This window comes from Hibiscus syriacus, unplaced genomic scaffold (genome assembly GCF_006381635.1).
Source record: "Hibiscus syriacus cultivar Baekdansim isolate YM2019G1 unplaced genomic scaffold, ASM638163v2 tig00110318_pilon, whole genome shotgun sequence".
In the NCBI taxonomy this organism is placed as follows: Eukaryota; Viridiplantae; Streptophyta; class Magnoliopsida; order Malvales; family Malvaceae; genus Hibiscus; species Hibiscus syriacus.
Window position 1 is genome coordinate 1,034,489 of NW_024062677.1, and position 72,089 is coordinate 1,106,577.

The 72,089-nt window shown below is 35.2% G+C and overlaps 2 protein-coding genes across 2 annotated transcripts; both read left to right on the plus strand.

The window, feature by feature from the left end:
* Positions 1–15,594: 15,594 nt before the first annotated feature.
* LOC120117019 (keratin, type II cytoskeletal 2 epidermal-like) lies at positions 15,595–16,089 on the plus strand. Its single transcript, XM_039137366.1, has one exon. It carries the CDS (start codon positions 15,595–15,597, stop codon positions 16,087–16,089), a length of 495 nt encoding a protein of 164 aa, XP_038993297.1.
* A 10,188-nt stretch (positions 16,090–26,277) lies between these two features.
* On the plus strand, positions 26,278–27,971 carry LOC120117020 (putative UPF0481 protein At3g02645). The gene has a single exon (XM_039137367.1). The coding sequence runs from the start codon at positions 26,304–26,306 to the stop codon at positions 27,969–27,971; it is 1,668 nt and encodes a 555-aa protein (XP_038993298.1). The 5' UTR covers positions 26,278–26,303.
* The last annotated feature ends 44,118 nt before the right edge of the window (positions 27,972–72,089 follow it).

The following is a 72,089-nucleotide window of genomic DNA, read 5'->3' on the forward strand; positions in this document are numbered from 1 at the left end:
TTATCGATGAGCGATGGAAAAAAACACAAAGAAAGAATCATATTGTCGATACACGAATGAGGATTGAGAAGCGAATACATGTAAACAGAAAATGCATAAAAAAACAAATGAAACAACGAGGGGTAACATGTAAGACTTGCGATGAAGGAAATGCCGATTGTCGACGGGAGAGGCAGGAACGAAGGAAACTTTACTGCGATTTGGGGAACCCGATCAAAAACAAAATGTCAACAGCAGAAGAAAAACGGCATCAGGATCTTCAGAGTTACTCATTCAGACATTTCATCGATCAGTTTCTAGGCATTCAGATTGATACGCATCAGTGAGAAATCCAAGAAGCCACCATAGAACCATGCCATAACAGAGCACCAGCTTTCAAGAGCAGCAGGACAACAAATTTAGCAGAGCCCAAACAACTACTATACAACCAGGAATCTAAGATTTGGTGCATCCAGATCATCGATGCAGTGCATGCACGCTAAACTATAGAAACAAGAGAACTACTCTGAATCACAAGCATGTGTCGATCCCAAATTGAAAGGTAAATGACAATATAATTGTGGAGATATCTCTCAAACTTAAGCAAGCTAAATTGAACCAAAACCACAGGGAAAAATAACAACATAAATGCTCAACACAAACCAGATTACAGCTCCAAGAACCACACTTGAAAAATCAAAATGATGAATCAAAGTACAACAACGCTAAGAAGAACCATAAAGATATACATCTCACCGAAGAAACAAATCGACGATTCCATATCACAGAAATGCAACATCATCCAGAAAAAAATCAAAGGAACGATGATGAATTTGAAACAAATCGCACGACGGTGATAAAATCAATGACAGATCCAAAAGGCAGCAGCAAAAGGAAAACAACATTAGGACTATTGAAAAATGATACCATGTGAGAAAGGAGACATCAGAGACAAGATATGAGCAACGACCGATGATCGGAGTATAAAAAGAGAGACTTAAAAAAGGGAAATATACTGAAAGTGTAATAATGAAAGGTACTTCAACCCATTACAAACAATACTTATATAGCACTACTCAAACAAGTTTAAAGCCTTTAATCCAATAAACTAACCAACTTTTAACAAACTCGGTTAGTTTTGACTAACTTAATACCAATTAATTACATTTTATTATATTATATTTCTAACATAGAGCAATACAATTCCACCAATTTCCTCATTTTGGGAGCCAAGTGCTTAAATCCCAGTAAAGGGAAACACTTGTAGCTGGAAATGTCGAGGGATTTCAAGTGTAATACCCCCAACTCGTATTCGACCCGGATACGAATCGAGGTGTCACATTGACATTTTTAAAACGTTACTTTTACAAAATCTCATAAAATTTGAAACCTTTATTAAAACAACAGTACTATAATTTACATAAATACCATCCAAAATGATTACAAAATCGATCATAGCATATATGATTTAAACTATAATTACATGACAACATAATTATTACAACAAAATTACATATTGTTTAAATCACTTTTGATCTGATCGCTTCAAGGGAGATGTTGCCTTCCTAAACCTTAACTTTGGTCATCATGTTTCTTGGTACCAACGTGTAAACCACTTGCACGCTAAGTCATAGACATAGTGAGGCATAATATAAAATGTAACAATGAATTCAAGAAACATGCACTATTATCCTTTCATCATAACAGTACAATTTGCATATAGTTACTAAACTATAACATATATAATCATAAAATTCACAAATAAACAGATCTTCTTACGAAGGTTTTAATTCAATTTATCTTTTGGATGCCCATGTACATTATTTAGAACAGGAGGTACATGAGTACACTGAGGTTATGCACATATGATGTCACCACAACTCGAATAAATTCCCACTAGGGGCACTTAAAATTTGTCCCTAAGGACCACACTTATATGTCGCTAAGGACCACATAAATGTCCCGAAAGACCACTCCTTAAGGATCACATATATATTCCAAATGACCAAATATGTGTTCCGAAGAACCGCATACATGTTCCCAAGTATTACATATAGAACCCTCGACTCTTAGCATGCCAATTATACCTACAACTCTTATATCATATAACATGGGCTTAAATATGGATACATGTCACATTTTCATATCACTTCTCATATAAACACATCACATGCTTCACATGTACACATATTATCACTTATCTTATAACACATAACTTGAATTTGTTCTCTTATAGTTGCATATATCACATATTATATCATATTAACGCATGTATGAATTATGCACATACTAATTATAATCATAACATATGCATGTACATGAATATGAAATAAAATAAAATAATTGAATATAGGAAATAGACTTATAACAAGTCTATTTCCATAAAACAATATCTATCATAACCATGGAATGCACTCATCTTAGCCTCACTTGATTCGAATCGTTCCTAGAACTTTATCTCTCTCTCGACGTTTTTATTTCTCCGATTGTTCCGGAACTTGCTTATGCTCTATATATACATAATCATACATTATATACATATCAACACTCCAAATATCATGATTCATTCCTTAATTTCTTATATTAAAAGAAAGGTGTAATTTCAGTTTTTATTTAAAGTAGTATCGGTAACCCCTATAGGGTATCGATACTTCCTTAGCTATGGTATCGATACCGAGCTTGGGTATCGATACCGAACTTGGGTATCGATACTCAATTTGCATTCTGGAATCCTTGTTTAAAAAATGGTACCGATATTGACCTTATGGTATCGGTACCCCTGGTATCGATACCATCCTTCAGGTATCGATACCCCATGAATGGCTTCGACAAATTCAAGCTTATGGTATCGATACTGTTAAACCAATATCTATACCCCTATTTGATATGTATGCAATGCATCAAATGATAAAATAAGAATAAATATTGATGAGATCAATAAGGGCCTAATATTAAAACGAATAATGATGAGATAATTACGCAAATCCCTCTTTATAATCTAAGTTAACTTAACCGTCCGATATTTACCCTCGTTAAGTCTTTGATCGATATTATGTGGGCTTTGCCAAAGCATTGGCACATAAATCTATCTTGGTTAAACGCAAAGAATAAGAAAGTGATATTCAGCGGTTGAAATATTGGTAATAACTTAGCTAGGTTATTCTAATAGGATTAGAAACCTAGAGGTTAAATATTTGGATAAGTCATGAGATGACTTGAACAAAAGTTGTTCACCAAAATGAGGAGTTACATAAGATGTAACTAGTAAAGTGTTACTTACCTAAATAATCACTATCATAAAAGAAAAGCCAAAGCTGATTTAGGAAATTGATGTATTATGGATCCTCATCCACTAGAAAAATTTTCGTTGAATTTTTCTGAAATTAAAACAGAGAGGGATTTTTAATTTTGAATAAAATAGTGGGAGTAATTTGTAAATAAAGTCCCATTAATAAATTTTAATTCGGTAAATTCACTTACTTTAATATTTCCATTGTTGTAGATTTAATGGCAAACAACACTTTATCACTACGATCACTCCTTGAGAAGGATAAACTTAATGGCATAAACTACCTTGACTGGTTTCGTAATTTGAGAATTGTTCTCAAACAGGAAAGGAAGGAATATGTCATTGAGGAACCTATTCCTGATGAACCGGCAACTAATGCTTCAAAAGCTGACAAAGACAAATTCAAGAAACATATGGATGATATGTTAGATGTTGGATGTCTAATGCTTGCCACCATGACTCCTGAGCTTTAGAAGCAACATGAGGACATGGTTGCATATGAAATGATTCAAAATCTCAAAGAAATATATGAAGGGCAAGCACGTCAAGAGAGATATGAGACCTCTAAAGCTCTATTTCAATGCAAAATGGCAGAGGGAACTCCTGTAGGAGCTCATGTCATCAAGATGATGGGCTACATCCAAACGTTGGAAAAGCTGGGATTTCCTCTCAAAGATTAATTGGCTACCGATGTTATCCTGCAATCGTTGTCAGATAGCTTTAGCCAATTTGTCCTTAATTTCAACATGAATGAAATTAACAAGACTTTGCCACAGTTACTTGGCATGTTACGAACTGCTGAAAGTAACATGAAAAAGGTTGGACCTAAGCCCATTCTGATGGTCCACAAGGACAAAGGAAAGGGAAAGAAAAAGGTAGTGGCAAAGTCTAAGGTCAATGGTAAGACCAAGCCAAAAGGTAAAAATGCATTGAAACTCAAAGGGGGAGTTAGCAAAGAAGGAAAATGTTTCCATTGCGATAAGATCGAACACTGAAAGAGAAACTGCCATGTTTACCTTGAAGAGGTCAAGAAGGCAAAAGCAAACGGAACGTTTGTTTAAGGTATTTATGTTATTGATGTTAATTTGTCAACATTTACTTCTTGGGTATTAGATACCGGTTGTGGTTCTCATATTTGTACTTCTATACAGGGACTGCAAAAGAGAAGGAATCTGGCTAAAGGAGACGTGGACCTACGAGTGAGAAATGGAGCAAGAGTTGTTGCATTAGCTATAGGGACATGTGTTTTATCTTTGCCTAGTGGACTTGATTTAAATTTAGAGGATTGTTATTATGTGCCTAGTTTGACTAAGAACATTATTTCTATTTCTTTTTTGGATAAGATTGGTTTTGAGATTATTATTAAGAATAATTGTTGTTCTTTTTATCTCGATAGTGTTTTTTATGGTTCGGCACAATTGGTTAATGGTCTCTATATTTTGAATCAAGAAAACACCATTTATAACATAAATACTAAGAGATCAAAAATAAATGACTCGAATCAAACTTATCTTTGGCATTGTCGTTTAGGCCATATAAGTGAGAAACGCATATCAAAACTCCATAAAAATAGATTCTTAGATTCATTTGTTTTCGAACAATATGATGTATGTGAATCTTGCTTGTTGGGAAAAATGACTAAAGCTCATTTTAATAGTAAAGGTGAGCGAGCAAGTGATTTATTGGGGTTAATACATAGTGATGTATGTGGACCAATGAATATTCAAGCCAGAGGTGGATTCCATTACTTCATTACTTTTACCGATGACTTCAGTCGGTATGGGTATATTTATCTTATGCGCCATAAATCTGAAGCACTTGAAAAGTTTAAGGAATTTAAAAATGAAGTACAAAATCAATTAGGTAAAAGTATTAAGGCACTTCGATCTGATCGAGGTGGAGAATACTTAAGCATAGAGTTCGATGAACTCCTAAAATAATATGGGATTGTCTCACAGCTTACACCACCTGGTACACCACAGTGGAATGGAGTTTCTGAAAGAAGGAATCGAACATTGTTAGACATGGTTCGATCGATGATGAGTCATAGTGATCTTTCGACCTCTCTTTGGGGACATGCACTTGAGACAGCCGCTTTCACACTAAATTATGTTCCATCTAAATCGGTTCAAAAGAAACCATACGAGATATGGATTGGGAAACGTCCCAGTATGTCTTTTATGAAGATTTGAGGTTGTGAAGCTTATGTAAAACATCAGATTTCTACAAATCTCAAACCTAAATCTCATAAGTGTATATTTGTTGGATATCCTAAAGAAACTAAGGGATATTATTTCTTTAACCCTAACGAGAACAAAGTGTTTGTTGCTCGAACAAGAGTTTTTCTCGAAAGAGAACTTCTCTCAAAGAAAGGGAAGGGTAGAAATATTGAACTTGGAGAAGTTCAAGAGAAACAGATAAATGAACTTGAAGTTGAGCATGTTTCACAAGTTATTGAGGAGCATTCAACAGATTTAGAAACACAATCACTGCATAGATCCACAAGAGAACATCGTGCATCTGAGAGATTTAGATTTCTCGTTACGACACATGGATATGTTCTTCTTATGGATCAAGATGAGCCCATGACTTATCAAAAGGAAGTGTTTAGCCCAGACTCTAAGAAATGGCTTGAAGCCATGAGATCTGAGATGGATTCCATGTCAGTAAACCAAGTATGGACTTTGGTTGAACCACTGAAGAGGTCAAACCTATAGGGTGTAAATGGGTTTTCAAGAAGAAAACCGACATAGATGGTAATGTACAAACATACAAGGGTCGATTAGTCACTAAATGTTTTCGACAAGTTCATGGTGTAGACTATGACGAAACATTCTCCCCTGTAACTATGTTTAAGTCCATCCGGATCTTGCTCACAATAGCTGCATTCCATGATTATGAAATCTGGCAAATGGACGTCAAAAACTTGTCCGCTATTTGTGAGTACTATAAATGGGTGCGTATATGTGTGCAAGTATACACAATCGAACAAGTAATAAAGTGATAAGTAGAGTATCATCTCCACAGGGAATTGGGGAAGTCAGATAGGTTTGTCAAGGAACTTTACTTTGTGACCTAAGTAAAGTTAGTAATGATATATACAAATGAGAATGTTGTGGCAATATGAATTGACTGATGTGGGAATGGATTATGGCAGTGAGGCAGTAAATGGATATGTCATGGTAAATTAAAGTGTAATGCATGCAAACAAATTTAAATGCCAAGGTAAAATAAAATTACAAATATTAGATTTAATATATAGGACTTTAGCTTTCTCACACGACAAGCTGCTATGGGAGGTGAGTGATAAGAGTCACTAAGGAAAATCTAAGTCTACTTCTCCGAATAATCTTATCTCTATGTCTCTTCTGCCCGACAGAGTATACTAAGGTGCCCTATGCTATCTCTAGTAAGGGACTCGACAGATTGAAGATGCCCTGGCAAAACCGGTTGGCGTAAACCCCTGCAGTGATCTTATTGGTCCAGATAATAGGATATGTCTCGGTAATACTTTTTTGCGGCAGCATTAACATCTAAGCTATCGTTCATGCACAACTCCTTTTAGTCGAATGAAATCCTAGCCTTATCTTTAAGGTGGATTAGGCCTAGTTACTACCTAGAACCCCTTGTTTATGTAGTTCCTCCCTAGTTTCTCTCGAACACTAAGGATATGTTACCTAGGTATTCTCTCGAACCCTAAGAATCTCCTAAGGAATGGCTACTCTCGTAGCTCGTACAACCTTAAGGCATTAAACTCCATAAAAAAACAGAATATAACATAGAAAAGCAACCATTCATTGAAATAAAACTTAAACATCCAAGTGAACTCCCACCAAATAAGTTTAGTTCATGGTGGGGTTCGAAATCAACAAGCACAAAGCAAGATTCATTCATTCCTTACAACCCAACAACAAAATATAAAAGCAAAGGACTAAAGGAAGGAGAGAAAGCATTCAACGTGCATTGCCCAATGCTTCCCTCGGCCACCAAGATCTGCTCCTAGCGAACTGGCTCCTCTGGGATGCTCAGAACGCCACTCCCTTCGGCTTGTCAAGGAGAAATTCCACGGCAAGTAGGATTGGCGGAGAAAGATGAGACATTCTCTCTCTAAATTTTTAAGCTCAAATATGAGTAGAACCAAAGTCTTATTTATTGTGGCTTCATCCTCTATTTATAGGGGAAAATTAACCCTAGGACTTGGTGTTAACTATCCTAGGAAACCCCAAAAACCATGGTAAAGTGCTTGGGAGTCGGGCAGAGCATAGCAGTGATCCAGTCTGGGTTGCTGGCTGAGACCCGGCATAATCCCGTTGCAGGCATCCAAGGACAGATAAGATCTGCAGGGTCAGACGGCGTCATCAACAGGACCAGCGGTTGCAGCGTCGATTCCTCCAAGTGTATCTTCGAGGTGGATTTCTCGGGCAGAGGGCACGGAGAGTTGGGGACAGCTGGCTAGAAAATATCTTCTTTCACCTTTTTCGTTCTCGAAATGCCAGTCAAACACGACATTTTCATTTAGCTCAACAATCTCCTTATGTCACGGCATTTTCTTTCCTTTTCTCATTACTTTCAATTCATGCACATCATCAAACAAGCACCTTTCCCATAAAGTAACACTGATGACAAATTAAAATGTCACGGCAAACCGAATTCCACCACATGCAACTAAATGCTTCTAAATGCATCTACATGGTCCTAAATGAGCTCTTAAACATTCAATAACTTAAGTGAAAATGTTCCAAAATGTGACCTTTTTACAGAGTTATCACACCCCCAAACTTAAGCTATTGATTGTCCTCGAGCAATGGATAGTATTAAGCAAAATAAAAATACCATGGCAATTTCAGAAGCATAATAGTTATATGGGATAAAATTTCAGCCCTCAGCATTTAGGTTCAACATGCTTGACTAGTTTGAGAAATCAAGTACTATCCCCTAGGGAAAGATTCTTTGTGTGAGTGAGTGCGTGTTTGTATCCAGTCTATGCTTAACAAACTTAAAAATTTTCTAAGCAAGCTTTCTTAATTTGCCATGACATTCACAAAATTTACTCCCACCTTGCTTTCTTTTCTTTAATTCTGCTACGAGGGGAGTCAGCCCATCACTTTGCCATCCCACACTCTAGGTGAAAGGGAGCATACCTTCCACCCCCGAGCTAGTCAGGTAGAGTCATCCCGTCACTACTTTCATTCACTCATATGCCCTGGCATAGCGGAGTGTCCCTCTACAGATATGCCGAGGCATTTATTCACAACTTCATTTTTTTCATTTTTTTCAAAATTGTTTTTTTATTTTTAGTGGGTTTTTCATCATTCAAAATTTTATGCCACGACATTTTAAGAATTCTCTTATAAAAATTTTCTAAGTTTCTCAAGCATGTAAAACATACAATCGTGTGTTCAAGGATTTCAAAGAAGCAAGTCCTAAAGTTAGTTCTATCATCCTCAACCAGTCATGTACATTCTATCTTAGCCATCAAGATTAATCATCATCGGGCATCCTTAACTAATTCCAGAAAACTATTCAAACCTTTACTTATGTCATGGCATAATTATTTTACTACAACTATCATGCAATGATACGAGAACCCTACTTCCCCCAAACTTGAGATAAGCATTATCCTCAATGCTTACTAAAAACTAAGGAAAATAAAACTAAAAACTATGAAATGTAATGCAATGCAAGGTACATTGACTTCATGCAGGTGGTGTGCAACGGTCGCGCGACGAGTATGCTTTCTAAGTTTGGCGGGGCTGGAGTGTTCATAGTCAGATGCTGGTACGGTTGAAGGTTGTGTGGACCCTAACCTTGCAAAGAAAAATAAAATAATCAATTAAAAGAAAGCTGAATAAAAACAGTAAAGAAATAAACATTTATTTATGCACATGAGTAAATCCCAAATGTAACGGCATCCTCAAGATGCTTAGCCAGTTTTGACATCGTGCAAGAGAAGTGCAGATTTTTCGCGCTCGACCGGAGCACCAGTGTAGACCAAAATGCCCCACACATATAATAGTTCTGCCTTCAAAATAGTTTGCCCTGGCATTTCGTGTCGTTCACATCTGATTTGTAGGACCTTTGCAGTAGTCCTCTTTCCTTTAAAGTGCTCTTTTCCTGAGCTGGATGGTAGTGGAATGAGATCTCTTTTTGCTCCTTTTTGTTGTGGAAACTTGAAATCATTTGGGTAGCAAATTCGTTGGAGAGGTCGAGGTCATCCCTATGACAATAGCCACCATCGTGTATGACCTTGTTCTTTCCTAGGCTGTCCAAGTAAGGAAGCAAAACAACATTGACGAGAAAATTGACAATGTCAGCATAAAAAAAAATTTCCACGGCAAATAATAATTTCTCATTAGGGAATTTTTCCTTAATCTTCATTTCATTCCTTAGTTCTTTCACAATTTCTAGCATAGAAAAATGAGCAGCTAGTTGGGGTTTAGGATGAGTAAATTCAATAGGATTCAAAGGTTCAAATTTTATACTCGGTCTAGCTATGGGTGAGCTAGACTTACTCATCTCCTTTGGAATATCCTCGATCTCCTCTTCTTCTTCTTCATCAAGATTGAAGTGATTATCACTGCATAAAAATTTGTTGCGGCAAAATTCTGCAGCTTTCCTTTGGTCATCAACTCCTACTGATGGGAACTTTTCTTTTGCCGTGGCAAAATTTTTCTTGTCTTCATTTGATGTACTCTTCGAACCCTTATCATTGTTTTCTAGCAAATGTAAATCTTCTTGCACCTTCGGATCTTCATGCACAATCTCATGACCGGGCTCTCTGAGTGTCTCTCCCCTAAACTTAACATCTTTGTAGCCACTCCTTAAGGTGAATGTACCACAATGCTCCCTGTCTTGAGCCTTAGTGTCTTCAGTGTCACTAGGTAGACTGCCATATGGGCAAAAATGTAATGTCGTGGCAATTCGGCCAACCTGACCCTCCAAGGCCCTCAAAGACGAGCTATGACTTTGAAGCAAAGCTTCTTGGCTTTTTATAGAGGTCGCATGGTCATGCAGCATGGTCTTCATTGTTGCGATAAAATCTTGCATCGTGGCCTCCAAAGAGCTTGTGTTAGATGAAGATGGTACTCACTCATTAGAATTATGCCATGGCATATTCGTTTGAAAACCCTGGGAGTAACTGAAGTTCTGCTGGCTAGCGGGCTGACTAGAGTTGTTGGTTCCTTGATTTTCCCACAAAAAGTTTGGATGTTGATGCCATCCAGGATTATATGTGTTAGAATATGGGTTGTTGTTGCCTCGATTGTAGTTACCTACAAAGTTGATGGATTCTTGATTGGTCGGGCAATCAATCTCGTTGTGATTGTCGTGGCATAATAAACAAGCTGAATGAGCTGCCTTCACTTCTCTCATCTCACTTGGCCTTTGTAAGTTCTTCAACATGTTGGTGATAGCAGCAAGTTGGGCAGAAACCGAATCTTTAGAATCTAGCTCGAAAGCTCCATGAGATTTTTGCCCAACTCCAAGCCTTGTGGATGGAAACTGATAATCATTAGTGGCAATCTTATCCAGTATGTCAAATGCATCTGCTGGTGATTTGTCAAGTAACGTCCCATTTGCCGAGGCATCTAGTATCATTTTCGTGGGTGCGTTAATTCCATTATAGAATATCACAACTTGAGTCCAGTCGTGGAATCCATGATCACTTGCGAAACAAACTTTTGTATCGATCCCAACACTCATACATAGACTCTCCATCGCCTTGGTGAAAAGATGTTATGGCATTTCTAAGATGGTTGTTCATATCGGTTTGATTATGCCATAGCAAAAAAAATTTGCACAAGTCAGCCCAAGACCTTATCGAGTCGGAAGGTAATCCATTGAGCCATGCCCTGGCGTGATCTTTCAAAGAATATGGAAATAACTTCAATTTCAGTACATCTTCATGCACACCTTGTTGTCGAAAGCAGTCACAAACCTCCAAAAATGCCCAAACATGTTGTCTTGCATCCTCATGAGGAGCACCACCAAACTGTCCAATAAAGTCCAACATGTCGAACATAACCGGTTTAAGCTCGACGTGGGCTGCCTGAATCATGGGTACCACAATTCCAGGATCTAGGTCGTCCATGATAGGGTATAAATGATATCGAATAGTATGAGGCCTAGCTATATTCCCAGCATTTGGAATTGCCTCGACATTCTGATCTTCCACTTGACCCATTCTTTTATTTCCAATTTGGTACATATTTGCTTGAGCACATTGAGTATGTAAAATAAAAGCCTGAAAAAGACAAGGAAAATAACAAGTAAAACTATACAAAAAAAATAAACAAGTAAAATACAAATGTCATGACAAAACAAATTAACTTCCAATTGCCAATTCCCCGGCAACGGCGCCAAAAACTTGTCCGCTATTTGTGAGTACTATAAATGGGTGCGGATATGCATGCAAGTATACACAATCGAACAAGTAATAAAGTGATAAGTAGAGTTTTGTCTCCACAGGGAATTGGGGAAGTCAGATAGGGTTTATCAAGGCACTTTACTTTGTCACCTAAGTAAAGTTAGTAATGATATATACAAATGAGAATGTTGTGGCAATATGAATTGACTGATGTGGGAATGGATTATGGCAGTGAGGCAGCAAATGGATATGTCGTGGTAAATTAAAGTGTAATGCATGCAAACAAATTTAAATGCCAAGGTAAAATAAAATTGCAAATGCTAGATTTAATATATAGGACTTTAGCTTTCTCACGCGACAAGCTGCTATGGGCAGTGAGTGATAGGAGTCACTAAGGAAAATCTAAGTCTACTTCTCCGAATAATCTTATCTCTATGTCTCTTTTGCCCGACAGAGTATACTAAGGTGCCCTATGCTATCTCTAGTAAGGGACTCGACAGATTTAAGATGCCCTGGCAAAACCGGTTGGCGTAAACCTGCAGTGATCCTATTGGTCCAGATAACAAGATATGTCTCAGCAATACCTTTTTGCGGCAGCATTAACATCTAATCTATCACTCATGCACAACTTCTTTTAGTCGAATGAAATCCTAGCCTTATCTCTAAGGTAGATTAGGCCTAGTTACTACCTAAAACCCCTTGTTTATGTAGTTCCTCCCTAGTTTCTCTCGAACACTAAGGATATGTTACCTAGGTATTCTCTCGAACCCTAAGAATCTCCTAAGGAATGGCTACTCTCGTAGCTCGTACAACCTTAAGGCATTAAACTCCATAAACAAAACAGAATATAACATATAAAATCAACCATTCATTGAAATAAAACTTAAACATCCAAGTGAACTCCCACCAAATAGGTTTAGTTCATGGTGGGGTCAAAATCAACAAGCACAAAGCAAGATTCATTCGTTCCTTACAACCCAACAATAAAATATAAAAGCAAAGGACTAAGGGGAGGAGAGAAAGCCTTCGACGTGCACTGCCCAATGCTTCCCTCGGCCCACCAAGATCTACTCCTAGCGAACTGGCTCCTCTCGGATGCTCAGAACGCCACTCCCTTCGGCTTGTCAAGGAGAAATGCCACGGCAAGTAGGATTGACGGAGAAAGATGAGACATTCTCTCTCTAACTTTTTAAGCTCAAATATGGGTTGAACCAAAGTCTTCTTCATTGTGGCTTCATCCTCTATTTATAGGGGAAAATTAACCCTAGGACTTGGTGTTAACTATCCTAGAAAACCCCAAAAACCATGGTAAAGTGCTTGGGTGTCGGGCAGAGCATAGCAGTCATCAGCAGGACCGGCGGTTGCAGCGCCGATCCCTCCAGACGTATCTTCGAGGTGGATTTCTCAGACAGAGGGCACGAAGAGTTGGGGGCAGCTGGCTAGAAAATATATTCTTTCACCTTTTTCGTTCTCGAAATGCCAGTCGAACACGGCATTTTCATTTAGCTCAACAATCTCCTTATGTCACAACATTTTCTTTCCTTTTCTCATTGCTTTCAATTCCTGCACATCATCAAACAAACACCTTTCCCATAAAGTAGCACTGATGACAAATTAAAATGCCGCGGCAAACTGAATTCCGCCACATGCAACTAAATGCTTCTAAATGCATCTACATGGTCCTAAATGAGCTCTTAAACATTCAATAACTTAAGTGAAAATGTTCCAAAATGTGACCTTTTTACAGAGTTATCAGACGTCAAAACCACATTCCTTAATGGAAAACTTGAAGAGGATGTGTATATGACACAACCAGAAGGTTTTGTCTTTCCAGGAAATATTGGAAAGGTTTGTAAGCTACAGAGGTCTATTTATGGACTAAAGCAAGCTTCTCAAAGCTGGAATCTTCGTTTCAATGATGCAATCAAAGAGTTTGGTTTTATCAGAAATAAAGATGAGCCTTGTGTTTATAAGAAGGCTAGTGGGAGCATTGTTTCTTTCTTAATCTTGTATGTAGACGACATACTCATCATAGGAAATGATATACCTACTTTACAGTCTGTTAAGACTTGGTTAAGTAGTTGTTTTTCTATGAAAGATTTGGGTGAGGCAGTGTATATCTTAGGAGTTAAGATCTATAGAGATAGATCAAGACGACTTTTAGGTCTAAGTCAAAGTACATATATAGACAAAGTGCTGAAAAGGTTCAGTATGGAAGAATCCAAGAAAGGATTTTTGCCTATGAGACATGGCATTTCTCTTTCGAAGGAAATGTGTCCTTCAACTCCACAAGAAAGAGAACAGATGAATAAGATTTCATATGCTTCGGCTATTGGTTCTATCATGTATGCCATGATATGTACTCGACCAGATGTATCGTATGCTTTAAGCATGATGAGTCGGTATGAAGCGAACCCTGGTGAAAATCATTGGGTTGCAGTTAAAAATATCCTTAAGTACTTAAGAAGAACTAAGGGTAAATTTCTTGTCTATGGATGGGAGGAAGAGCTTTGTATAAAAGGTTTTCAATTTTCACCTTCCCTTCGTCTGCAGCCATCACTCCCACTCGAATCTGGCTTCGTTTGGATCATTTCTGACAATTTGTGTGAACCACCGTGTATTATAACACCTCCGTCGACAAATTCATATCGCCGACAAAATTTTTACTATTCACGAAATTCACTATTCATGTGAATAGTAATGAACAGTAACCTCGCAAAAATTGATAAAATTCACAACCAAAAGCTCTGATTATCAGTTGTTGGGAAATAAAACACGAACGAGTAATTTTCCTATAACCATATTAGTGAGAATGCGAAATAAAAGCGGAAAAATAATACCCGAAATTGATAACGGAGTTCAGCCAATTTTGCCTACATCTCCGGACTACTGCAGATCTTTTACTAAAAGAGAAAATTTACAGGTGTTTACAAAACATTCACTACTCACAAGAAAACTCTATAGTATTGGGAGAAAGAAACGATTTTGGATGATTTTGAAGCTAAATGAGCTAGGGTATTTATAGTTGAAGCTTATGGACTAATATTTGAAAATACCCTAAAGTGCAATGACTAAAATGTAATTAACCATTGCTTAAATTCAAAAAAATGGGCTGCCTAACTTTGAAAAAATAGCAGTCCCATTGAATTCTCTTGCCAACCGCCCCATGTGTTTTTTACTTTCAACAAAAAAACACTCCTACTGCTTTCTGATCATATATCATATATTAAGTACAATTAAAAATATATAACTAAATAGTTTTTTCATATATTATTTATTATATATTTTAAAAATTATAATTTAATAAATAAATCACCTCAAATCAAACCATCAAAATAAATTTAAATTAAAGTCAGAATAAAAAATCTGGCCTAACTTTAAAAAATAAAATTATTTTAAAGTTAAGTTAGAGATGGAATACATTTAACCTTAAAACCATCTTCATTTAGGCTTTGACTTATTTTCGTAAATCAAACTTTACTTCATGTTTGTATTCACTAAACATAAACACATTTTATACATGAAACAGGAAAAAAAATACAAAGGCAAACAGTCTAAAAAAAGTAAAACTTTTGAACAGGAGAATAGCATACTGCATACATCAACTATTTTCTCCTTATATATTTTAATGCAGTGTAACACGACAGAAATCTAATGTTTAAAAGGTGGCGAATCAAATAAAGGAGGCAGCAGAAATGGTGGCACGAAACCAGTATCTGGTGCTGATGGAGTCGATGAAAATGGAAATGGCTGCTCATGGATAGTTGGGATTACTGGAGGTGGCAGAAAAACATTTGGTGCACTTGATTCAATGGGTGGTGCAAATGTAAAGGGTGGTAATAGGGGGTCAGGTGGTGAAGAAAATATTGGCACTAGACGTGTTGGGACAGTCACATCAGACGGTAAATCTTGTGCTGGCGGCGAAAATATTATGGGCAGAAACGGTGGTGTTGGTTGAAACATGATTGGTGGCAAGTTTGGCTCTGTTGGTGGGGAAAATACGGGCAGAAGTGGCGTTGTTGGTGTAAATTCATCATCTGGAGGCATGTTAGTCTCCGTTGGAGTAGCAAATACGGGCGGGAGTGGCGTTGCTGGTGTAAACTCATCGTCTGGTGGCAAGTCTGGCTCGGTTGGTGGAGCAAATACGGGCGGTAGTGGTGTGGTTGGTGTAAATTCATCGCCTGGAGGTCAAAGTATTGGGAGTAGAGGTGGTGCTGGTGTCGAATCAGGCTCTGGCGGAAGGAAAGGGTTTGGTGGTAGTGATAAATCTGGAATAGATGGGGTGACCGGAGGAGTTAGCCATGGAAATATTGGCGATGGAGGTGGTGAAAGAACTAGCGGCGGTGGTGAAAATACAAATGGTGGTGGACTTTCTGTTGGTGGTGGTGGTATGGCACTAATGGTGGAGGCGGTGAAGGAAATGGTGGTGGGGATGAAGGTGGTGGAGCAGAAGTAACAGGTGGCGGGGAAGGTGAGGGAAGTAAGGGTGTGGTGATGAGACTATTGGAGGAGGGGATGGTAATAAAGGTGGTAAAGGCGGTGGCAATGGCGGAGATCTCCTACGCCTAGGCAGAAAGGGGTTGTCCGGAGAGGCAGATGTTGAGAAAGGCCATTGACCACAGGTTCCAAACAGGAACTTAAACAACGGATCACAAGATGTTCCTCCTCTCCTCCCACCATCGCCGCCGCCGCCGCTGCCACTTCTTCTTCTTAGTTCTTGTTGTGGGCCTCTATGGTGGGAATGTGACCTGGCCTCTGTATCACTTTGGGTGAACAAAAGCAAAGCAAACACTATGAAAACGATGTTTTTCATAGCTGCTTCATATTTCCCTCATCTTTGGTTATTAGTTTTACTTATATAGAATGCATGAAAGTGAGATGTGATTTTAACGAATGTTTATTACAAGTATGGTCAATTTGACTTTTCCCTTTGGTGATTAAAAAGAAAATGCCTTGAACTTCACAACTTCATGGTCTGCTTCGAAATTTGGGAATGGAGTTATTAATCCAGTTGGGTTCCAATACGTGCATGCATGCTTGCAGTAGTATTAAATTTGCCATTCTTCTTACATTTCTTTCTATTGGTTCTCTCAATAGGCAACCCAGCTAACTAAGATTTAGCCTTTTTGACATTTCGTTTAATTTTTCAGTCTGCTTAAACTATGCTTATTATCTCACTAGTCTGTTCATTTCGTTATTTCAGTCTATTCAGTGTTGAATTTATTCTTTTAAATTTTTAGGATAATGAATTTAAAAATCGGTGCTTTTATCATATATATTACTAATCGATACGACTAATAACTTAAGCTGCGCAGCAATGTAAACTTGGGTTCCCAGAAAACTAATAGATTAGGGTTTGTTCTAAATACTAATAGATTTTTTTAAAAAAAAAGAGTCAGATTTAATATATTAGCTTTATTAAATATAAAAACATGTATTTGCATGTTTATAGCTAAGTGGCAAAGTAATTGGAAAACACATTGAACCTGCACTGCATGATGCATTCATTTGTAGTAATAAATAGAGTGGATAAGATTGAAGCGAGGAAGGACAGACCAGCTAAGCAGAGTTACGATTATCAATAGATGCAGATATTACGTAACGAGACAAAACGAAATGGTTTTTTCTTATAAATGCAAAATGGATAGAAACTAGAAAGCCCTGATTCTCCCTTTTCGGGCTACATTATTTCCTTGGGTACAATCAACAAATTATTTACCTAAACTAATTGCAATTCTAATGTGATTTTGAAGTGTCAGATTATATGAGGGGAGCAATTGGACCTCAAATGCAATGGAAGATCATGCGGCATATATAGCTAAAGATCTCATCCCTCATTCCATTTGCCACTCTTCGCCTCAGTATGTTTATACCTTTGAATTTATGTGAGTAGAGATAGAACGAAGGGACGGATAAAAATGGTTGTTTTCTTATAAACTTTTAAGTTGTTATATATTTCAAATTTATTATAATTTTTATTGATAGTCTATTTTTATTCTAAAAAATTTATAAATTTATCACTCTTAAAATTTTGAGTTTATTTTTTAACATTAGATTTTGTGTTTGTCTTTAAGAATTAGTACATGACCGTATTTGCTGCCTCACCTCAGGTTGTTAGGCTGGGATTGACTTTGCTGCCTAGTCACTATTTAATATATATTATTACAAGTTCCTATTAGGGGATATTAGGGTTTAAGCAATATTATGGTGTTGTTTCGTTTACTGCTCAAGTGGTCTACATTTCTGCATTGCTCTACTATTTTTAATATGCCGTTCTCTTATTTAGGAGGATTTGACACGTTTTATGTACTCTATGCATAGGCTTTTGTGCCTTTGAATTTTCAATAGTTTGCCTGTTAGGAATAATTGCTAGCTCCATAAAAGTGGGCAAATTTAGCTTCTTTGGCGTAGAAACCAGCAATTTGTTCTTCCTCCTCTTCAACGAACAAAAAAATAAGTATAGCGTTTGAGTTATTTTTATGTTTTCCCCTTAGTTTTCTAATAGTAGCTTTGATTTTTGGATCAAATTGGCATGCATTTGTTCCTCAAAGTGACAGCTTTTTCTGCAAGCCTTCTTTGGGTATTTTTTTCCTATTGGTGTGTTAGTATAGTTACCTATGCTGGCTATGCTAACAAAAAAAAGGTTCCGTAGCTGTTATCAAATATCGGTTATTGGAAGATGCAACAAACGGTTTCCATGAAAGTAATGTTCTGGGTGAAGGCGGTCGTGGACGTGCTTATAAAGCTTGCTTCGATGAGAAATTTCTTGCTGTCGTGAAAAAAGTAGACGATGTAGGAGTGGAAGCTGAAAGGGAATTTGAGGTAATATTTTGTGCCTGACTGAAATACATTTGGATATCTATAGTCTATGGCATTTGATATCTTTGCTGGTTTTATTGAAATATGCAGAATGAGGTGGACTGGCTGGTCAAAATCCGGCATCAGAATATTGTTTCATTGTTGGGTTGTTGTATCCATAGTGAATAGGTTACTTGTATATGAAATGATGCAAAATGGTTCTTTGGAGAGTCAGTTACATGGTATGTATAAACTCCTTTTCTCGATTCCAAAGACAAAAAAAAAAATAGTAAAAGTTAGTGGAAGTGGATAAAGTTTATCCTTTGATCTAATTTTATTGTTGGGACATTATAGGACCTTCTCATGGATCAGCTTTAACCTGTAATTTACGAATGAAAATTGCAGTTGATGTTGCTAGGTGAATTTCATAGCCAATTCTGTTCTAATCTCTTATTCTGATCCAATGCATTTTTGTTGTTAAATTGGTTTGGAACTTTTTTCGATGATCTCTGATAGAGCATTAGAATATCTTCACGAGAACTGCAATCCACCAGTTGTCCATAGAGATATAAAGTCATCTAACATCCTTCTCGTGCCAGCATACAAATTCGGAACATGCAACTGTGATTCCTTGAATTTGATTTTGCATGTGCCCTTCTTTGCTACAAGATTGATTAAGTAACTTCCCTCATTGCTTTTTGTTGAAGTATGCTGCAGTTGCTGGCTTTCCTGTGTGTGTGGCTGATGCATGAGTGGATGACTAGTTCACACTTCCATAGTTATTTCTAGATGCAAGAGTAACTAAGTTCTGTTAAGCTGCTAGTTAGTTAAGCTGTTAGATAGTTTGCGTTTCTGTTATAATAGGCAGTTAGAGTTCTTGCTAACATACGTGTAATCTTGGCGGATATATAAGGCGTGTAAGGGTGATGATTTGAAATGAGAAAGAAAGCATTTTCTTCCACTCACTCTACTGAGTATAACACGAGCCTCGAGCTCTTTCAATATGGTATCATTCGCTACTACGTCCTAGGGTGCGTTTTCGCTGTTCATTCTCTTCAATGGATCAAAGTGTTTCTTCTACAGCCACATCAATGGAGTTCTCATCCAGAAACACCAAAGTGTTCACCAATAAAAGAGTGAACGTGGTTCTTGATGAAACAAATTTCCTGCTTTGGAAGCAACAAGTGCTACTCACTGTAAGGAGCCACCGTCTCGAACGAATGCTGAATGGCACAATGCTGCAGCCTCCAGAAACGATTGTTGGTGAAGAAGGAATTGCAATTGTGAATGAAGAACATGAAGAATTCTTGGCTCAAGACAGTGCGTTGGCTTCTTGGCTACTGTCAACAGTTAGTCCCCACTTGCTTCCTCAATTTGTTGGTGCTGAAACGTCTTCTCAGGTATGGAGCAAAGTCTTGCAATTCTTTGCTAATCGTTTTGCTACTGCCATCATGAGTTTACACTATAAGCTCCAATCTCTTAAGAAATGAGGAGATAGCATGCAAACTTACCTCACAAAGGTAAAGGAGGTTACTGATGCGTTGAACTCATGTGGTAGTCTTGTGTCAGTAGCTGAACATGTTGCGACCATTCTCAAAGGGCTCACAAGGGAATATCAGCCCTTCATAGCAGTTATATCTGCTATGCGCGACACATTGTCGCTTGACAGCATTGCACAATGCTTGTTGATGCTGAGACTCAACTAGAAGGTTTTGATTATCAACCTGACTCTCTACCTATCAGTGCAAATCTTGCACAAGCGAAGGCTGAACCTGAGCCTCACAAGAACCGTGAAAAGCAACAGTTTCAGTCAAATAATTCATCTTACACGCGTGGGAGATCCCGTGCCAGAGGAAGAGCTCGACCTAAAGTCCAGTGCTAGCTGTGTGGCAAGAATGTACATCTTGTTAGTCAGTGTTGGCACAGATTCGATGAAGACTTCTCAGGCATAACGATTGATGATCACAACGCTGGGCTTGAGTCTTCAAAAGTATATTATGTTTTAAATGGGAATAATGAAAGTACATGTACATATTGCAATCACAGTGGCACGTATCATGATGACAGCAGGAATGCTGGGAGAGGTCAAGCACATGCAATGTTTGCTGGCCAAGATCAGTGGGTAATTAATTCTGGTGCAACGCACCATGTTACCTCCAATGCATCCTCGATCACGCATCACTCAAACACTACCAATCCTGGTAAGTTGATGGTAGGAAATGGTGAATCTCTACATGTTCATTTGGTCGGTAAGGCTGAGTTGCCTGCCCTATCACGAACTTTGTCATTGAGCAACATTCTTCACGTTCCTTCAATAACAAAAAATATACTTTCTGTCTCCAAGCTTGCTAGGGATAACCAAGTGTACCTTGAGTTTCATGCTAAAACGTGCTATGTTCGAGATGAAGCCACCAAGGTTGTTCTGCTGCAAGGTGAAGAATGCAATGGATTATATACTTTTAAGTCTAGTAGGACTCAACACAAAGATAGTGTTACTGAAGTACAAGCTGCCATGGCTTCCCCTACAATGACAAAAATCTGGCATAGAAGACTTGGCCACCCTACTTACGATACACTAGTCAAAATTTGTAAACAAATAGATGTAAAAACGTTTCATGATGTTAATAAGAGTTGTATTGCATGTCATTTGGGTAAAAGCCACAAATTACCCTTCCCTCGATCAGACAGTGTGTACAATGAACCTTTCGAGCTGGTTTACTCTGATCTATGGGGACCCCCCACATATTTCATCCAATGGATTTATATTTTATGTATATTTTGTTGATGCTGCTACTCGATTTACATGGCTATACTTGCTAAGGTCAAAAGCTGAGGCTATAACTGCATTTTTGCTATTCCAGATACTAGTTGCTACGCAGTTCTGGGGAACGATTAAAGCTATACAAACCGATTGGGGGAGAGTTTCGACCCCTGACTGATGAACTAAGTAAAGCTGGAGTTATTCACAGACTCACCTGCCCTCACACTTCTGAACAGAATGGAGTAGTGGAGCGAAAGCACGGGCACTTAGTTGAAACGGCCCTGGTGCTGCTTGCTCAGGCCTCCATGCCCATCAAGTTCTGGTCGTATGCCATTCAAACCACGGTACATCTCGTCAATCGACTTCCAACAAAAGTGCTACTTGGTAAATCTCCGTTTGAGAGACTATAAGGGAAGGTACCAGATTACAGCAGACTAAGGGTATTTGGATGCAGATGCTTTCCTCACCAAAGACCATTCTTGCATCACAAACTCGAGTTCCGATCCCAACTGTGCACTTTCTTAGGCTACAACATGAAACATAAAGGATTCTTGTGCCTAGCAAGAAATGGGCGTATATACGTTTCCAGACATGTAATATTTAATGAGAATATCTTTCCTTTTGCAGGTAGTTATGAAAAAATCCTAAAGCAACCTCAAGTGGAAAGTCATCTTGATCGCTTGAGTTGGTCACTGACATCACAAGGTTCAAGTTGTTACAACCCGAAAACGACAGGTTGTCCTCGGGTGCTAACAACAACAGTCCATCAGGCAGCAGCAGTCCATCAGGCAGTATACAAGCTACAGATAATAGTCGTGCTATGGTGGAAACTGAGGTGATTCCTGAAGCACCCATAGTGAATACATATGAAGATAACCAACACGAAATTAACCCTGAACAACATGTGGAGAGTTCAGCTGAGAATGATGATGCTGACGCTGCAACCAGTCGTGGTAACAATCACCCCATGATGAGTCACAGTCAGTGCGGGGTGTTTAAACCTAAAGTGTACATATGATCTGTTGATGATGATGTTCCATGTAGTGTGCATGAAGCACTTTAGTCACCAGACCGGAAAGCAACAGTTTATGAAGAATACAATGCCCTACAGCGCAATGACACCTGGGAGCTCACTAAACTACCAGAAAGAAGAAAGGTGATCGGTTGTAAATGGCTTTTCAGAATCAAAAGAAATCTCGATGGCTCTATCCACCGCTATAAGGCGCGATTAGTGGCTAAAGGGTTCTCACAGATTCCAGGTTATGACTTTAGAGACACATTCAGCCCTGTCGTTAAGTTCAACACCTTGAACGTCATTCTGTCATTAGCTGTAATGAACAACTGGACTCTAAGGCAAGTAGATGTGAACAATGCCTTCTTGAATTGAGATCTTCAGGAGGTAGTCTTCATGCAACAGCCACCAGGGTTCGAACAAACTGCTTCTGATGGTAGCAAGTTGGTGTGTTGCTTAAAAAAGCGCTATACGGGTTAAGGCATGCACCAAAGTGCTGGCAAACTAAGCTGCGAGACAGTTTGTTGAGCATTGGCTTCAAAGAGTCTCGAGCTGATGTGTCTTTGTTCATCAAGAAAGAAGGGATGCACTACATATACTTGCTAGTATATGTTGACGATATCATAATCACGGGACACTCGAGTGTTGAAGTGGATGAGGTGGTTCGGCTGTTGAGTAACAAATTCTCATTAAAGGACCTAAGCCAACTCTCGTATTTTCTAGGGATCGAGGTCAAACGAACTAGTGAGTTCTTAGCACTATCACAGAAGAAATCCATCATGGAGTTCCTTGAGAAAACAAACATGCTGAAAGCAACTGCAACACAAACCCCTATGGTAGCAGCCACCAAGCTGCGCTGTGATGATGGAGATCCTGTTGCTGATGCTCGTTATTATCGCAGCATTGTTGGAGGGTTGCTGTACGTGTGCCATACCAGACTTGACATCACATTTTGTGTAAACAAAGTTGCTCAGTTCATGCACTCCCCACGACAGTCACATATGGCTGCAGTTAAACGAATCCTACGTTATTTGGTTGGTACAATTAACTATGGGCTAGTGTTCACTGCTGCTGGAACTAGTGTTAAGGTTGTTGCCTTTGCAGATGCGGATTGGGGTGGTAGCCTTGATGATAGGAGGTCAGTGTCTGGCTACAGCGTGTTTGTTGGAAATAATTTGGTTGCCTGGAGTTCGAAGAAGCAAAAATATGTATCACGCTCGACGATGGAGACTGAATACCAAAGTGTTGCTTACACTGCAGGAGATGTAGTTTGGGTTGGAGCTTTGCTTACTGAACTTGGGATATGTCCGAGAGAAGAGCCTGTCATATGGTGCGACAACACCAATGTCGTAGCGATGAGTACGAACCCGGTGTATCATGCTCATACCAAACATGTTGATATTGATATACATTTCATACACGAGAAGGTTGCAGCAAAGCAGATGCGAGTTAACTATGTCCCTGCTGCACATCAAATTGCTGACGGGCTAACTAAGCCATTGGCAAAAAATGCATTTGAAGAGTTTCGTGCAAAGCTGTGTGAAGTTGTGCTGAGGAGCAGGAGAGAAAAGAAAGCAGGAAGAATGTTGAAGTATACTGCAGTTGCTGGCTTGCCTGTGTGTGTGGCTGATGCATGAGTGGATGACTGGTTCACACGTGCATGGTTGTTTCTAGATGCAAAAGTAACTATGTTCTGTTAAGCTGTTAGATAGTTTGTGTTTCTGTTATAATAGGCAGTTAGAGTTCTTGCTAACATACATGTAATCTTGGCGGATATATAAGGTGCGTAAGGGTGATGATTTGAAATGAGAAAGAAAGCATTTTCTTCCACTCACTCTACTGAGTATAACACGAGCCTCAAGCTCTTTCAATACTTTTTAAGTGAACGTTTCCTTGGGGGATCTGATGCAATTTCATTGTGCCATGAAAATGCCTTTTTGGTAGAGTTTTCTGATGTTACAATGTAAAGTAACGTAGAATTTATATTTTCAATTTGAACTTTGAAGTGGAATCCACATCACTTGAAGGAGGTGATGATCTGTCCGCTGTCGATGATAACTGAACTATGCAAGGAGCTTTGCCTTTTCAAGATGATGAAGGTATTGTCCAAGATTCATCTTTCGGAAACATCTCAATTGCTTGTTTGTTTATATGATACGGTCATTCCTAAACGGCTAAACCCCAAAACCTTTCATCAAGAAAATATTATCTTTTAAGCCAACCGAAGTCATATTCAAATGCCTTTGACAGTCCTCACCAAACTTCCAGGGAAACAACCATCAGCTTAGATGCGAACAAATCTAGGTTTTAGATGCTTTTAATTACTTCTTATAAATTACTGTGAACATATCTGTCTGGTTGGAAGGTCAAAACTACAGTATCCAGCAAGCAAATGATGAAATAGGATGCACATGTGGAAAAGGTGGAGCATTTAATCTTAATGAATTGTTAAATATGTTCTTAGGAAAGTAAAATATATGACGCGTGCGTAAAGTCCGAAGTAGCCAGAGACTTTTCAAATACTCCATATTAATATGCATTCCCATATAGATTTTCATTTGATTTAAGTTCCACTCAAATATTGAACTGCCAAAGAAAGACATGATAAGTTCATTAGAAATATGGTTGAAATTTCCTACCCACTATATCCCTTAGTACCAGGAAATATCACCCACTCTTCTTTTCCAAGTAATACATTTAATCAAAATTTATATTAATTTGACTAAAATGACTTATTTTAAATTAATAATTAAATAATCTGCATGTGCATCGTTGATGTTGAAAATTTTCATTTTAAGTTATACTATTATTATACACGTTAATCCCATTAAGGCAGACTTGATGGGAATTAAAACATAAAAAAATACAACCTTCGCGATTGTCAGATTACTTTTATCCCAAAATAAATCCAGAATTTGAAATATTTTTTTACCTTTGGAACATTAATTTGAACATATATGCACTGATTTTTGAATTCCAAATCAATAAGGCAGCTGGTTGGTTTCCAAGATGAGTGAAGTACAACCTTAGTTAAAAAGAATCTTTAAACTAATTAAACAAATAAAAGATGTATCCTATTTCATTCTTTAATTTTCTTAAACAATCTGCTTTAGTTACTTGACAAAGATGTCCAAGGATCGGTCTAATCAATTTACGAATAATATTATCATTGTATACTTATTTGTTTAAGTTTACCTTACACTAACTTTTAAAAACCTTACATTTAACAACTTTGAATCTCAAATTCTATTTAATTTTGTGAAATTACATCTATGTGGCAAATATATAAGAATAAATTAATATGTCACATCAGATTTTCGTAATGTGGGTAACAAAGAAGATTAACTATTATCAACAGAGATTGATTCAAGTGATAAGTAGTTTGATATTGTTTAAGCAATGTCTCGAGTTCGAGTCCTTGTGTATGCAGAAAATATTTGCTGTGAGACTTACCCACCAAAACTATATGTGCAACTGGATCAGTCTAGATTAATCAAGGCGAAGCCTTAAAACCATGAGGGCAACAAAAAAAGTTTTTAAATTCTATTACAATTAAAAAAGATCAATGACTGTTTTGCAACATTTTAAATTTTAATAGTGAAAAAAGAAGTTTATGCAAACTTTAGTGACCATTTATATAGTTTACTTTTAAATGTATTTGATCCAATATTAAATCAAATATATTATGTAGTTGAAAGATTAGATCATATTAAACTCAAGTCTTGAGTAATAAATTAAAATCCATCTTATCTATGAAATTATAATTAATTACTGTAATTCAACGTGACAGAGCTCGAGATACCTATATCTATGGAACATGTCTATATGCATATGGAAACGTATGCCGTAGGAGAACAAAGCAAACAATAACAAAGCATGAGAAAAGCGTTGTTCATTTTATTAATATTAATGAGAAAAAAGAAGCTAAAGCCAAAGTTGGTGCAACACCTCATGATAATGATGTTTTATCAATTTGCACCATCTTCCTCATTATAAATTAAAGGGACTTTCTCTTTAAATCTGTCACTCAAACCCTTAATTCCATCGTATCAGAAGAAAACAAAAAAAAAAAACAAAAGCTTACACCAAATTAAATACAATGTCTTCGAGTTCCAATGCTCCAGGCTTTGATTATAATCGATGGGTGATTAACATCCGTCGAACACTAGAGTCAGAGCTTGAAGACGACAATGAGATCCCCGTTAGTATTTTCAATGTCCCCAAAACCCTTTTATCATGCGATCCAGATGCATACACCCCACAGCTGGTCGCCATAGGTCCTTATCATTACTGGCGTCCCGAGCTGTACGATATGGAGAGATATAAGATCGATGCTGCCAAAAGAACACAGAAAAATCTCGTCAACAATCTCCAGTTCGATGATCTCGTCGAGCAACTTCAGAGGCTGGCGCCGAAGATCCGAGCGTGTTACCACAAGTTGCTCGACTTCAGCAATGAAACTTTGTGTTGGATGTTAGCGATTGACGCTTCCTTGTTGCTTGAGTTCCTTCAAATCTATGCCATGAAAGAATGTAAGATGCTCACCAGGGTTTCTTCAAGGATGTCGCATTTGGTTGATTATGCAGGTCGAAAATCTGCCCATAACGCGATTCTCAGAGATATAATGATGCTGGAGAATCAAATTCCTCTGTTTGTGTTGAGAAAGATGCTGGAAGTTCAATCCGCATCGCTTGAACGAGCTGATGATCTGTTGCTGTCGATGGTAACGGGACTATGCAAGGAGCTTTGTCCTTTCAAGATGATGAAGGTATTTCCCAAGATCCATCATTTGGAAACATCTCACTTGCTTGATTGTTTATATGATATGGTCGTCCCTAAGCTCCAAATTCGAACGATTTCCGAGATATCCGAGCTTGAAGATCCAAATGAAGCCATGAAATGCACACAAGGTTCATCCGAGGACGACCCTGGTTACATTAAGAAACTCCTATGTGCCACATGGAAAATGTTATCAAAGATAAACAAAGGTCCACTACGTCTCATCAAGAAAATCTTAACTTCAAAGCCAATCAGATTCATATTCAAATTGCCTTGGATAATCCTCACTAAACTTCCAGGCTTTTCAATCTTGAAACAACCTGTGGAGCTTTTCCTCAATGGAGCAGACAGTGAAGACAGCAAATCAGAAGAGGGTTCGGGCGGTGCTGACAAGCCACCGCTAGTGGAAGAGATCGCAATTCCTTCAGTTACTGAACTTTCAGACTCCGGGGTTCGTTTTTCGGCCACCACAGGCAATATCTCAACCATTTGTTTCGATTCCAAGAATTGCACTTTGCACCTTCCGACCATCAGCTTAGATGTGAACACTGAGGTGATCTTGAGGAACTTAGTGGCGTACGAAGCATCGAATGCTTCGGGGCCATTGGTTTTCACTCGTTACACTGAGTTGATGAATGGGATCATCGATACGGAAGAAGATGTGAAGCTGCTGAGAGAGGGGGGGATCATTTTGAATCACATGAAGAGCGATGGAGAAGCGGCTGATCTTTGGAACGGGATGAGCAAGTCAATCAGGTTAACCAAAGTGCCTTTCCTTGACAAGACGATCGAAGAGGTCGACAAATATCACAATGGACGATGGAACATCAAAGCTAAAAACATGATGAAATCTTATGTGTTCGGTTCTTGGCAGATTCTCACTTTTTTTGCTGCAATTTTTCTCTTGTTGTTGATGTCACTGCAAGCTTTTTGCTCGGTATATAGTTGGAGTCGCATATTCAATATCGACACCAATGCCAGCGACTGAGTTCAACTCTTTCACTCTCCCAGTGTTTTCTTGGTTTTTTCTCCCAAAAATAAACTATTTAGATCGTTTGGTATAATTTTTCTTGAGAGGTGTGAAATTAAATTTTAGTATTTACAATGATTTCTTCATTTATTTATTTTTCACTTCTCATTCTTATGTACTGTGTTAATAATAAAAAAATAAAAGAAAAAAGTTTGGTTTGGTGTGCATTTAAATTCCTTTTCTTTTCTTTTCATCCAAGGTATAAATAATAAATGCTAATTTGTAACGATGACGAATCTGTTGGCTTGTCCGTTAATCATTTTACGTTGTTTCTTTATATTCTAAACAAAATTATCCTCTCGGTTCCTTCTTTTATCAATTCGAAGTAGATTCTCCAGCTATCGCGCTTCACAACAATCCAAGTGCAAAGTACTACTGTGTATTTTACATGTTTAAATAAATAAAATCATATTATATGCAAAGTGGGTTGTCCACATCCAAAAGCCTTAACTACTAATATGCTTTACAGAATTTATGCCTAAGATTAAATTAATTTTATGTGCGTTTGGTTCGTGGAATATTACATTATTAGAGAATATTTTTTTCCGGAATTATATTCTCACGTTTGGTTCACAGAATCTTACATTACCGAAAATACTCTTTTTCTAATAGTAGCATTTTTTTATTAAAATTTTGAGAATGTCATTACCTCCAAATTCTTAGGTAATCTTACATTCTCACCGCTTTGGACAAGAATACCATTTGACTAAAGAATTCTTTTTATAATGATCTTTCTAAATTCTTATTTTTTATACTTTACTCAAAATTATAAAAATAATAATAATATACAAATAGTTTGATTTACTAAAATATTAATATTTTTAAGAATTTAAAATATTTTATATTTTTAATATTCAATATTTTACTATTTATAATTTTATGGGATAAAAAAATAGTATTATTGTACAAATATAATTATTTAAAATAATATTTTACTACCATAATATTATTTTTTATATTATATTATATTTTATATAAATAAATATGATACTTATGAACATTATTTAAAAATATAAATTTAATATACTAATTATATTAATTATATATTAAATGTATTTTTTCCTCAAAATTTAGATAGTATTACAATTAAAATATTTTTATGAATTCTCATTCAAATATTTATAAATTAATATTAAAGTTTAACGTTAAAAAAATATATCACAATGATAATTTGGTAAAATATGCATCCATGTAATTTTATATTCCTCCAACCAAACATTGTAATCTTACATTCTTGCTAAACAAACCAAACAATATAATCTTACATTCCGTTAACCAAACGTCCCTCGAAACAAATACGTGAGAGATTAAAAAAATAAAAGACCCTAATTATTTGATGATAAGACGTATTTGACACTATATATAAAGTGTCATTTGAAATAATAAATAATTATGATATATCGAATAATAATTATTCCGTGTGTATACATTACGGTTTGGACAGCTTAATAGCTTTTGTTCGGAAAAGATCCGTCCAGTTATCTCATGCTCAAACAGCCTAAAACCAAAGATTCTTTGGTATAGGTTAAGGGATGTTGGGATATTAATAAGCCGACTTGCCAATTTATGTTTATCAATTTGAAGTATATGTTTTTAAATTTTCTTTAAAAAATTTGCGCTCGAAAGCAATCAAGGTGCTAAGTGTTGCAGAATATATATATATATAATGTGAATAGAAATAATTAGTTTTATTAAAAAAATAAAGATTACAATGGATAGTTGTAATTATAAGTGTAAATTCATAAATAGGATATTTTCTATAATTGTTGACACGGAACTAGTCACTTAATATCATATAATGACCATACAAGGAAAATGTTAGAAATATATCCAAAGAAATTTGAACAAAACAAAGATACAAATAGATATGACTGCATCGACAAATGAATCACAACAGGATATCAAGTATCTGAAAGACCATCAATAATTACGAATCAAAGTCGAGCGTTGTGAGAAAATAACTATCGAACACAAATCGTATATCCAAATTCATTTGTGGTCCAAAGTAAGGTTATTTTATCAGTCGATATAATGTTAAATCAAACCCAGAGAGAACTAAACAAAAAAATCAAACGATTGATATAAAATATTAAAAACGTATCAAAAGACAAAAAAATTATGTCATGAAAACATAATTATTAAAATTAAAAAATATTATATAAAAATATAAAAAAAATACTGACAGTATCAATATTAAAACTAAATTCGTCCAATAAATAAAATTAAAAACAAAGACTAAGCGGCTGGGGGGGCTCTAAGAGTCATTATCGCAGAATATATAAAGCGCCGGACCAAAAAGCGTAAAGCCTAGTTGATAGGATTTGCCAAAGAAAAAATAAACTTATATTTGCCAAAGAAAAATTAAACTTAAAAGAAAACATAATTAGTTGATTATAAGACTTATCTGATACTAGATTCAGATTGCCATGTCAAGCATATGGCATTGCTAATGCCCAAAATGGCACTATCTTTTATTTAGATCAAATTTATTAAGCATATTTTTGGTCGAATTAAGGATAATTTGTGTTTGTAGGAGATCCGGTTCAGTCTTTCCAACTCATAAAACTTATTTTACTAAAGTATTATAAATTCATATATTTTCATATTTAAATAGTAATGTAAAGCAAAATGGTTGTAATTATAGTTATCCAGATCTTATATTATAATATATACCTTATCGATCACAACACATAAATATTAAGCATTTAATCTGTTACATAACAATTGAAAGCAGTTAAATTGTCCATCTCAACTCTCAAGTACAACTCTTCCTGCTCCCTAATTCATGTATTAAATATAATATTTTATTTAAACTTTTTAAAGAATAAAAGTACAAGATAAACATTGTGTTTAAGATAGTGACTGTGATGGTGAAATGCAACTTCGTCATGATATTATTGATGATGTCAGTATCAATAAATTTTCAAGAATTATGTACCAATAATATAATTTACCGTCTTCCTAAATTACAACTTTATTTTATAATAAAAACATGGATTTCCCTGAAGGTTCTGGATATGTGGATTTAGTTCGCCATCTCTTTGCAGTCTTAGCTGGCTAATGATGGACTGCCTAAGGCTGTTTGTTTTTAAGCTTTGGAAGGCTTGATGTTAGGGCTCAATCGTTGGTCTCTATGACCGCACTCTGGCTGGGCTCATCAATTGTGTAGCCTTGGTATAGGAGAGTGTATGTTGCTGGATGCTTTGTTAGGCGGTGTTTGTTTTTACAGAGGTAAAAGATTTGCAGTCTGCGGATCACATCTGCAGGCATCTACAATAGAAGAGGTGGATCAAAAGTCTGCAGTCTGCAAGAAGAAGACTGTTTGTTTTTTAACGTCTGTAGACTGCTAAAATAAACTGAAATGTAAATAAACTGTTTTTTTAAACTTAAAAAAGTTTGCAATACTTAAATTTAAATAATTTTAGTTTTATAATATTGAAATTTAAATAATTCATACAACTACAATAATAAATTTTTGGGTAAAGTATAGTAATGGTCACTAAAATTTTGTAAAGCTTTCATTTAGGTCACCCAACTTTTAAAACTTATAATACAACCCCCCAACATTTAGTTCGTTTGCAATATGGTCCCCCAACAATTACTTCAGAGACCATATTGCAAACAGACTAAATGTTGGGGGATTGTATTGCAAGTTTTACAAGTTAAGGGACCTAAATGAAAGCTTTAAAAAATTTAGTGACCATTACTATACTTTACCCTAAAATAAATTGAGCCAACTACGTTCAAGAGCTCAATAGATGGAGATTAGATGGGATCATAGAGAGTATTGTTGAGAGAATGAGACGGGAACGAAATGGAAGAGCCATTGCTATGTAGAAGAAATTTAGAGGAAGAAAAAAGGAAGATAACATGGAGCGGATTCGCAGAGGAGTTAAAGGCGGTGAGCTACATGGCGGTGCCGATGGTGGCGGTATCAGTGTCACAGTATTGTTTGAAGGTCATATGATGATAATGGTCGGCCACCTTGGGGAGCTACCTTTTTCTGGTTGTGCCTTGGGTGTCTCCTTCGCAACGTCACCGGCTTCAGCTTTATTGTACGTCTTCTCTCCCTCTCGAATCCTTTAATTTCCATAGTTTCTCGTCTTTTCACCTGCAAATTCACTCAGAAGAACTGATTCATCGGAATAAATCTAGGTTAATCACTATAAAACTTAAACAGAAAATAACTTGAGAGACCGAAAATACCTTATAATATATGATTTTAACTAACTTTTTTTGTTTGCAAAAATAACCAACGAATTCGCAACTCAATTTCGAATCCGCAACACGAAAGCCAAATTCGCAACACAGTTTTCAAATTCGCAACACAAATTTGTCAAATTCGCAACTCACCTTTCAATTTCGCAACTCGAATTCGGATTTCGCAACTCGAATGCGCCAATTTCGCAACTCAATTTTACTGCGTTTACCTATATAAGTAATTATAACCTGTCAAAATAATGATGTTTTCAATCATTTTTATCGGTTTTGTTAATAATTCAATTTAAAAATAAATACATGATATTATTAAAAAAAATATTGAAATTATTATTTTGAAATTTATTTTTCTTTTTTTGTCATTTTGTTACAATATGTAACTTAAATTCTGCAACTTACATCAAAGCATTGGTTTATAATTACCTATATAGGTAAACGCTGTAAAATTGAGTTGCGAAATTGACGAATTCGAGTTGCGAAATCCGAATTCGAGTTGCGAATTTGGTAAATTCGTTAGTTATTTTTGCAAACCCAAAAAAAGTTGGTTAAAATCAATGTTTTTAAAACCGGACTGGATATTGAACCGGTGAAGATACTGATTCACTGGTTCAACCGCGGTTGAACCGGATTTTATATAAAATAATATATTTTTTTAATTTTACATAATATTCAAAACAATATTAATATATATGTAACACTTTTTTTAAGTTTACAAGATTAAAAGGTATAAAAATATCACAAGTCATAACATATATAAATTAAAAACCATAAAATCAAATAAAACAAAATGATTCAAATCAACTACAACATAATATTTAAGGTAAAACATATTAAATAATAAATATAATTATATAACTATAATCAAAAAATAAAAATTGGGGCTTAAAAAATCATAACAAATGATGTCATTTGGTTTATTTTTTTAAAAAAAATAATCTCATATGGCTAAGAAACATAGAAGAGCATCTCAACTTACTTCTATAAATAATATATGTAATTTGACATTCAAAATCATGGAGCCTTTTGGTGAGCACAGAGCGAATTATTCTTTCGCTTCAATTGAGCTCAAATTTTAGGCTTCAATCGAACTTCTAATTTTTTTTTGAGTTCGAGCCTTTTCGAGTTCAAGTTTTAATATTATATTTCGAGTTCGAGTTGAACTTGATAATTTTTAGCTCGTGAATTTTTGAGTCGAGTTGAACTTACTTTTAAAGTTTTCAAGTTCGAGTCGAGCTCAGCAATACTCGAATTTGACTTGGCTCGTTGAACAAATGACGTCGTTTGGTTTAATTTTTTTTTAAAAGAAAAAAAGTGAAACTGCGGTTTTGCCGGTTTTCAGCCGGTTCACCTCGGTTTTACCGGTTTTCAGCCGGTTCTACTGGTTTTCAGCCGGTTCATTGCCATAGTGGTTTTGTGAGGTAACCGGATCGGACAGGCCACCGGTTCACGGTTGAACCGGTCGATCCGGTCCGGTTTTGATAACCATGGTTAAAATCATATATTATAAGACATTTTCGGTCACTCAAGTTGTTTTCTCAAATTTAAATCCGAAACTTCAAAAATCCCTAAATCCTCCGGCTTAATTAAAGATACATTAAAAAGCAGCATAATCAACCGTATTATCACTTTAAATATTCACCGGTTAATTAAAGATATCTTACAAAATGTAGATTTTTTAAATAATGATTCAAATATTAGCTTTGTACTGAATATTGGATCATTACAAATTAATTCTTAAAGCTGGAAACATAGAAGATGAAGATGCTGATTATTATTCAATTGATTTTTTTTATTATCAAACATTTCTTTATATAATATTTAAAATATTCAGAACGAGTATCTCACATGATTTTTATATATGAGTAAAATGAATCTTTATCTGTGGAATTTTTAAATTTTTTATAGCATGATGTTGAAACTTTATTTTTTAAAATTTAATTGTTGAAACTTTGTTTTTTATAGACATTATCAAATATTAAAATTAAGTTTTAAAAAGTTGAATATGATATTATTTATTAATTTTATTATTGACAAATTTTAATAAATGACTTGTTTTATTTATGGGTAAAGTATAGTAATGGTCACTAAACTTTTCTAAAGCTTTCATTTATGTCTCTCAACTTTTAAAATTTGTAATACAATCTCCCGATATTTAGTCCGTTTGTAATATGGTCCTCCAACATTTAGTTTGTTTGAAATATGGTCTCCAAAGTAACTGTTGGGGGACCATATTGCAAACGAACTAAATGTTGGGGAATGTATTGCAAGTTTTAAAAGTTAGGGGACCTAAATGAAATATTTAGAAAAGTTCAGTGACCATTAATATACTTTACCCTAAAATTTTTAAAATAAATCAATTCATATTTTAAAGTGCTCAAACTTGAGGTTTGATGCTTTCTCTCTTGATTCTTGTTGATTGTTGTTTCTTGTTTTTGATCAATGGCTTCTAAGCTTGTTTAAATATTCATTCAATTGATTATGAACGTTGGGGATGATTAGTGGAGTCAATGGAGCCGTTTAAGTGTGAAATCAATTAATAAAATAGCTTGGAGCGTGGGGGGAACCGATACCCCCTCATGGGGAATCGGTTCCCTAAGTGTAAAATTCAAATATTTCGACCGTTGAACAGGGGGGAATCGGTACCCCCTTGGGGGGAATCGGTTCCTCCGAGTAATATGTTATTCTAGGAGCCAAACCATTCAGGGGGAATCGGTATCCCCTTTGGGGGGAATCGATTCCCTCTGGACAATCTGGAATTTTTGGCTTTGAAATGGTTCGAAATACTTTGTAAAATTGTTTTGAGATTATTTTAAGATTAAAACTTAATTTTACACTTGAGTAAGGATTAAAAATGACATTTGAAAGATTTGGAGTAATATTTTGATATTCGAATAATTATATCGAATATACTTAGAAAATCTTTTGTAAAATTTTAAAATTCATTTAACTTAATTTGTTATATCGAAATATCAAAATGTTTTCAACATAAATCAATCCATATTTTAAAATAAATCAATCCATATTTTAAAATAAATTTTTCCATAATTTAAAATAAATCAATCCATATTTTAAAATAAATCAATACATATTTTAAAATAAATCAATCCATATTTTAAAATAATTTTTTCCATATTCTAAAATAAATCAATCCATATTTTAAAATAAATTTTTCCATATTTTAAAATAAATCAATCCATATTTTAAAATAATTTTTTTCATATTTTAAAATAAATCAATCCATATTTTAAAATAAATTTTAAAATAGATTTAAATAATTTTAATTTCTTTGAAGAGGTTTGAAGACCTTTGAAGGCATAAAACCATGTCTGCACCAAGAAGACCTCGCGCAGACGTTAGAAGAGCCTTTGTCTTCTAAAAAACAAACGGTCTGCGAAGCCCAATGTCTGCGATTGGTCTGCGCGGCGCAGACATAAGAGCTTTGCAAACCTCACACAGTAAAAACAAATATCACCTTAATGTTGCTTGATTTTCACTATCCCTCTGATACGATCCAATCTGCCTTATCGAATAATTGTGGATCTAGGAAGGAATCAAAACAACCTGCATAAAATAAATTGTAACAAATGGATAGTTTAAGGTGGTAAATGTTATGGTAAATGGTCGTTTTAAGGGATGGTAGTGGAAGACGTTTGGTTGTGGTTATGAAATGGTTTACGAATTAACGAAATGGTAAATATGATAGTATCTTAAGGAAGACTCGAAGAAGAATCAATGTTAAAGAACAAAGACCCAGACTTTATATTGCTCCAATAAGGGATGGTAAATAAGGAATGGATAGTATCTTAGAATTACCAAGGAAGAACCAGTGCTATAAAGAGCAAAGACCCAACCTTACAAATCGTTCTAAGGGGTGGTAACAAGGAATTTGACCCACTATCTATATAGAGATAGGAACCAGAATTATCATAATGAAAGGAATTGACGCCACAAGTAACAAGTTACTTGTTTGGTCGATAAAAGTCACAAGGACTTAAACAAGAGAATAATCTCACTTAATTCATCATAATGAGCTATGTTATAATGCAATATGAAAGCCTATTTATAGGACTTAGAAGTGTTTGGCCGAATTCTTCAAGTTGTTGCTAAGTGGAGACAAGCATCTTGCTTTGTTGGCATGCACATGGGCTGTTTTGTAGTGCAATTTCGTGTAGGATGTGCAGCAGCAATTTGGGCGTGTATTGTCTTCATTTCAAGCTTAATTTGAGTAGATAATTAACAAAACAAGGGCTGGTGGTGTTGAGTTCTCATTTTTACACTTCCAGCCGAAATTCCCTCCACAAGCTGCCCCACAATCTGCCATGAGTTGTTGGTGAGTTGTCATGTTTCCTTAATGCTCCAACAAGCTGCCAATTGTGTGTAATGCTCCAATAAACCTTGCTGCCATGTTTGTGAGCTGGATGTGTCTTCTAAGTGCTCCACTAGACTGTCCTATCATGTGGCATGTTCTCCATTAAGGCCTCTCAAGCATAAGTCCATTTAAGGAGATGAATAGCTACAAATCCCGTACTTATTTCCAGCCTGCAATGTCTTCAGTAATTTGGCCATATCTCGAGCTCCACATATCCGATTGATTTGATTCAAAGTGAGTTGGAAAGCTAAGAGATAGTGAAACAAATGTTAAGAAGACTTTATCACCCAAATATGCTTGGAACATGTCCATAAATGGCGATCAATATGGGTGACGTGAACTGTCCACTGGATAAAACTGGTGCATTGCCATATCCTTTACAGTTAACATGCAAATGTATGCATAAATTAGTAAATATATTATAAAATAAGGAAGAAATCCCTTAGAATCAACAAGGTAGAACGTCCATGATGTGATCAAATCATGGATAAAACTGGTGCTAGTCAGGATCACATCATTCTCCCCTTCTTTTGGGCGATTTGTCCTCAAATCGAAGGGTGGCTTCTCTTTAGTGTATTTTTTTGTTTCTTTTGCACGTTGCTTCTTCCACCAAGGCTTTGATACCATATGAACGATCCAATCTGCCTTATCGAATAATTGTGGATCTAGGAAGGAATCAAAACAACCTGCATAAAATAAATTGTAACAAATGGATAGTTTAAGGTGGTAAATGTTATGGTAAATGGTCGTTTTAAGGGATGGTAGCGGAAGACGTTTGGTTGTGGTTATGAAATGGTTTACGAATTAACGGAATGGTAAATATGATAGTATCTTAAGGAAGACTCGAAGAAGAATCAATGTTAAAGAACAAAGACCCAGACTTTATATTGCTCCAATAAGGGATGGTAAATAAGGAATGGATAGTATCTTAGAATTACCAAGGAAGAACCAGTGCTATAAAGAGCAAAGACCCAACCTTACAAATCGTTCTAAGGGGTGGTAACAAGGAATTTGACCCACTATCTATATAGAGATAGGAACCAGAATTATCATAATGAAAGGAATTGACGCCACAAGTAACAAGTTACTTGTTTGGTCGATAAAAGTCACAAGGACTTAAACAAGAGAATAATCTCACTTAATTCATCATAATGAGCTATGTTATAATGCAATATGAAAGCCTATTTATAGGACTTAGAAGTGTTTGGCCGAATTCTTCAAGTTGTTGCTAAGTGGAGACAAGCATCAACTTGAAGAATTCGGCCAAACACTTCTAAGTCCTATAAATAGGCCAAACACCCCCTTTAAATAAGCTTTGTTATTTCATTTGTAATCAGAATTTTATAAATTAAAACTTTGTGAGTTATTCTCTCAAAATTGGTTCTTCTTAGAACTATTTTCTTGACATTTTAAGACTGTTCTTGTTGTGTTAAGTTTGTGATACTTCGGGTTCTTAGATTACTATCTAACGGGTCCAAGTCCTTGAACATTGAACGTATAAGGTTTGGGTTTATACTCTTTTAGTATAAGTTCTTCCTTGTTCCTTGTTATATCCAAATTTCTACTATCACAAATTCCATTACCTCATCTATCAATTATCATTCCTTATTCAAATTTCGTTCATAACCATATCCATATAACCCCAACATCATCCTTAATATCAAGTAAGTTTACTGCCGAGGAATTGCTTACTTCGTTCTAGATCCGGTACAATCGAAGAAGTCCTCAATCGACGGACTGACTCGTATCACCCTCGGTTAATAAACCTTGTTAGCAAGTACTAGTTATGATATTTCGGTTTACAATTTTATTATTATTTTCACAAGTTTTGTTCGCATATTTATATTTAAAATATATATTCAAGCATGTCAATAAATATATATTTAAATTTTAAAAACAGTGTAATTATATAAATGTTGTATTTATGATTGCAGATTTATTAAGTCAATATTATCTATTTTATCTTGCCGTTATTTTTATATATATATTTTTTATAAATTATATGATTTTAAGTTATTTGTTTTTAATTTTTCATTACTTTTAAATATTTTTTTGAATTTTTGAATTTTTATGTAAAATAAAGAATAATTTACTAATTAGATACAAAACCATGCAAACATACATTTATGCTACAATTTTCATATTAAAGTATCTTGTTAGTTTATATACTACAGTGTAATTTACTTAGTTTTGTACCAAAACTAAATGCCTTAACTTTTATAGTGAAAATATTTGATAAAAACTGTTTAAATGCTACTTTTTCTAATATAACAACAATAAATACTAATATTTTATACATTCTTAAACCCAAACCCCTAACAAAACACATATTTAGATAAAATAAAATAACAAAAAATCGTTATATTTAAAATATATTATTATTCTAAAAATATTCGTCTATCAATAAACATCATGTTTTTGGCTTGGCTCTGCCTTCAATACCAAGCAAATTATTGAGCTCTTAGTAACTAATGATTTTTATTAATGACTTAGTAGTAACTTGTATTTTACTACAGCACTCATCATCAATGATGTAATATATGCTCAAGCTGGTCAGAATTAAACTTAAATTTACCATGCGTAAATTAAATCAACATCGTGATTAACTTATTGACAGCACGAAATGACCAAAAGGCCATTTTGTCATATACAAAGGTCTACTTGGTAAATCAACATCATTCCTACATTGGTGAAAACCTTATACATAAGAAATGTAAAACGCTCCACCGATTCTTGAAATTTGAAACCCAAGCTTAACATTTTCTTTTAGCGTAAAACAAATAGAAAAAAGAAAAGAAAGAATTGGTAACTGATCCCTTCGATTCCAATGGCCACCAACAGCTTGCCGACGCATTGTTCAAAGCGGGTGTGCCTTTGCTCTCCGACCAACCACCCTGGGTCTTTCAGGTGTAGCCTCCATAGGAGTTTGGGCAAAGTTTCAAGCAAATCGGTGGCGTCGGCGTCCCATGTTAATAGACTGAAAGATGATCAGTCGAAGGCGGCCATGATGTTGATGATGTCAACCGTATCGTCTTCCTCGTCAAAGTCAAGCCTGATCAAAGCCTTTCTGATGCAGATCATTAGACCTTCGAGCCACGGTCTTCGAAGGAGGCGGAATTTCCATCCCAAACCCTCGAGGTTTAGTTCACTCCAAGGCTCTGCTAATGGAGTGGCGGTTTCTTGATCATCTTTTAGCTCTTAAATTCTGAATTTTTGGTTCTTTTATGTGTACAAGAGATTTTAGAAACTTTAAAACCGACCTGAATAGCGATGAATTTCGGATTTTGTTTAAATAATTTCTTTGCTCTTAGTTTATGGTTTTCTTTCTTAATCTTTATTCTCTGTTTTTTTCTTCTTCTTAAATCTAATGGGTGATTTAAAGTAGAAAATAAAATAGTGATGCAATCTAAGGAATAAAATGTGTTCTGATGATCAGTTTGTTATATTTATGGTAAAATCCGAAATTCTGTTTGGCAAATCTTGAAATAGAAATTCTGAATGCCGTACACTATAAGGTTTCATTAATTACATTATTTTCTAAAAAAAATTATAGATAAAAATTAAAGATTTCAAAATGTTTAAGATATAAGATATGCATGTAATATGTACACATATTTGTGTATATATAATTATTACATTATTATTTTCTTAATATTTTATTGCGTTATTAGGTATATATATTTAAAGATTATGTGTGTGTCGTATAAATTTCTTTTCCATATCTTCATATAAAAACTAGTGAAATATGACTAAACATCTTTTAAAAGTAAAAATCAGTTAATCCATTTAATTAGTTACTAAACATCACCATTGTTCCACATATATTATTATTATTATTATTATTTTATTATTATTATTATTAAATAATAATTACAAACCCGTCCCAATTAACAACAAAACCCGGAGCCCCATTTACAAAACAAATTGAAGGCCCAGTTACAAAGCATATCCATAGGCCCCATTTACAAGCAAACCCGACCCAAATACCAAGCAAGTCTAGAACCCGATCCAGGCCCAAAAGTTAGTCTAAGCCCAGAATTCAAGCCCAGTTGAAGACTCAAGCAGCTAGGGTTTCCCACATCTTCTCCAGTCGCCGCTCTATCACAACCATTGGATCTGTGAGAGATCCAAAGGTCCAGATGATGTTATAGAAACTCTAGGGTTTCATCATAACCCTAGGGTTATGCCAGCCGCCGCCGTAGCACGAGGATAAGCTAGCCGTCGGCTCCAGTGTATGAGTTCCTCTCAGTCGTTACCATGTGAGATGTCGTCGTTAAAGATCACCGGCCAGATCCAGAAGATATGGGTGCATTAAATGCACCCAGCTAGTCATAGCCACCCCTAGTCACCGCCATAGACAGGTGACTCAGAGGGTTCATCCCTCTAATTAGTCCGAAAGGAGAGTTACGGGTTTCTATATAAGGAACCCCAAACCTATAAGAGAAAAGAACCCACCAGATCCGTTCGAAGAGAAAAATAGCAACAACGAAAAAAATAGCAGCTACCATTCGAAAGAAAAACAACAACTAGTAACCTTTCCAAATGAAAAGGAAAATAGAGAAAATAGATCGAGCAAAAGAAATGTACCATCGAGAAAGCCAAACGTTGCTGGAAACCATCATTTAACCGATGGTAAAACGCCTAGATCTAGGATTTTTGGTAGGTTTTTAGGAGGTAATGAGCTCGGATTTGAGTTTAAGGATTGAATAGCTTCGATTTGGTGTAATTTTTCTAACTCTGGCCACAATCAGTGTCGACGGACGGTGGTCGACTTATCTCTGGCGAGAGCTTTTAGAGAGAAGCTAGAGAAATTGGCTCTCTCTTTTTAGAGAGGGAGTGGAAAAAGAAAAAAAATGAAAGGTTTTGGCCTTAAAGGCCGGTTAATGGGGTATTTATACCCATATTGAAACAACGTAGTTTCAGGAGGGGCCGGAGAGCATTTTTCGCATATAGGTTAATTGTGCGTTAGGTCCCTCGGATTTTGTAATTTTTCATTTTGATCACTGAATTTAATTTTTGTTTATTTTAATTTGTATTTCAAATTTTATTTTGTTTATATTTTAGTCATTAATCGTATTGGTATGAATTTTAGGGTAAATATTCGATTTAGTCCTAAGATTTTAATAATTTCCATTTGGATCTTGAAATTTATTTATGGTTAAATTACAACTCCAATACCTATTCTTGTGTATTATTTTATTTATGGCCATGAATTTTGATTATATTATAATTTAATCCCCGAATTTTAATATTTTTAATATTATTGGTTATTTACATTTGTAGTACCCAACATATTAATTATTTACATTTGTTTCCTTAATCTTTTGTTAGTTTGATAATTTGATATTTGAATTTATTATATTTATTATTTTAATATTTTATTTTTATATATTTATTGTATCTTAAATTTAGGGTAATACTATTTTATACAAGGAATCCATAAAAATATCCCCTTAATTGACTAGGGAGGTATTTTCGAGGATTATTAGTATAAAATAATATCCATTTTATTTTTCTAAAAAAATATCATAATTTAAATATTATTCAAGATTTGCCAATTTTAATAATTAGATTATGTATAATCGTGTAAGTATCAATTATGTGTGTTGTGGGGGTGTTAATCCTTCCCCACACGTAACCGACTCCCGAACTCTTTTCAAAATGAATATCTGATTAAACGCATATCATTTTTTATCTTTTAAAATTATTTTAAAAGATATTTGTAGGTACTCGACCTACCTAACTCAAAGGTCGATGGCGACTCCAAATTTGTCTATTTATGTATTTATTTAAAACTCAACATGTCCCAATATTAAGTTGGATCGATCCATGAAAAAACCCTAAAAAGCCACGAGCACCGTTTCAACAACTTGACGACTCCGTTGGGACATTTTTGTTTTCTAGAGAGTCAAGCTATAATCGATTATACGTCATCTTTTTAGTTAAAATTGGCAAATATGAATGATATTTTTTTTGTTTGCATAACATCGCATTTTTTATTAGTCATGCTAATGTGATTAGTTTTTGTGTTTCAGATTTCTAACCTTTTTTGGTTTGATTATTCGTGGATCGAGGTAAAAGATTGTGAGTTTCCCCTCACACACTATAGCTGTTTGAATTTGAGAGCCTTCTAATTGTGCTTTGTCCCTTTAGGTAGGGGTGAATGCTACGCTTATGTGAGAAAAAATATTTTTCTCTGTATGGGCTTTAGCAAGTAACCTATAGGATACATATGCCTCATGTTTACAAGTGAAACATCGAGTTTCCTCACATGGACAATGGGAAATGAATACTCTCGAATTGAACTCAATCCGTTTAAGCCTATAATGGGTGAGGATAGAGGGTCTGGCATGCTCAAGGGAGCATCAACAAAGGATAATTTGAGTACCCTGTTAGTAGTACAAAATTTCTGTCTCTAGGGGAAATTCACTCTAACATTTTCCTTGAATTTATTTATTTGTTATGCAGAAGCATGAGAACTAGAAAATCATGCGGTTAGGTTTTATATGCAAATCCTGTGAATTAGATATCATGCAGTTAGGATTATTTTTATATAACAAAGCATGTTAGGATAGATACCATGATGGGTAGGATCTCTTATTTCCATTAATTAGTATTAACCATTCCTTTTGACTTATTTTTCTCTGTCTCATATTTGTATTTTTGTATTAATTTATTAATTTTGTTATTTATACTAACTTGTTTTATATTGCTTTTTTTTTCTTACATTGCATGATCATGGCATAATCAGAAAGTGTTGATTTGTGAGTGGTCATTAAAGTAAAAGATTTTCATAATGAACAAAGGGTCTCATGATAAAGTAAACTATAATACAACTAAGAATGGCATCTTGAGGAAACTCTGAGGATAATGGAGAGCTATCCACCCAAAGATCATATCTCTAATGAATAGCAAAAGGAGATACGAGAGATGAGAGGGCAAATGTCCAAGTTAATGAATAAAATATTTGCTTTGGCCAAACAAAAGGAGATTTCTGCAAAAGAAAGAGCTCGATGAAAATGATCCTACAATGTCATATACACAAGGGATTACTTTAAAACAAGCTAATCCTAACCAATTTGAAAAATTACACACAATCGCCATTCGTATCAACGAATTATCTGGAAATACCAAAGAAATGATGACAACTGTAGAAGTTCCCATAAATGAAAAGAAGTCATGTAATCAAAACACATTAGTATTTAAGGGTTTACTCCCAACATTGGAGACTCAAGATCAATCCAAGCCAAGAAATGGCTCTCATTTTGATTTTATCCGTATATCATATAAGGAGTTGTACGAGAAGCTACTAGAAGCCCAAGAGGTGGCTCCGCATTATGTGAAACCTTGGTGACCTCCGTATCTAAATTGGCATGACGTAAATGTTTGTTGTGAATATCATGTCGGAGCTCAAAGATATTCCATTAAGATTTGTACCGCCTTTAAGCATCGAGTTCAATGTCTTTTGGATCATGGAATCTTAGAATTCGATATAAAAGAACGACCTAGTATGGTAACTGATTATCCTTTAGATTAATACCAAAATATTCAAATGTAAATGTATCAGTGGGGGCATCCTGAAAGAAGAATGTTTTCTGAAGTATGAGACTCAAACACGTCATTTGAAGATTGAAAACGATAAACTAAGTGCAGAGATGGAAGCCATACGTAATAATTTTCAAATGATTAGATTAGCCTTAAAAAACGCTGGTATACGAAATACCCCAGTAGAGTGGACAATAGGGGTCATTAAACTAAAATTCAAAACATTGGAAGAAGATTTGCAAGAAACATGAAGGTCGAGCTAAAAAGTTCTCTTATGATTTACGGATTACAGAAGAAAGGTGCAATACAACCATTATCAAAACGTGAGAGTAATTTGTGAATCATGAAAACGTGAGAGTAATTTGTGAAGGATATTATGACAAGAGTTCTGAAAGCAAATTAAAGTCATAAGTGTCTCTAAAAGGATCGAAAGTAATGAATGAAATATTAACATGTGTTAGTAGGATCGAGAGAATCTAAGAGCAACTCGTAAAGACCCAACAAGAAATGTTTGATGAAATAAGAAAGTTCCAAGTTGAGTCCAAAGAATAGATGTCCAAACTGATGAGTTTGGTGGTCATAATAATATATGGAGAGAAAACATTAGATGACCCTATTGAACAAGAAAAGATGAAGATTTCGAATAAGAATATGAATGTTAGTAATGCAACCAATGCAATGATAAAAAATGACAAAAAACCTATTAAAGAATGTGGTAATCCAATTCAACTCCAAAAATCAGGTATGATTCCAGAAAATGTGACAGAGATCATGCTGGAAAAAGCAAAAATTGAGGGTGAAACTTCTAACACGAAAGTTGAGCTTGAATCAAAGAAGAGAAATATGGAAGAGGTTCAAGTGCCATTAAAGAAGGCTAAAAAGAATAGAAAGAAGAAGAAGAGAATACCTCTCGTTCCGATTCCAATTTATATTCAGACGTTTTACCCTCTCTTCGAAAGTGATCTCCTAACGCCCATTCCTCCAAGGCCTAATACTTATTTGCGTCCAGATTGGCAAGGTGTTAAAAATTCTTGCGGCTATCATTCTGGAGAATTTAGTAACTCTACGGAAAGTTGTGCGTGAAATTAAAAGTTCAAAACCTCATCACGGAAGGGTTGCTATGCTTTGAAGATGGAAAACCTAAGCTCCCCAGAAGCTCAAAACTTGTCAATGAAGGGAGATCTTCAAACCAGTGTCACTCTCAAGGCGTTGATTAAAATTTAAATCTTCAAAGAAAACATTTCGGTGATCAGTCACAAAGTCTTCAAGATGGTCATAATAATATCAAGGAGAAAATGAGGTCAAAAGAACTTCTGCCCAATTTTCCTTCATTTTCATACAACAAGTTATATTCCAAGTTGCTCCAAGCCCAGCTGATTGCTCTACGTCTAGCTAAGCCTCTGCTGCCTTCTTATCCTAGTTGGTATAATGAAAAAGTTTCTTGTGAATATCACGCCGGAGCTCGAGGAAACTCCATCGAGAAGTGCAGCAACTTCAAACGACAAGTCCAATATCTTTTGGCTCATGGATTTATAGAGGTGGATGATACCAATCAATTTGTTTCAGTCAAACAATTAGGAGTCAACCCTCAGAATGGAGTTGATAAGGTTAAAACGAGTGAAGTAAATACGAAAGAGGACGTTAAAAGGGAAAAGGGTAAAATCAATGAAAGTAAGGTATGTGAGGTAGATATAAAAAATTCAACTCTTTATACCTCTATGATGCTAAAAAAATGAGAAAGATATGGGAAGTGGTAAGAAACAAGTGAAAGGAAAGGTAATCCGAGAGTGGCCGGCAAAAGATGTTTTGGAAAAATACGACCCTCAAGGTTTTTCAAGTAACTATTTATGACTTGCTATCCCCTTTAATCAAGAGTCAATACCTCACTCCAAGGCCTTTAAGAGTGAATACTAGCCCATCTGCTTATGGCTATGACCCGAATAGTGCTTGCGATTTTCATTTAGGGGTATTGGGCCATCCCACTGGCAAGTACATACCATTGATGGAAGAAATTGAAAAGCTCGTTGACAATGGAATCTTGACACGAGAAATGATCAAGTGATGGGGAGAAAATGAGGACAAAGACTGTTGAGTTAATCGATTGACGGAATCGGCCAAGAGGGGGGTGAATTGGCAATTAAAAATTTCGGTGGAAGCTTTTGCAGAAAATTGAAAAGATTTGCACAGCGATTTAGAGTGGTTCAACTTTCTCAATCAAAGTCTACGTCCACTACCTTAGCTATCCACACTAAGGATTTTCCAACAAATTCACTAATTTGTTCTTTCTTTTGAGGCCAAAGAGATAACCTTACAACTCCCTCAAGAATATACCCCAATTCTTGAGAACACTCTTTTCTCAAAGAGAAGATTACAAATTTGCAAACTTACAAGAAAACCTCACAAGGTAAGATGTTTGCACAATTCTAGAACAAAGAAAAGAACACTCAAGGATAAATACAATTGAGCACAATAAGTGTTCTTGAAAGCAAAATAAATATTGAATGAAAATAGGCTTGAAATGCTCAAACTTGATGTTTGATGCTTTCTCTTTGATTCTCTCTTGATTCTAGTTGCTTGATGTTTCTTATTGTTGATCAATGGCTTCTAAGCTTGCTTAAATACACCTTGAATCACTTCTGAACGTTGGGGATGATTAGAGAAGATATTATAGCCGTTTTAGTGTGAAAACATTTAATAAAATAGCTTGGAGCGTGAGGGGAATCGGTTCCCCCTTGAAGGGAATCGGTTCCTAAGTGTAAAATTCAAATATTTCGACCGTTAAACAGGGGGGGAATCGGTACCCCCTATGGGAGAATCGGTTCCCTCCGAGCATTATGGAAATCTCGGAGCAAAACCATTCAGGGGGGAATCGGTACCCCCTTGGGGAGGAATCGGTTCCCTCTGAGCAATCTGGAATTTTTGGCTTTGAAATGGTTCGAAATACTTTGTAAAATTATTTTGAAATTGTTTTATGATTAAAACTCAATTTTACACTTAAGTAAGGATTAAAAATGATTTTTGAAATATTTGGAGTAATGTTTTGATATTCGAATAGTTATATCGAATATACTTAGAAAATCATTTGGAAAATCTTAAAATTCATTTAACTTAATTTGTTATATCGAAATATCAAAATGTTTCAACAAAGACCTTAGTCTGATTACACACCCAATATTCTAGGAGTAATTGGGCATTTTAGATGAACAAGTGGAGGTTGTTACCTACCACAGTTGTACCTTACATTGAAAGCATCTTATTTGAACTTTTTTTTGTCATTTTCAGCTTTTTGTAAGGTTATTTAAATAAATTTGTGTTGCTTTAAAAATGGTGAGCATTGAATCAAATTTGTAATCTTTCGGTTATTTGAATATCAACTGAATTAAAAACTCTTTAAGTGATTAAGAGTTATAAATCTTTGACTAAGTGACAAGGTTGAAAACTGATAAAACAAGGATCCTCGACCTTACCCCAGAAAATACACTCAAGCACTATACCCTTCTCTTTCAAATATAGTCTTGTCATTTTATAAGGAAATGAACAAGAGGCTTGGTATTCAGATACACATAGGAGCGGACAATATGGGGCATCTCTTGTGCATGACATTACAAAACTGACTAGACTACACTTCTGTTGAGGACGTTCAATGATGATCATGATCTTCACAGATGGAATAGTCGAGTGGGTGAATATAGTTTAAATCAGTTGCTTAGAAATTGAACTCTAAGGAGGAGATTTTCTGACTTACAAAAACACATGGACTATAACAAGTTCTTCTTGATAAGCTTAAGAAATTGAATCCGTATACCCAGAATGTAATTATATATGTATACAATAAAGCTTGAGCTATCCCTCTAGAGCAATTGGTTAAACACGCCGACTTTATGGATACGATTCAGCTAGCCCGATGAAGGTGATTATAATATATATATATATATATATATATATATATATATATATATATATATATATATATATACAATAAAGTTGAATTCAGCTAGCCAAATAATGGCCCATTAGATCGAATTTACTAAATAAGGAGTTTCAGTCAAGATGAACTAAGGGAGTTAATAAACACCTGTTATAGTCAAATTCACACAAGCACTCAAAAATTTCATTTTTAGACTGATATTTCTGCACTACCTTTGTTAGAGGAATCTACAAAGCTGGAACAAATGGAATATTTCATAGAACCGAAATAGAAGTGTTCTAGAAAGTCTAGTAATTGAATATACTAGTTGTGTCATTTTGTCTGCATCTGGTTAAAATACATAGCCAAGAAAGAAAGGCATATTGTAATGTTCACAAGGACTAAGGAAGAAAAGACATATTTGATGACTAAAACCTTAGAAAATAGGAAAGCCAGCCTAAAGCCAACTCATTAATTTTGACACTTGTCAAAGGTTATAACTTTGAAAATATTAAAAGAGCTTGAACAAGATTCCCATGTTTGAACAAGACAATCTCTCTGGAGTAGATCTTGGTAGTTGACATACATTTCAGATGCAAAGCTCATGCTTAGATTTAATGATGAAGCAAGAAATGATGAATGTTATGGCACTTTTGAAGACCGATGTTAGCGAGAAATATTAAATGTTGGGGTATTTTTGAAGGCCCATATCATCCAAGAATACAAGATCATTGAGTTGAGCAAACTTTTATTGAGACATAAGGGTGTGAAAAATGAAAATGGTGAAGCAGGGACAGTGAAGCTTACTATATATGATCATGTTGTTCATCATATAGTTGCATTATTTTGGTAACTTTACATGCATTAATGAAAGCAAGCTAAAGCATTCCACATATATTCCCAATGAATTTCGGTGTCCTTATAATGCCATACAAAAGCTCTGAACACCATGCAAAGAGTTCATCTGGTTGAAAAATAGGCAGAAGCCACATGAAATGATGAATGTGTTGTTAAATGTTTTATGAACCAGTAACTATGGTGTTGCACCAATGTTGCGATCATGTGGTGTTTCCATTTTTTGACCCAAGATGAAGGTTGTCTTATACAACTCCAAGGTTAAAAGTAAGAAATGGCGAAAATTTCTTTCTACAGAAGGGGCGCTGGAATTTTAACAGCAAGAAACTAGTAGAGTCAACTAAGATTGAACGAGGGGAAGTTATTAAATCTCTCGACATGATGGAGACATGAAAGGAATTAGAATAGTTCTTCTTTGTGATGTGTTTCAAGAGTCAAATTAGAACAGACATTGCTCTCCCATTGATATTTGCCAAGTTTAGTTGTAACACCCCTAACTCGTACCTGACCCAGATACGAATCCGAGGTGTCACATTTACCTTTCAAATCAAAAAATATTAACAAATAAGGATAAATTAAATTTTTACTCAATAAAAATGTGTAAACCCTTAATTTAAAATAAGATAATAAAATTCCCATTCATACTTACATAAAAGCTTTAATAATTTACATAAGTACAAAAGTATGAGTTTACAAAACATAGATCAGAGCATTTCAAATTGAAAGTGTAATACATGCCAAGAGTGTACAAATTTTCATAAAACCTACATTCAATTTGTCTTGATCTAGTCTTCAAGGGAGTATGATATCCACAACTATCTTCACTCTTCTGATCTCCTCAAACCTACGTGTGAAACAAACACACGCTAAGTCGATGACTTACTGGGGCAAAAACTAAAGAGTACTAAACTTTATAAATGAAAAATCTTTATTTATTTTTATCGAAACATTGCATACAAAATTCCAAATTATTTTCCATAATAAGAAGGTATACTTATGTATATTATTAATTTTATATAGCTTTGTTTCTAAATGCCCAACGTATACTACGGAGAACTCTAGGTATTTGAGTACATTGAGGATGTGCACTAATGTTGTCACCACAGTTAGTAATTTGCACCGAAGTGCCACATAATTATCTCGAATGACCACATAGGTTTACACCGAAGTGCCACATAATTGTCCCGAATGACCACATAGAACCCTCGACTCTTGGCATGCCAACTATACCTTTAATCCTCATACATATACCTTGGGCTTTTAACCACATAATTATTTATCATTCATTATTCAAAGTATCTCTTATTCACGTAGGCACTTTTACATTGAGAATTTTCGTATACCCATGTTCACATATCATATTTCCATAATCATTTACTCACAATCATTAATCACAACTTAAGTAATATAACTTAAATAAAACATTATAAAGATATAACATAAAAGAAATTTAAATGTTTTCGATCGAAAACACTGAGGTTGACTTATCGCAAGCCTTCCTCAATTCTAATACAAAACGAAGAAGTTGAACTCATCTTTGCCTCACTGAGTCCTAAATGAAACATTAACGCTTGAATCGATACTTATAACGTCGAGTTGACCGGAAGTTGACTTTGTTCATCGTCTACACAAAACAATGGAAAATAAATATCGTACTTCGAATCACTTATATCCAATCATAATAACTTAAGCTAAAAGAAACACTTAATTTTCTCATTTCATGCTTAGTAGTATCAGCAATACCACTACAGTACTGATACTTCCCTTTTATGGTATCGATACCCCCCTTCGGTACCGATACCATTTTGACATTCTGGAAATCTATCTTGAAAATGGTATCGATATTATACCCCTTAGTATCGATACTCTCAAGTCGGTATCGATACCTTACTCAACCAATACCAATAATACTCTTCAATTTTCACTGATTTTTCCTTGAAGTATTGTTACTGTTCTTCTAGTACCGATACTCCATGCCCAAAATGGCCATTTCCAATTCGAAAATTAACCAAAATCTTCATAAATCTCTTACTTTTATCCCTCATTAAGCCTTTAAACTCGACCTTATACATCCAAAACAACTTGTCTTCATTTACTACTCTTAAACATACAAAATCTCACTAATACTCTTACATCTCAAAATCATACCATGATTTTAACTAAGTTCTTAATCATGTCTAATACTCCTAACCCTTTAGTTAGATCATTGACAAGTCAAATTTATCAAATAAAACTCCAAAACTACACTATATCAACAATTCATCTCAAAACCCATTTTACAAATTCATTCATAATTTACTCTTCTTGTTGTTTTAATCATATACAAGCTTTCCTTAAGCTTCTATAACACCAAAGCTTCAACACCAACCCCAAAATTTAAAGGAAATCAACAAATTTCATAATCTTACCTTTGAGGTAGAGCTCATGGCAGAGGAAGAAAACAAGAAAAGATTTCCAATTATTTCCCCAATATCCACATGCTTATCCTTTAAAAATAATAAATAAAAATCTTTTATAGAGAAAAGACCATACTGCCCCTCTACTAATCCAAATTAAATAAAAAATACTACACAAAAATCCTAAATTAAATCCTTAACTTTTCAAATTATTTTAATATAAACCACTTAGTTTTAAATTCTTACATTTTGGTTACTGACCCAATGATTGGGATGTTACAAATCTCCCTCTTAAGAAAATTCGTCCTTGAATTTTCATTACACAAAGAGGTGGGGATATTGCTTCCTCATATCTTCTTCACATTCCCAAGTAGCTTCTTCCACTTTATGGCTTCTCCAAAGAACCTTAACTAGCGGAATCGTCTTGTTCCTTAACTGCTTGATTTCATACGCTAGAATTTGAACCGATTCTTCCTCGTAAGTCAAGTCATATTGAACTTCTACTTCGTCTGGAGTTATGATATGCGCAGGATCTGATCGATATCTCCGAAGCATAGACACATAGAAGACATTGTGGATCTTTTACATCTCTGGTAACGCTAATTGATATGCCAATTGATCCAACTCTTTTTAGAACTTCATAGGGTCAAACGAACCTAGGACTGAGTTTTCCTTTACAACTAAAACGAAGTACTTTCTTCCAAGGTGATACTTTTAGAAACACTTTGTCACCTACTTGAAATTTAATTTCTTTTCTTTTCAAATCCACATATGACTTTTGTTTGTCTGATGCCACTTTAAGATTGTGCTGGATCACCTGAACCTTTTTTTCAACTTTTTTAATTATGTTTGGGCCATGAACCTTCTGATCTTTCAATTCATACCGTTTAAGTGGCATTCAACACTTCCTTCCATACAATGCTTCATACGGTGCCATCTTAATGCTTGATTGGTAACTGTTATTATATACAAATTTCGCAAGCTACAAATATCTTTCCCACGATCCAATAAAATTGATCACGCACGCTCTCAACATATCTTCCAAAATCTGAATCGTTTGCTCTGATTGACCATTGGTTTGAGGATGAAAAGTAGTGCTAAAGATCAATCGGGTACCTAAAGCTCCTTGCAAAGACTTCTAAAATCTAAAATAAATCTGGTATCTCTATCAGAAACTATTGAGATTGGAACACCATGTAGTCGTACTATCTCCTTGATATAAAATTCAACATGTTTTTCCGTTGAGAAATCCGTTCGTACATGAAGAAATGTGTAGTCTTTGTGAGACGATCCATAATTACCCATATTGAATCTTTTTTGTTTGGTGATAAAGGCAAACATGTCATAAAATCCATCATAATTCTTTCCCATTTCCACTAAGGAATGAATATTGGTTGCAATAATCCTGAAGGCACTTGGTGTTTAGCTTTTACTTGTTGACAATTAAGACACTTTGATACAAACTCTGTAATGTCTCTTTTCATGCCTGGCCACCAAAAACGTCCTTTCAAATCTTAATACATCTTGTTTCCTCTTGGGTGTATAGTTAAGGGACTACAATGTTCTTCATACAGGATTTCTCTTCTTAACTCGTCATCATTAGGAACATACACTCGATTTTTGAAGTATAAACACCCATTCGACTTTACATCAAAGTCCTTGAGTTCACCATTTTCTAATCGTTCAAACCAGGCTAAACACTTATCATCCTTCTTCTGCAACTCCTTAATCCGCTATAACAATAACGGTTTCAACATTAACTCAACCATCACTGTACCAATGTCCTTTAACACGATTCGGGCTTTCAATCTATGTAAAACGGCAAAAGTCTTCTGACTAAGAGCGTCAGCTACTACATTGGCTTTCATAGGATAATAATCTATAATTGCATCGTAGTCGTTAAGTAACTCCATCCATCTTCTTTGCCTCAAATTTAGCTCATTTTGCATCAACAAATACTTTAAACTTTTGTGATTAGTGAAAATGTAACAACGCTCACCATAGAAATAGTGGCGCCAAATTTTCAATGCAAAGACCACCGCATCTAACTCAAGGTCATGTGTTGGATAATTCTTATCTTGGGGCTTAAGTTGTCTTGAAGCATAAGCGACTACCTTTCCATCTTGCATTAATACACAACCCAAACCACTTTGGGAAGCGTCGTTAAAAATCATGAAATCCTTGTTCGATTCCGGTTGCACTAACACCGAAGCTTCTGTCAAAACTTTCTTCAATCCTTCAAAACTCTTTTGACAATCAGTAGTCCAATCAAAAGAAGCATATTTTCTTAATAATTTGGTTAAAGGAAGAGATATCATCGAAACATTTTTGACAAACCTTCGAAAATAACTTGCGAGATCCAATAAACTTTGAACTTTCGATACATTCTTTGAAAGTTCCTATTATAACACAGCTTTAACTTTCTGAGGATCTACCCGAATTCCCTCTGCAAAAAACCACGTGTCCAAGGAAGACCACATTTGTTAACCAAAACTCGCATTTAGAGAGTTTTGCATAAAGCTTCTTATCTTTTAACGTTTGAAGAATCACACGAAGATGAGCGTCATGCTCTTCCATTGATTTGAATATACTAAAATGTCATCAATGAAAATAACCACAAACTGATCAATATATGATTGAAAGATCCATAAACGTTGCAGGTGCGTTAGTTAACCCGAATGACATTACTACAAAGTTGTAATGACCATACCAAGTTCTAAACGCCGTCTTTAGAACATTTTTTCTTGTATCTTCAAATAATGATACCCTGAGCGTAAATCGATTTTAAAAAACACTGCAACTCCCTTGATTTGATCAAATAAATCGTCGATCCTTGGAATATGATACTTTTTCTTTATGCTAACCTTGTTAAGTTGTCGATAATCAATATAAAGACGCATCGAACCGTATTTCTTCTTTACAAACAATACTGGATCACCCCAAGGAGACACGCTAGGTCTGATAAATCCTTTATCCAAAAGCTTTTAAATGAATCTTTAACTCTTTCAATTCCTTTGGGGTCATCCTATAAGGAGCCATTGAAATCGATGTTGATCCTGACATCACTTGAATCTCAAAATTCAACTTCCCTATCTAGATGTAATCCTGACAATTCTTCCGGAAATACTTCTGGAAATTCTCTAACTGTCGGAATATCTTCAAACTTCCTTTATTTAGCTTTATTATCGATTACATTGGTGATATAAGCTTGGCATCCTTGTAGCATTAACTTCTGAGCCGACATCATTGATATCACATTAGCTAAGGGATTGATTCTCTCGCTGACCATACTAACTTCCACTCCATCCAGACTTTTTAACATAACTCGCTTAAGTCGACAATCCACAATGGTGTGATAATGATAAAGCCAATCCATACCTAGGATAACCTCGAACTCGTCAAAGGGTAATTTTATCAGATTAGCAGGGAATTCAATTCTCTGAATCCATATAGGACACCCTCGACAGATTTGTCTCACCCGAGCACTATGTCCTAATGGATTAGTCACAATAACCTCACTACGAATAGGTTCTAACGAAATTCTCAAGTCTTTCACCAGTTTACTACTAACATAAGAATAATTTGATCTTTAATCAATCAGAACTAAAACAAATTTATCAGTTATCTGAAAAGTACTTGCAATGATTTCAGGATAATCACAATCTTCACTGGTCTTTAAATTATATACTCGAACGGTGGAGCGCACTTCAGGTTGAGTGGTCGACTCAGACTGATTCCTTCAATTACCTCAACCTCTACCTCTCATTGGTGCAGCAGTAGATCTTTCTATTTGGGCAGGCTCTTCCATCATCAATGGGCAGTCTCGAATAAAGTGTCTTGCCTCTCCACACTTAAAGCAAGCACCATATACTTTTCTATACACACCACTATGAGATTTCCCACAGTGATGACATTGTTTTGACTTATCCACTCCTGATTCCATTGAATGAGTTTGTTTGGCTCTTCCAGGATTTGATCCTCTTCTCGAGGATGATGCGGATTTTGCTCTAGTATGAGGTCGAGAACTTGAACCTCGACTTTTCTTTGATTGAGAGGCACTAGACAACACACCATCTCTTTTATTCCATTATGTCATTTGCTCCACAAACTTCTCATTTTGAGCTCGCTCCAGGGCTTTGGCTCTGTTCACTACCTCTTGGAATGAAGAGAGGTTGAGTGCTAATAACAAATCTTTCAATCAAAGCCGTAAACCCTCCACAAACCAATCAAAGGAGTCCTTATCCATAGGAACCATCTCAGCTGCAAATCTACTCAGCTTGTTGAATTCACACTCAAACTCATATACAGTGTGATTCCCTTGCTTTAAGCTCATGAATTCTTGCTTCATCTGATGAATAAACCGATCTCTGATGTATTTGTTCTTAAATTCTTCCAAGAAAAATGACTATGTCACCTGGTCCCTTGTAGCTCTCATCGTAACATTAAACCACCAAATTTTGGCTTGACCTCGTAGTAACGAAACTACCCCATCCAGCTTCTCCATTTCAGAACAACGGAGATTCTCCAGCATTATCTTAAGGTCATTAATCCACAGATCGGTAGTTATTGGACCTTCCTCAGTTTTTCCCTTAAATTTAGGTGCTCTTAGGCTTCTAAGCTCCTTAGCAACATTCATCTTAGGAGTGGAGGGAGGCGACAGTTGGAAACGCGTCAGAATCACATCCAACGTCTGGAAAAAGGTTCCCTGATCTTGTACAGGAACTCCCTGATGTGCTTGTTCCTCTCGCTGCCTACTCGGGGCAGGTGAGTTGATACTTCCTTCATTTTTATCTCCCGCTTCACTTCGGGAGCCCTCAAAATCAGACATCTAATAAGATCAATTTACTATAAAATTATTAAGGATATCATACTAGTCACCTTATTAGATCAGAAACACTTAACTAAAAGTTGGCACGTACATTTAAAAAAATGACTTCATTTCGAATCAAAATCAATTAAACCATAGCTCTGATACAATTAAATATAACACCCCTAACCCGTACCCGACCCAGATACGAATCTGAGGTGTCATATTTACTTTTCAAATTAAAGATTATTAACAAATAAGGGCAAATTAAATTTTTACTCAAAATAAAAAGGTGGAAACCCTTAATTTAAAATAAGATAATAAAATTCCCATTCATACTTACATAAAATCTTTGATAATTTACATAAGTACAAAAGTATGAGTTTACAAAACATAGATCAGAGCATTTCAAATTGAAAGTATAATACATGCCAAGAGTGTATACAATTTCAGAAAACCTACATTTAATTTATCTTGATCTGATCTTCAAGGGATTATGATATCCACGACTATATTTACTCTTCTGATCTCTTCAAACCTACGTGTGAAACAATCACACGCTAAGTCGATGACTTACTGAGGCAAAAACTAAAGAGTACTAAACTTTATAGATGAAATCTTTACTTATTTTTATCGAAGTATTTCATACAAAATTCCAAATTATTTTCCATAACAAGAAGGTATATTTATGTATATTATTCGTTTTATATAGCTTTGTTTCCAAATGCCCAACGTATACTACTGAGAACTCTAGGTATTTGAGTACATTGAGGTTGTGCACTAATGCTGTCACCACAGCTCATAATTTGCACCGAAGTGCCACATAATTGTCCCGAATGACCACATAGAACCTTCGATTCTTGGTATGCCAACTATACCTCTAATCATCATACATATACCTTGGGCTTTTAACCACATAATTATTTATCATTCATTATTCGAAGTATCTCTTATTCACGTAGGCACTTTCACATTGAGAATTTTCATATACCCATGTTCACATATCACATTTCCATAATCATATACTCATAATCATTAATCATAGCTTAAATAATATAACTTAAATAAAACATTATAAAGATATAACATAAAATAAATTTAAAGGTTTTCGATCGAAAACACTGAGGTTGGCTTATCGCAAGCCTTCCTAAATTCTAATACAAAACGAAGAAGTTGAACTCACCTTTGCCTCACTGAGTCTTAAATGAAACCTTAACGCTTGAATCGATACTTATAACGTCGAGTTGACCAGAAGTTGACTTTTTTCAACGTCTACACAAAACAATCGAAAATAAATATTGTACTTCGAATAATTTATATCCAATCATAATAACTTAAGCTGAAAGAAAGACTTAATTTTCTCATTTCATGCTTAGTAGTATCGGTAATACCACTACAATACCGATACTTCCCTTCTATGGTATCGATACCCCCCTTCGGTACCGATACCATTTTGGCGTTTTGGAAATCTATCTTGAAAATAGTATCGATACTATACCCCTTAGTATTGATACTCCCAAGTCGGTATCGATACCTTACTCAACCAGTACCGATATTACTCTTTAATTTCAACTGATTTTGCCTGGAGTATCGGTATCGTTCTTCCAGTACCAATACTTCATTCCCATAATGACGATTTCCATTTCAAAAATTAACCAATATCTTCCTAATTCTCTTACTTGTTTCCCTCATTAAGCCTTTAAATTCAACCTTATACATCCAAACCAACTTGTCTTCATTTACTACTCTTAAACTTACAAAATCTCATTAATACTCTTACATCTCAAAATCATACCATGATTTTCAACCAAGTTCTTAATCATGTCTAATATTCCTAACCCTTTAGTTAGATCATTGACAAGTCAAATTTATCAATAAAACTCCAAAAAAACTACACCATATCAACAATTCATCTCAAAACCCATTTTACAAATTCATTCATAATTTACCCTTCTTGTTGTTTTAATCCTATACAAGCTTTCCTTAAGCTTCTATAACACCCAAACTTCAACACCAACCCTAAAATTTGAAAGAAATCAACAAATTTCAGAATCTTACCTTTGAAGTGGAGCTCACGGCAGAGGAAGAAGACAAGAAACGGATTCCAATTATTTCCCCAATATCGACATGCTTATCTTTTAAAAACAATGGATAAAAATCTTTTATGGAGAAAAGACCATACTGATTATCTACTAATCCAAATTTAATATCAAATCCTACACAAACATCCTAAATTAAATCCTTAACTTTTCAAATTATTCTAATATAAACCACTGAGTTTTAAATTCTTACATTTTGGTCACTGACCCAATGATAGGGATGTTACATTGGCATAATCACAGCAAGAAGAAATTGACACAATTCAAGACTTGCAAGGATACACGCTGGTGCCAACAAAAGTGAAGATAACTTAATCAAAAAGGGAATGAGGATCGCTTATGTAGCTATACCCTTCATGGATCAAGAAAATATGCATTTATACATGATACATAAATTTGTGTCATTGGATCATACATCATTTCATGCATACATGATAAATTTTGATTTTCCTCATAGTAATGTATGCAAAATATGTTTTGAGAAATTTTGTTTCTCTTTAGATAGTTTCCCTAGAAACTTCAGTCGTGGCTTTCTTAGAACATTTTTCCTAAAAGACTCAATCTTGTCTCACTAAAGGCTTCAATTTGACTCCCTCTCGAAGAGGAGTATATCTCTGAGTTCCTTGTGATCACGTTAGGAGAGACAAGACCTGAAGAATAGATGGACGCAATCCACAGACGAAGAATTACTTTGAAGTGGGGCATGTTACACAACCATTAAGTTGTTATGAAAATGAGAAAACGATTTCCAAAATTTCTCATATAATATTTTTTGTAAAATAAAATTTTTGAAAAGTAAGAATGCGATTACCAAAGTTTCTTACCTAGTAAACTATTTCCAAAATTTGTAAATCCTTAGGGTCATCAGTAAGTCTTTCAAGCATGATGATTAAATCCTTCAGGCCATCTGTAAAACCTTTGGGTAGGACGTTTCAATTTTTGACTTCCTCGTGAAGAGAAGTCAATCTTTGTTATCCCTGACTTCCTAGCAGAGCCAATCCTTGAATCCTCATGAAGATAAGTCAAACTTTGTTATTTCTGACTCCTCATTAGATTCGATACTTGACTTCCTGGTGAAGAGAAGTCAACCTTTTGTTATTTCTGACTCCCCAATAGAGTCAATCCTTGACTTTCTCGTGAAGAAAAGTCAACATTTGTTATTTTTGACTCCTCGGTAAAGTCAATCCTTGACTTTCTCGTGAAGAAAAGTCAACATTTGTTATTTCTGACTCCTCAGTAGAGTCAATCCTTGACTTTCTCGAGAAGAGAAGTCAACCTTTTTTATTCATGACTCCCTAGCAGAGTCAATCCTTGACTTCCTTTTGAAGAGAAGTCGACTTTTTTTTATTCTTGACTCCCTCCAAGAGGAGTTAATCCTTGACTTCCTCGTGAAGAGAAGTAAACCTTTGTTATATCTGACTCCCTCGCGAAGAAGAGTTAATCCTTGAATTTCTCGTAAAGAGAAATTAACCTTTGTTATTCCTAAGTACCTCAAAAAGAGAATTCAATTTTTTTTAGATTTGGTCTTCCCAAAAGAGTAGCGAAGTAAATAAATCCTGAGTCTGACTCCCCGGAAGAATAGTGGAACAAATTCTTTTTATTTCAGATTTGACCTTCACGAAAGAGTATCGAAGCAAATCAATCTTGAGTCTGATCTCCGTGGAAGAGTAGAGGAGCAGATTCTTCTTATCATAGATTTGGTCTTCCCGAAAGAGTAGTGAAGCAAATCAATCTTGAGTCCGATCTCCCCGGAAGAGTGGTGGAGCAGATTCTTCTTATCCTAGATTTGGTCTTCCCGAAAGAGTAGCAAATCAAACCAATCTTGAGTCTGATCTTCCCGGAAGAGTAGAGGAGCAGATTCTTCTTATTTCAGATTTGGTCTTCCCGAAAGAGTAGGGAAGCAAATCAATCTCTAGTCTGATCTCTCCGGAAGAGTAGAGTAGCAGATATTTTTATTTCTGATTTAATATTCATAAAGAGTAATGAAGTAAATCAGGTTGGATTCAATCTTCCTAAAAGAGTAGCGAAGTGAATCACAAAGATTTCTCGAGTCTTATCTCCCTAAAAGAAAAGTGGAGCGAACTCGTTTTCTAAAGATTTCTTGAGTCTTATCTCCCTAAAAGAAGAGTGGAGTAAACCCGTCTTCCAAAATTGATCTGACTACCCGAAAAAGAGGAATATATCAAGTCTGATATCCCCTGAAAGAATAGTGGAGCAGATTTCCCATCAAAGCATGAATTCAACTAGACGAAAATTCCTTGTCTTTTCGTCTTTGCCCTATTATTGTTGACACAAGAATGAGCAAAGAGGGGCAGTTGTAGACAGTCATTTTCGTCATACATATATTATTATTATTATTATTATTATTATATAATAATTAGAAACCCGCCCCAATTTATATAACAAACCGGAGGCCCAGTTACAAAGCATATCCAGAGGCCTCATTTACAAACAAACCCGACCCAAATACCAAGCAAGTCCATAACCCGATCTAGGCCCAGAATTTGGTCCAGGCCCAGAATTCAAGCACAGTTGAAGAATCAAGCAGCTAGGGTTTCCCAACTCTTCTCCAACCGCCGCTCTATCATAGCTGTTGGATTTGTGAGAGATCCAACGGTCCATATGATGTTATGAAACCCTAGGGTTTCATTATAATCCTAGGGCTATGCCAGCCGCCGCCTTAGCACGAGGATAAGCCAACCAACCACCTCCAGTGCATGAGCTCCTCTCAACCGTTGCCATGTGTGCTGTCAATGTTGAAGAGCACCGGCCAGATCCAGAAGATATGGGTGCTTTAATGCACCCAGCTAGTCGTAGTCACCCCTAGTCACCACCATAGACCGGTGACTCAGAGGGGTTCATCCATCTGACCGATCTGAAAGGAGGGTCATAGGTTTCTATATAAAGAACCCCAAACCTACAAGAAAAAAGAACCCACCAGATCCATTCGAAGAGAAAAATAGAAATAGAGAAAAAAAATAGCAGCCACCATTTGAAAGAAAAACAACAACAAGAAACCTTTTGAAAAGAAAATGAAAGCAGAGAGAAGAGATCGAGGAAAAGAAATTTACCATCGAGAAAGCCAAACGTCGCAGGAAACCACCTTTTAACCGAAGGTAAAACGCCTAGATCTAGGGCTTTTGGTGGGTTTCTAGGAGGTAATGAGCTTGGATTTGAGTTTAGGAACTGAATAGCTTCGATTTGGTGTAATTTTTCTATTTCTGGCCGCCGTTGCCGTTGACGGCGACAGAAAATGCTGACAGACAGTGGTCGGTGGTGACCGACTTACCTCCAGCGAGAGCTTTTAGAAATAAGCCAGAGAAAATGGCTTTGTCTCTTTTTAGAGAGAGAGTGGAAAAAGAAAAAAATGAGAGGTTTTGGCCTTAAAGGTCGATTAATGGGGTATTTATACACTTATTGAAACGACGTAGTTTTAGGAGGGACCGGAGAGCATTTTTCACGTATGGGTTAATTGCACGTTAGGTCCCTCATATTTTTTATTTTTTCATTTTGATAACTGAATTTAATTTTCGTTTATTTTAATTTGTATTTCAAATTTTATTTTGTTTATATTTTAGTCATTAATCGTATTGGTATGTATTTTAGGGTAAATATCCGATTTAGTCCTTAGATTTTAATAATTTTCATTTCGATCTTGAAATTTATTTATGGTTAAATTACAACTCCAGTACCTATTCTTGCGTATTATTTTATTTATGGCCATGGATTTTGAGTATATTATAATTTAATCCCTGAATTTTAATCTTTTTAATATTATTGGTTATTTATATTTGTAGTACCCAACATATTAATTATTTACATTTGTTTCCTTAATCTTTTGTTAGTTTGATAATTTGATCTTTAAATTTATTATTTTAATATATTTTTATATATTTATTGTATCTAAAATTTAGGGTAATACTATTCAAGATTATTCATATAAAATTTAGGAATCTATAAAAATATCTCCTTAATTGACTAGGGAGGTATTTTCGAGGATTATTCGTTTAAAATAATATCCCTTTTATTTTTCTAAAAAAATATCATAATTTAAATATTATTCAAGATTTGCCAATTTTAATAATTAGATGACGTATAATCGTGTAAGTATCAATTATGGGCGTTGTGGGGGTGTTAACCATTCCCCACACGTAACCGACTTCCAAATTCTTTTCAAAATGAATCTCTGATTAAACGCATATAATTTTTTTTTTATTTTACAATTATTTTTCTTAAAATTATTTTAAAAGATTTTTTTAGGTACTTGACCTATCTAACACAAAAGTCGATAACGACTCCAAATTTGTCTATTAATGTATTTATTTAAAACCCAACATGTCCCAATATTAAGTTGAATCAATCCTCGAAAAAACCCTAAAAAGCCGCATACACCGTTTTGTCAACCATCGTACTTGAAATGGAACTAATTGGAAAATATGATAGAAATTCGAAAGTCATAATTTGGAAGAAAAACGAAAGTTATGGGATAAATAAAATGAAAAAATATCTTAAAAGTTTTATGGATGAGTGGATGTAATTATATTTAAAAGAGGTGGGATCAAATTTAACCAATGGCGGACTCTTTCTCGTTAAGTTTATTACTGTTAATTGGACCAATGTTAATTACTATATTTTAGTCTAAATATCTATTGGCACTTTAATTTTTTTATTATATATATCCTTAATCCTTATCCAAATAAGGATATTGCTGTATAGAGGCACCACGACCAATTTTTTCCAAGAATTAAAAAAGCGACTATTTTACCAAATTATTGGTCTACGTATAAATTATTAATTAAAGAACTAAATAAATATTTAATATTTAGATTAAACGCATTTTTAAAATATTTTACAAAACTGTACTCTTGAGTTCTATCCGTTATTTAAAATATTTTTATCAATAATATTAATTTATAATAGGATAATATGAAATTATATTAAATATAGATTATAATATTATGATGTGTTTTTAAAAATACTTAAAATTATTTTTTTATGGAAGCAAGTTGATAATCTCGAATCTTGTTTAAAATTTCATTTTTCGTATTAGTGGTGAAAAATAAAGGTTAAATTTAGATTTAAAAATAAAATTCAAAGATAAAAGACTATTATAATTAGGGATGGACATGGGACCCGAACTCGATGGGTTCCGACCCGATCGGACCCGACTGGGTTGGTTTTTTTTTTGAAAATTCGGGTTCGGATAGGGTTGGGTTTTTTAAAGGTGATGTTCAGGTCGGGCCAGATTCGAGTTTAGGTTGAAAAATACTCGACCTGAAAAAATATAATTTTACCTTATATATTTAAGAATAATTACAATAATATTCCTCTATATATTATTATTTTTAATTAAATCATTATTTTTATTAAATAAACATAATATTTTTTATTATTTCGGGTCGGATCGGATCTGGTTTTGATTTTATCTCAAAAAATTGGGTCGAGTTTGGGTTAGGTGAAGGATATATTTTTCGGGTGGGATCGGATCGGGTGAAGGATGTAAAATTTTCAAGTCTGGTCTGGTTGGCCGAAACCTGACCCATGCCCATCCCTATTTAAAAGAATGTCATTAAAAATTATATAATATCATTATTGATGTGTGACACAATTTTTTTAAATATATATATTGATACAGTAAAGTTTAGGTAAGGGGTGACTCCCCAGTCCAGGGTCAGGTTATACTTAAAACCCAATTGAAATTTACATAGGAATTTATAAATTGCCCACAAAGAGTGACGGTGGTAAGATTTGAACTTGACCTTACAAGCTCAAATTCATGAATCCCAACTACTTGTGCCAACATTCATTAACTAATTTAAAAATACATTAAATGTGTCAAAATAATTTTCTAATCATAATTTATATGTTTTTATTTGAATTATATTCTAATTTTTTGGGCATAAGATGGATGATGACTTAGGTAAGTTTGGACTTTGATATGTTACTATTATTGACATCATTAATAAAATTATCAAATTTTTTATATGTTCATGTACGGAAGCAGGAATTTGTGTCAAGGGATGTGAATATAAAAAATTATATTAAAAATTTAGGGGTGTGAGATTATAAAATATCAGGGGATGCGAAATCAAATAATTCATATAAAATACAAAGAAAATACATAATATATAAGGAAATTTAAAATTTCTAAGGACTGCGATCGCACCCTCTCGGTCCATCCTTGAATATGTTCCTATTATTCACATCATTAACAAAATTATCAAAAATTTTGAAATAATTAAAATTCATATACCAAATATCCTGTAATTACTAATTAAAAAATGTATAATACAATTATTAAATATATATCTAAACCTTAAACAAAATAAATTATTATACAAACCTTTTGTAATTATAATTTCGTTGTAATTACAAATATATATATATATATAATAATGCATTAGATTATAATTTTTTTTGGGAAAGAGGCGCATGTTAAGGAAAATATTTTCAATCCATTTTAGTTGGTTTTGTTGCATTCAAGATTTTTCTCATTTCTCTTTTCCTTTTTTCCGTTTATATTTTTTATCATCCGTCGCTAAATTTGATCATTGATTTAAAAAAATAATGATATGATACTAATTTTAATCTTTAATACTTATACATTCTATCAAATTAGTCTTAATTTAAAATAATTCACTAAATTAGGTTAAAAAAACAAATAATTCACTAAATTTCTAATATATAAAAATTCTTCTAATTTGATCTAACATAAAGTCTCAAAATATTTTTTTCTAAATCTCGATCTTCCCCAATATTCATTCTCTAATGTTGTTGTTTTTGTCTGACCAATAGTAATCGACGTCTCTTTACGCCGATCACACACACTCATTCATCCAAATTATTTTTTGTTGAAGAAGGTATGAATGCATTAGAGAAATGATCATATATAGGGAGTACTACCAGTGCCTCGTTAAAAACCTCCTAAACCTAGTCGGAGGAAAAGAGTACGACCGGTAATACTAAGTGATGTGATCATGCCGACCACCAAGTTCAAACAAAACATGCTCACAACTTTGAAGTTCTTCTAAGATGATTCTAAGGGAGTTCTTCCTTATTTTATTATTTATTTACTCATTTATGCTTTATATGTGTTATAAGCATCCTTTGTCATTCTAAACTATGCTTGAATATTCATATATTGTCATATGCTTGCATCCTATATGATATTCATGCATGTCACATCTTTAATTAGCTTATTTCATGCATATGTTACACATTCCTTACTTATGTTATCATATCAATTGCATTATTATATTAGACATGGAATCATGTATTACATTAGAATGTTATTACTTATTCATTAACTTGAGCATTGTAACTTATATACATTTTGTATTTAGTGCAAGGTACATTCAAGGCAATCCAATGGACAGTTCACGTCACTCATATTGATCACCATTTTTAACAAGTTCGAGGCATCTTTGGTTCATGATGTCTTCTTGAAATCTAATCCCGTGTCTATTATCTTTCCAACGCACTTTGAATCGCATCAATATAATATCAGGAACTCGATATATGCCCAGATTACTGAAGATAGTACAGGCTGGAAATAAATACGAGATTTTTCAGCCATTCATCTCCTTCAAATGACATATGCATGGGAGGCATTAATGGAGATATGCATGGATGAGAAAAGAAAATTAAAATGAATCAGCACATTTGTGAAAAGGTGTAAGGATTCATTCAAAGGGTTTTAAGTTCATCCATTCATGCATATTCATGCAAGAAGCCGAACAATCATGTTCACACAAAGGGGAAGAATTTCAACCAAGATACATTCATGATCATTCATCCATAGAAGACAAATCAAAAAGTTCACACAAGGAGGGATGAATCTGGCCAAATGATGCATTACATTAAAAGATGAACATTCATTCATCAAATTCATTCACCTAAGCCATGCTTTGTATCTACTTAAAGGATGAACATTCATCCATGAATGTTCACTCACTAAAGCTTGTACGTGCATCCTAGAAATCCTTAGGCCTATAAATAATTTAGCTTTCATTTTGTAAATAAACCAAATGACTTTGTTTAATCAAATATTTGTGAGAGTTTCTCTCTTTAGTTCTTAAGTGAATTTTATCGACTTATCAAGCTTATACTTCTGGCATCACCTTTATCTATTTCACCCTGATACTTTTGGTTCATATCTCTTTATAGATAGTGTGTCAAAGTTCCTTGTTTACCACCCCTTAAAGAAGCAATATAAAGTTTGGGTCTTTGTTCTTTAACATTGGTTCTTCTTTGAGTCTTCTTTAAGTTACTACATTTCATCTTCATCTCCATCACCTTCATTCTACTTCCATTACCATACTTCATCATTTCCCTTAAACATATCACCAACTTATATATATATTCTGCTGCCATATTTATCTTTCTATTTCATTACTTCCATTTAAGCATTTTATTTGGTTTTGTTTATTTTATTTATTCTATTTGTTTATTTTTTATTTTTTAGTATTTATTCCCTTAAACCAGGGGCAGGTTCGTCTGAGAGGGTAATTATACCATCGACCCCGCAAGTGGTTATCTCACCCGAGATCTTACCCGGATTGCAAGGGGACTTATTTGCGGTAAAAGGGAAAGCCTCATCTCTTGCAAAGATACAAACTTCTGTAGCTAACCCTGACAACAATCCGGATGATTACAATATCCCGTATTTGGATGAGGAAGATAAAACGAAGAAGATGGAAGAAAAAATTAAACTATTGGAAGACCAAATGAAGGTGGTCAAAGGGGACTATGATTATTACGGAATAGATGCATTAGAACTTAGCCTGGTCCCGGATTTGGTGCTTTCACCAAAGTTTAAAGTCCCGAATTCGAGAAATTCGATGGAAACAGTTGCCCCTCAGCCCACATTACGATGTTCTATCGGAAGATCACAGGATATGTGGGAAATGATCAACTCCTAATTCACTACTTCCAGGAGAGTCTGTCGGGCTCAGCCATCCGGTGGTACAATCAGCTAAGCCGATCTCATATCAAGACTTGGAAGGATTTAACCAGGACATTTCTAGAGCAATACAAACAGGTCAATGACATGAGGCCATATCGAGTTATGCTACAAAGCATGGAAAATAAGCATAACGAAAGTTTCAGACACTACACACAGAAATGGAGGGATTTGGTTGTGCAAGTTCATCCACCATTGGATGAGAAAGAAACCTGGAGGCTCTTCATACAAACACTGAAGGCTCCTTACTTCTGCCACCTGGTTGCAATCACATCCAGTAATTTTTCAGACTTAGTCATGGTCAGGGAAATGGTAGAAACAACCATAAAACAAGGCAAGATTAAGGAAGTTGAGGCAAGCAAGAAACCTCCTATTAAGAAGAAGGATAGAGAGATTAACAACGTCAATACCTACAACATTAATAAAGGTGTTGCAATCTCCAATCCAAAATTAACTGTATCTGTAGCGTCAGGTATTTCTAGGTAAGATTCTAGAGAACCTAAACAGGAAAGGGAACATTCCCTATTCCCATGACCTACAAAGAGCTTTACCAACAACTTTTTGACACCCACGTAGTGTCATCATATCCGGTGGAGCCCATGAAGCCCCCTTACCCCAGATGGTATGATGAGAACGCTAACTGCGAATACCATGACGGTGTCCTAGGGCACACTATTGAGAACTATTACGCATTCAAGAGAATCATGCAGAAGATGCGTAACAAGAATTGCATCGACTTCAACAACTCAGGGGCATCCAAGTGAGGAGGAAGATCATTTTTGCAGCATTTTTTTGAATTTGTTTTTCCTTTTATCAAGTTTTTTTTATAAAGAGATTTAAATGAATTTATGCTAATTTAACAATGGTGAGCAATGAATCAAATTTACAGACTTGAAATTCTTTGAATATCAGCTGAATTAAAAAACTTTATAAATGATTCAGAGTTATAGATCTTTAACAAAGTGACATAATTAAAAATCGATTAAAGAAGGACTTTTGACCTTGCCCAGAAAGATACGCTCGAACATTATACATTTCCCTTGCAAAAACCAAAATAGCCTTCTCCTCTCGTAAGGGAATGAACAAGAGCTTGGTATTTAGGTATGCATAGGAGCGGACAACATGGGGCATCCCTTGCGTATGACATTATTATACTTTCGTTGAAGACGTTCAATGATGATGACGATCTTCGTAGATGGAATAGTCGAGTAGGTGAAAGTAGTTTAGGTTAGTCGCTTGGAAATTGAACTCTAAAGATGAAATTTTTGACCTTCAACAAACACCTAGACTATAACAGGTTGTTCTTGACAATCTTAAGAAATTGAATCTGTCAAGCTGAGCTCTTCCACTAAAGCAATTAGTTATAGAGGAAACTCAAAATCCCTGGCTTTAATAGATTGCATTCAAACTGTAACATTGCTCGGACACTTGGCAATTCGGTGTTTGCTCCACTGCAATTGTCTGGCCGAAGACTTTATGTTGAGATGAACCCTTCAGTTGACCTGATAAAAAGTTATTATAATATTAAGTTATCCCTCTAGAGCAATTGGTTAAACACCCCGACTTTATGGATTCAGCTATCCAGACAATGACAAATTAAATCAAATTTATCTAAACAAGGAGTTTTCGGTAATGATGGACTAAGGGAGTTAATGAAAACCTGCTATAATCAATTTCATACGAGCACTCAAGAATTTCATTTTTAGACCGATATTTTTGCACTGCCTTTGTTAGAGGAGTCTACAAAGCTTGAACAAATGGAAGATTTTAGAGAATTGAAATAGAATGTCTAGTAATTGATTTTTCTAGTTGTGTTATTTTGTCGGCATCCGATTAAAATACCAAGCCAAGAAAAAAGGGCATGTTGCAACATTTTGGTGGTCGAAACCTTAAAAAATAGGAGGCCAACCTGAACCCAACTCATCAATTTGGACATTTGTCAAAGTGCTATAACTCTAAAAGCATTAAAGAGCTATTGATTCTTTGATTTTTTGTAAACTCATGTTTTATGATTCAGTTCGATTGCGAGCCTGAATTAAGGGGCAATGTTTTGTAGAATTCTTATATTCTCATATCTTTTTTTCATCCTAAAGTAAGAGAAATGAGAAAAACATTTTCAAACAGGGCAATCGCAAATGTGAAAGGCTGTGACCTGAGAAGAAAATGAGGCATGATCGTTTCCAAGGACCAAATCGGCAGATAAAGCATAAGGCTCCATCTATGGGATAAAACAGAACTAATTCATGTTGCATGCATCTTAGACATACTTAACATCATAACATCTATCATTTTTCGTATACATAAATTTTTTGCAGCTTTTAGAGTCAGATTTTAACTTCAAGACGAAAGATACTCGATTCAAAAGCACCTTAAAAAAAACTGATGGTGGTTGCTTAACTCAGCAGTGAAGAGCTACACCTCAACCAATTTGACAAATTGAAAAGGTAACAGATTTTATAATCAACTTCAGACGGGTTTGAGAGCCAATCCAGAATGAATCCAGTTCAGCTTAACTCAACGACAAGTGGCTAGTCTCCAATTAACGATTTCAAGCCAGATTTCAACTCCATGATAGATGATATCCGGCTGACAGAATTTATCACTAGGTTTTCCCGTGAAATGGGAGTCATCTAAAGATTTACAATCGGCTTAGGCCCACGAATGAGGGGCCATCCTTCATTTAGAGGAAATTTACAACACATCTTAAGTCGAGAAAAGTTTTCTGTCAACAAACAACTTTTCAAGTTTCATTCGGAGTCAATTTCAACTTCACAGCAAAAGATATTGGACTATAAACAACACAACTTACACAACTTTGGATTTCAACTTCACAACGAATGATATCCAATTCAAAGCTCAACTTCACAGCGAAGGAGCCATCCACGATTTCAACTTCACGATGAAGGATATTGTGCTCAAGTGAATTGACTTAGTTTCACCACAAATTAGTCATCTGCAACAATAGGGGTTATCTCCCAACCTATTACAATATAGCTCAAGGCGAGAAGGGTTATCTGTCAACCAAAACCTTCGATTTCGATTACATTCAGCTCAAGTACATATCAAATTTACATCATAACTCAAGGCGAGAAGGGTTATCTATCAAAAAAGACCTTCGAGTTCGATTACATTCAGCTCAAAGGCATATCAAAGTTATAGCATATCTCGTGGCGAGAAGGGTTATCTGTCAACAAAGACCTTCGAGTTCGATTACATTCAGCTCAAAGGCATATCAAATTTACAACAATACTTAAGGCAAGAAGGGTTATCTGTCAACAAATACCTTCGAGTTCGATTCCATTCAGCTCAAGGGCATGTCAAATTTACAGCATAGCTTTAATCGAGAAAAGTTATTTGTCAACAAAAACAACCGAGTTTGATTCCATTAAGCTCGATGACACATCAATCACATGGTAGCATCGAGAAATTACTTTATGGTTAACGCCGAGGTCTTTAAGTCGAGAAGAAGACCAAGGTCAAGAATGGCAACAAGAAGCCACTTTCTGACTTTCATACGATTTCAACTTCACAACGAAGGATATCGTACCCAAAAGATTGACCCAACTGCACGACGAATGCGTCATCCGTAATACAGCAACACCGAAGTCTTCAGGCCAAATTTCAGCTTCATGGCGAAGTGTCTTGGGCTGGAAGATGATCCAGGAGCTACTTGCCAAAGCTCTGAGCTCGGTTTTAACTTCACAATGAGGGATATCGTGCTCAAAATTTTCCAGTTCAACTCAACCTCACGGTGGGGAATCATTTCGTGATACAACAAACCAATCATAAAATCAGATTTCAACTCTACGACGGAGGATATTCGATATTAAACTCAGGGATATACTCATAGACAAAAATTGTGTCTTGTAATCTTTGCCCTATTCCCGTTACACGACTATGGACAAAGAGGGGCAGCCGTGGACATTAATTTTCGTCCATACATAACATTATATATATATTATATGTTTTTTTACTTAAAATAATACATTTTTATTTTTCTCTTTACAGGTCCAAAGAACCCAAGTACAAGCAAACCCAACAGTGGACCCAAGACCTAGTAGAACACCTAAGGAGCAACTCAAATCGGATCCAGTGGAGCCCGACCCGAATCGGCCCGGATCCGAATGGGTTAGGGTTTAAAAACCCTAACTTCCCATCTTCTCTCATCAGCATTGTATCTTTCCCCCTCGAAGAATATGCGTGCCTCACGCAACCAACTGGACAAGTCCCTCGTTCAACCACTCGCTCCGAGTTCCCCGGCGCCGTGAATGTATGGGACACAAAAACACCAAGCAAACCGATGTATTTTAGTCCCAATAGGATACAAAAATCAAACTAAAAATAGCAATATTAGGACTATAAATAAATGTACAAAAATCATACTAATACAGACAAGAAATACTTGAAAAAATACAAAAAAATACTAGAGGAAATACTCAGCAAAACAGTAGCACCCAAGGCTTGTAACTTTCGAAATGAAAAAAAAGAGGTATTTTTTACCTCTTTCCGTTCAGTTGTTTGCATGTGTTTTATTTTCTTCCTTTTTGATTCGAAAAGCAAAAAAAATTCAGGCCGATGAACATATGGAGGGCTTTTTCGTGATCTTTCTCTTTAGATCTAGCCCTCCCGAGGTTTATTTTGTGAAAAGCGACTTTATTTTTGAAAAAATGGGAAAAGGTTCTTTCAATCAATATGAAAAAAAAATTTAGGCCACCGTCGATGAACGACGGTCGGTGAGGCAGTGGCCGTCGAAAACTGGGTTTAAGGGACGGTTATTCTTCATGTATGAAGAACACGAAAAACAATTGAGATATTTTTTGAGTTTTGGTTTGATCCGATTTGGATAAGGGAGAAAAAATGAAGAGTGTTTATGTTTGTTTTGGGTTTTATATGTGTAACAGCCTCAATACCGGGTTAG

What these genes read in the sequence shown, in the direction of transcription:
- LOC120117019 (XM_039137366.1), top strand. Translation starts at nt 15,595, where the DNA reads ATGATTGGTGGCAAGTTTGGCTCTGTTGGTGGGGAAAATACGGGCAGA.
- LOC120117020 (XM_039137367.1), top strand. Translation starts at nt 26,304, where the DNA reads ATGTCTTCGAGTTCCAATGCTCCAGGCTTTGATTATAATCGATGGGTG.